At 29.3% G+C, this 72089-nt stretch overlaps 4 protein-coding genes and 1 long non-coding RNA gene across 14 annotated transcripts in view; 2 read left to right on the top strand and 3 right to left on the bottom strand.

The window, feature by feature from the left end:
• Window positions 1–1923, top strand: part of LOC119602777 (ubiquitin-conjugating enzyme E2 G1) — a 14404-nt gene extending 12481 nt beyond the window's left edge. The window contains exons 2-3 of the mRNA XM_037954477.1: window positions 1034–1136; window positions 1211–1923. Of these exons, the coding sequence (XP_037810405.1) occupies window positions 1034–1136; window positions 1211–1568 (461 nt within the window). The 3' untranslated portion in view covers window positions 1569–1923. The remainder of the gene's footprint in view (window positions 1–1033; window positions 1137–1210) is intronic.
• An 18698-nt stretch (window positions 1924–20621) lies between these two features.
• LOC119602781 (calcium/calmodulin-dependent protein kinase kinase 1) lies at window positions 20622–61770 on the bottom strand. Of its 10 annotated transcripts, none has more exons than XM_037954489.1 (8): window positions 61579–61770; window positions 39643–40399; window positions 38747–39216; window positions 28758–29112; window positions 26075–26262; window positions 24843–25076; window positions 24399–24688; window positions 20622–23771 (listed from the first exon to the last, which is right to left on the bottom strand). In XM_037954489.1, exons 2-8 carry the CDS (start codon window positions 40346–40348, stop codon window positions 23693–23695), a joined length of 2322 nt encoding a protein of 773 aa, XP_037810417.1. In that variant the 5' UTR covers window positions 40349–40399; window positions 61579–61770; the 3' UTR covers window positions 20622–23692. The 10 variants fall into 10 exon arrangements, with proteins under 10 accessions (XP_037810417.1, XP_037810415.1, XP_037810416.1 ...); XM_037954487.1 differs by lacking the exon at window positions 61579–61770 and adding an exon at window positions 55258–55551 and having other exon boundaries at window positions 38747–39312; XM_037954488.1 differs by lacking the exon at window positions 61579–61770 and adding an exon at window positions 55258–55551.
• On the bottom strand, window positions 35534–37013 carry LOC119602785. Its single transcript, XR_005231368.1, has 3 exons — window positions 36650–37013; window positions 36439–36584; window positions 35534–36379 (listed from the first exon to the last, which is right to left on the bottom strand). It is a non-coding gene; the product is annotated as an uncharacterized LOC119602785 (long non-coding RNA).
• Window positions 41452–43077, top strand: LOC119602782. Its single transcript, XM_037954491.1, has one exon. It carries the CDS (start codon window positions 41731–41733, stop codon window positions 42838–42840), a length of 1110 nt encoding a protein of 369 aa, XP_037810419.1. The 5' UTR covers window positions 41452–41730; the 3' UTR covers window positions 42841–43077.
• On the bottom strand, window positions 48205–49669 carry LOC119602784. Its single transcript, XM_037954492.1, has 2 exons — window positions 48502–49669; window positions 48205–48446 (listed from the first exon to the last, which is right to left on the bottom strand). Exon 1 carries the CDS (start codon window positions 49618–49620, stop codon window positions 48616–48618), a length of 1005 nt encoding a protein of 334 aa, XP_037810420.1. The 5' UTR covers window positions 49621–49669; the 3' UTR covers window positions 48205–48446; window positions 48502–48615.
• Window positions 61771–72089: the final 10319 nt, after the last annotated feature.

The raw sequence follows: 72089 nt of genomic DNA, 5'->3' as shown, positions 1-72089 counted from the left end.
TTCTAATTTTATGACTAATACAAACCTGAATAATTTCAATTTTTCTACAAGAAATACACACGTGTCGTAGCTTTAGGAACAAACTAAATTTTACCGTCTATCAAAGTGATAGACGTACAATAATAATTTTAAACTACTTCATTGACTTTGAAACTCTTATAGTTTGAAGAAAAATAAAACGAAAATTGGTAAACATATTGAAAAATTTATTCTGAATTATGTTAGTTGGGATTATAACGCTTGCAATTTTGGTATTATAATGTACATATCTGCCAATTACTTATACCATTTCTTGGTAACGATTACTGTGGAATGGCCCATTTGTTAAGAAATTTTTTTATTTCTTTATGATTTTTAGATTAAAATCAATGAAATGTGCGCGTAATTTGCAGGCTTTTATCAGGAATATATGTTTAACTATGTTTGTTGATGATTTCTTGTTTTAGATTTTTATTTTCAACATTTTGTATTATATTTTTGAATTAAACAAAATTCGCTAATATAGGATTAATATTACTAAATATGGCAACAGAATAGTAGATAATGAACTTTTTTTGCAATTATTTCATAAATATCGTTGAAAAAAGTAAAAATTCCAAAAAAATTCATCATGTACAAGTTCATATATTTTATGAACTTTTAATATTCTGAGTGAATATGGTTTGGGAAAAAAGTCATGTTCGATTCATACAATTTATTAAAAAATTCATTCTAGTTATGTATTATTTTTTCTGTGAAATTATGTACTTTCAAATGTATGTACCACTGAACACCGTATGTACATACAAACATATTATGTATGCATGCATACTGTTTAGTTTATGTGTTAATACCATCATGAAATAATACATGCCACGAACATTTTTAGTATTTTTTTAATATTACGAAAAAATAATTAAACTTTATTTCTATGCAGTAAACATTTGCTGCAATTGTAATTTTATTTGCTTTCGTAAAATTTCTTCTAGAAATTTCAAAATAAGTTGATTTAAATAATAAATTTTGTTTCTTATTTAATGTCTGTATATTTCAGAATTAAACAAGAATCCAGTTGAAGGCTTCTCAGCCGGTTTAATCGACGAAAATGACATATTCCGATGGGAAGTACTTATAATTGGTCCACCAGATACATTGTAGTAAGTAGATCCTAGGATTATCTTTATAATTATTATATTTAACTTAAATTTGATCAATTTATTTTCATTTACAGTGAAGGTGGATTCTTTAAAGCTCATTTATACTTCCCAAAAGAATATCCTTTGCGTCCACCACGTATGAAGTTCGTAACAGAAATTTGGCATCCTAATATTGAAAAAAACGGTGATGTGTGCATTTCGATTCTACATGAACCTGGTGATGATAAATGGGGGTATGAAAAGGCTTCAGAACGTTGGTTACCTGTTCATACAGTTGAGACTATTTTGATATCAGTGATATCGATGCTCGCCGATCCAAATGATGAGTCACCAGCTAACGTAGATGCTGCCAAGGAATGGAGAGAAGCGTATCCAGATTTTAAGAGAAAAGTTGCACGTTGTGTCAGAAAGAGTCAGGAAGAATGCTCGTAGAACTCGCCGTCGCTTGTATTTGTATATTTATATTAAACAGTTTGATACCAACATCAAAAACAAAAAAAAAAAAAAAACAATAATTATGATGAAAAACAAAACTCTGAAACTAAAAAAATACATAAAAACTTACAGTTTGTTCAACGCGTCGTCAAAATGCTGCATTTGCAAAAGGAAAAAAATATAAAAAAGAAACTTCAAATGCATTATTTATTTCTCTAAATTGTCAAAGAGTTTATTAATATTATCTTTGCCTAAACCAAGATTCCGAAATTATGAAAACTACATTACCAATTTAGGAAATATTCAATAACACCAATTTCAATAAATCCGTTTTAAAATTCTTTAAACTGAACCTTTTTTTGTTTAATGTACTACATACACACTTTTTTAAAGCTTTTAATTTTCATTTTAATTATGTCATACAAAAAAGCACTACTCTTGGAATAGAAACTAAAACATATATGTTACTGCTACGATTACGATTTAATATATATAATATGAAATTAAGCATTTAATAAATACCAAACTTCAGAAGGAAGAAATCAAATAAATAAATTATATTATATACTACAGCAAAAGTAAAAAGTCTTCAATCAAACAATTGAAAAAAAAAGAAATTCAATGGAGGTTTGCAACTACACGAAAAATTACGTTCAATTGGTACACTTAAATCAATTACAAAATTGGACATGGGATCAACTTGTATACATACAGTTAATCTCAAAAATAAGTATACAGAAATACTGACAATTGGTTTTATTTAAAAAAGGATATTATTTTTTCAAAAATCAAAAAAGTAACACATTTATTTATTAAAAACAATTATGATAATTATTATTCACTACTTTTTTCCGGGTTATTTTGGTTACTTGAGTTCTCATTTAAGGTGTAGTTAAATAGGTGCAAAATTTACTTCACAAAAGTAAGTATACAGATAATTTCAATATGTATTTGGCTTAATGATATTAACAAAATTCATGAAAATTTTACCTGTTTGAATGTAATTATTTTATAATAAAATATTCTGTACACTATAACATGGAAAAAATTCACTTTTTGTTCCGAAAAATTGAACCCCACAGAAAATTTTCAGAGTACTCGGAATTGTAACCAATGTTGTGTGCCTTACTTTGTGTTACTTATAATTTGATTTACTTGTATATAAAATCTGGATATGAAGTTTCAATTTTTAATAAAATTTTTTTGCATTACATCTTAATATACTTGTGATTAACATTGTATATGAGAACAGAAAATTAAAATATAAAAAAATCAAGTGTGCTGTAATTTAATCAACAAAAAATTTTTCATTTATTGAAAAATATTTTTTGGATCAACATTTTTTCAATGTTTAGATGATTTTTAAGCAAAATTTATTGCTTAAAATTAGGATCATGATCTAGCGATTATTGGAATGGCCTTATACTTATGAATGAATTTGTAGATACATGTATTTGGGTAGCATTTTTTTTAAAATATATGTACATATTTAGATACTTCTTAATACACATGTATTTAACCTAGAAAGTTGTTGTAGATACTTTTTGATACACTTGTGTTCCAGCTAGAAAGGTGCTGTAGATACAATTTTACTTACTAGGTATGTCGGTAAGAATGTAGGAATAGCTACTTTTCTACACACAATATCGCAAACCAAGTATATCAGTTAGTGTGTCATTTTCAAGCGGCCATACCCTGTGTAAAGTAAGCCGATTGTGTGTAAGTTTGTAAGCACTTTCGAATACAAAATAAGCAACACAATATCAATGTAGTAAGCTATAAATTTTCTGTTGGGAAGTTTTTGGTAATTGATCTGAATATTATTTATAGGAGCATTTTTTCCTATTTAAGAACATCTGACTATTTAAACCCCCGGAGTTTTGGATCGGGTATTCAATAACATCCCTCGTTTGTTCATTATGATACATTAGAAGACGATATTTTAACTTTTAAATTAATTGTTTCTTTACAATAATTGCAATCCATTGCGGAACATTGCCGTTCTTAACATAGTATAGCGTTCATATTCGATATTTAATGGCGATTTCCTAAAATATATATCTTAAAATGCGATATTAATAATATTTGTACTAGTATCCATTAATTAAAACAAGTTTTTTGGTTCCAATCATCCATTACACACTCCTGAATAGTACCAATAATCGTCAAATGGTGACCATGTCAATAACTTACACTACATATCGGTTCTGAAATTGATTATTGTCCAAAATAGTAAGATTTTTACATTAAATCAGGCTCAATTGGTGGTATGAATACGAATTGAACAATTTTGAACACGGATACATCTTAATTTGTTGCTAGAACAAATAAAATGTCCGATCCATAAAACATGGTTATTGTATCGACTATATCAAGATATGATTGGTAGCATTATTGTATGCTTTGGAAATCGGAGTATTTCGAAAACCTGTTTAAATTAAAGGAAATATATAGAATTATCCAAATTTTAAAGTTTATGTTATAAGTCTTAAGAAATCGGAGTTAAGTTTCGGTTTTTTAAGAACGTACTGTGTTCAAAATAGCCAAATCCATGCACATAACATTAATTTCGAAATAACAACTCTTTTCAAAAGTTAAAAATTCTATTTCCAATGTATCATTTGGAGGGTTCAATGACCACCAGATCCAAAATCCGGTGTCTAAAGTGTAAAAAAAATCGTAGAAATGAGAAAAAACTGTTCTACTAATTAATTCCGGAGCCAATCGGCCCAAATTTCAAGATTTCGGAACTAAAAGTAGATGTTTTCCAAGTTATTGTGTAAGAAAATATTTTATTAAAAAGTAATTATATTAATACAAGTAAATTTTTCATAAATTTTGTTAATATCATTAAACCAAATATATACTGAAATGATCTGTATACTTACTTTTGTGACGTAAATTTTGCACCTTTTTAACTTCAGCTTAAATGAGAACTCAAAGAACCAAAATATGAATAAAAAAAGTAGTAAATAATAATTATCATAATTGTTTTTAATAAATAAATGTGTCACTTTTTTGTTTTTTGAAAAAATAATATCTTTTTTTTAATAAAACCAATCGTCAGTATTTCTGTATACTTATTTTTGTGATTAACTGTATGTACATTACATTTTACCATTTTAATTACTATTTTTCGTACTTATAAATATGATTTTAAGATTTCTGTACATATGTACATACAAATCTATGATGCGCAAAAAAGTTAATGTATTTTCATTTAAATGGTTTTTTAAGAATTACGTAGACAAAAGACGCATCATTAAATGCAACGGTGTATTTCCGAACAGACTCTCTAGACTTAGGAAGAAAACTAATAGTTCTAAGGCATTTAATGGTCGCGACGTGATGTAAAAAAAGTAGACTTTTTTGTGATAAATTTATTAAACAAACGGAATTCAAAAACAAGTAGGAAAGTATAGTCGGGCATGGCCGTCCATATGATACCCCATATTTTAAAAATTATTTATTTATTTTACCTAAATTCCGAAGTATTTAAGCAATTTATTGATGAAAAACTAATTTTCTAAAAGAGAATTCATATGTGAGTTAGGGTCAAACATAGGCCAATCCTCATAAAATTTGAGAATGTCATTTATGCTTATATTAAACTTAGTTGTGCTGAACCTCCCAAATCGGAGCGATTTTAACCATTTCGTACCTGTGACGAAGAACACGTTTGGTCCAAATTTTATCAAAATATCTTGAATATTGCATAGGTTTACATGGACAGCCAACAAGCCGGGCAGACGGGTATGTCTTAATCGACTCAGAAATCCAGAAGTTCGGGCGAAAAGTCCCGAACTACCTATTTAACCTGCCACTTAGGGTTACCCCTAGCCACCGACTGCCCGGTGACTTTTAACATGTGCTTGTCCTAAGAGGAAGTCAATCGTCACCTCATAGATTACGAAGAGGCAGACAGAAAGCTTAAGTTTGATTTTTAAGTGTCCAGCCTCTAGCTTACAAAGGGGACACTAAAGTGACGATTATCTTAACCCTCGTTTACAAAGAATACATCCATGACGAAAGACAAATTTGAGCCAACCAGATGGATAGACGTTAATGGAAATCACTATGTTTTTCGGATTCATTGACTCTTTGTTGAACTGCTGGGAAGTGATTCTGAGTATGTGTAAATATGTACTAATGTACATACAGTATTGTTCGAAACCTAAGCAACTTTTTTTGGCATTGTATACAAAGTGCTATATTTTCTATTTTAATTGATTTATTCAAAATTATATAATTGATAATAATAATATTATGTGTCTACATTATAATAACAACAATAAAAGTTTAATTCCATTTGGCTGTGAATTACAAGAAAATAATAACTGAATTAACTCCATAAATAGCTGTTCGAAACTTAAGCAACTTTTTGATCTTATGAAAATCTTTGGTCCTTTCGAGTTCCAAACGCCTTTATGGAATAGATTAGTTACTAGTGTAGTTCGTAATGAATCCCAAGCGGGGATTCCCAAATAATTTGGGTCCCATTACTCGATAACTACTCTTAGATCAACTTTGCCAATGGTTTTGGTTCATTATCATGCTGAAAATCGCAATAAAGTAAGTTGTTCTGTTCGTTGTTCTCAATCATATAATTCATTTTGTTGGCGAAAAACGTCCCAAGAAGAAAAACAATCCAACTCTGTGTTTCAACATCAGGACTAACTCTTCTCTTCAAAAAACATGGCCACACCCTTAAATTTTTGCTCTCCATTCATTATTGGACCTTCACTAAAAGGCTATGTTATAATATTTCCTTCAGCCTTTGAGCCTCACATACTCTGTCTGAATTTAAGAAGGAAAATGTAGACCCGTTTATAAATAAAACTGTTTTTTATTAGTCTTGCGTAATCTATTTCAATATTCTACCGAAAATTTTACAAAATTTGTGAAAAATCGAATTTCTTTAAGTAAACTCTGTGCCATGTCACTGCGGGATTCATATGCGGTTACATGATCGTACATTAAAGACTTAAAAAAACATGGAGGTCAAACAATTAAGGTTGTGGGTAAGATTTTTGGTGAGTAGAGTAAGTCCTGATGTTGAAATACAAATAAAATTGGATTGTTTTACTTTCTGGGACATTTTTGGCCAACAAAATGAACCATAAGATTAAGTACATTGAACAGAACAACTTACTTTATTGCGATTTTCAGCATGATAATAGACCAAAACCTTTGGCAAAGTTGATCTAAGAGTAGTTATCGAGTAATGGGACCCAAACTCTTTGATTGTCCATCAAAATCTCCCGACTCAAGTCCCTTAGAGATGCTGTTCGGCATTCTGAAGCGCTGGGTCGAAACTCGCAGTTTTAGAAAACATTGCAGCTTGCGAATGGCTTAAAATCCGTTTGGGATTCATTACGAACTACACTAGTAACTAATCTATTCCATAAAGGCGTTTGGAACTCAAAAGGACAAAGATTTTCATAAGATCAAAAAGTTGCTTAAGTTTCGAACAGCTATTTATGGAGTTAATTCAGTTATTATTTTCTTGTAACTCACAACGAAATTGAAATAAACTTTTGTTGTTGTTATTATAATGTAGACACATAATGTTATTATTATCAATTATATAATTTTGAATAAATCAATTAAAATATAAAATATAGCACTTTGTATACAATGCCAAAAAAAAATTGCTTAGGTTTCGAACAATACTGTATATCGTCTTAAAAGGTTTACATAAACTTTTCTCAAAATTTATGTGATTATCGTCCCTACAAGCAAGAAGATACGAAAACGATACGAATTCGTATTGCTTAGAAGAAAAAATTTATTGCGGCAACAATCATATTCGTATTGCGGAAGATACACTCTTCGGGAGAGTTTGTGCGTCAGAGGCGAAACTTCTAAGCAATACGAAAGCAATTCTTCTAGAAGTTAAAACCGTGAAATTGCTAGATAATCTTCCAGATGAAAAATAGATGTTATTATCAATTAATCTTCTAGAAGATAGATAATAAATATTGGTAGATTATCCCCTTAATTATAATTTTGCGATTTCGTTATATTATCTATAGGAAAAAAAACATATTATATAGGTATTTTTACCCCATTGTGGAAAATTTACGATTTATTGTAATTGAAAATTATTATGCAATAAAAAACAATAATAAAGTAACAAATAACATACTTAATAAATAGTAGCAAAACTTAGATATTTTTAAGATTTTAATTAATTAAATAAGATTAACACAATAAATAGTAACAGAACTTAGAATGTTAATTAGCCATAATTTTTGGTTTTTTTCTTTTTTCCATTCTATGGGTAATCCATCGATATTAAAATCTAATTCTATATTTTCTACATCATGTCCACTTATTGAAATAAAATCTGTTAAAGCATCCTCAAGTCCATAATGTATATACGTTCCTCCATCTATTTCAATAGTTTCGGCATCTTTTGGTGTTTGCTTAAGAGTTCTTACATCTTTTGGAAGAGGAACATCTATACTTCTAAGTATATCTAAAAGCTCGTTCATAGCTTTATTTGATACGAAGTTGCGTATTGACCAACTGCTAAATCTTTCTTTAATACATTCATGTTTGTCTAAATTTGATTTTACCGATGTGGCTTCGCTTATGTCATCATCGGTTTCGTAAAAATATGACGAAGTACTTACGTTTTCATATTCATTGTCGATATATGGAGTTTCTTCGTCTGGTCTTTGTTCCGTATGACAGACTTTTCTTGGACTTGAATTTATCTGAAAAATTGTTGACATAATGTTTGCCGCTTCTCTCTTACTTGTTTGGCGAATAGCGTGGGAATTCACTGTATAATTGTGGCAAATTATTTGAACGTTTTAAAAATTTCCCGTTTATTATAAAAATATTAATTTTGAAATAAAGTTTTCTTATTGCAAATATATCTTCTGACTAAATTTATATTGATATTATAAATTACTTGCGTAGGTGATAATTCGTCAGGTTAATAATAAAGCAACATTTTAATGATAAAAACTACTTTACATAGATAAAAAAATAAAATAATTATTTTTGTTTTTTGTTTGTTTCGAAATTTTCCTTAAAATAATAAAATTATGATATTAAAAAAATATTGCTTAGATGATTTTCTTCCAAATGATAAAGTGAAGATATTGCTTTTATATCTTCTATGGAAGATATCTTCCAATTGTTTGTAGGGGTAATGGAATAAAATAAATATTATTGTAAATGTATATACATTAGGGTACATCGATTATTCGACATTTTCCAAAAATCGGTTTTCGAATAGTTAGAATAGTTTACATTTAAAAAAACCGGTTGACATTTTTTAAATTTCAGAAAAAGCCGGCTAACCGGTTTTTTATTACAAATAATAAAATCTATTTTAATTTGAAAAAATAACGTTTATGTTTAAATTTGATTAATAAAAGATGGCCCGAACTCATTTTTGAAGATCGAAAAAGTACCAGACAGTGCCTTTTTATAGATTTTAATTCCTCGCTTACAGATTTTTATACAATCAGGAAGCTGCGTGTCCAATTTTATGTTTTTAGGTTCAATATTATAGAAAATTCGAAAAGTAAAAGAATAAAAAAGTACCAGAAAGTAACCTTTTTAAATTTTCGTTCAATCTTGATACTGCGTGTTTCATTTTATGTTTATATATTCAATATTTTAGAAAACTCAAAAAGTACCAAAAATGTACGAAAAAGTACCAAATACCTTTTATTTAATTTCATGTTTCAATATTATAGAAAATTCAAAAAGTACCAGTTTAAGAACGAAAAAGTAGCAGAAAGTATTCCAGTTTAAATTTTCATTCACTCAAGTCCCTGATTTAACTTTTTAGGTTCATTATAATAGAAAATTCAAATAGTACCAGTTGAAGAACCAAAAAGTACCGTTTTATATGTTCTCACTTACTCCGGGCTATACATGTTTAATTTCATGTTTCAAGGTTCAATTTAATAGAAAACTCAAAAAGTACCTTTTTAAGAACGAAAAAGTATTAAAAAGTCCCCTTTTATAGGTTCTCACTTAATCCGAGCTCTACATGCTTAATTTCACGTTTCTAGGTTCAATATTATACAAAAACTCAAAATGTACCTTTTGAAGAACAAAAAAGTCCCCTTTTATAGGTTCTCACTTAATCCGGGCTCTACATGCTTAATTTCATGTTTCTAGGTTTAATATTATAGAAAATTCAAAAAGTTCCTTTTGAAGATCGAAAAGTACCAAAAAGTCTCCTTTTTTAGATTCTCATTTACACCGGGCTTCACGTGCTTAATTACATGTTTCTAAGTTCAATTTAATAGAAAACTCAAAAAACTCCCAGTCGAAGTACGATAAAGTACCAATAAGTCCCCTTTTATAGCTTCTCATTTACTTCGGGCTCTACTTGCCCTAGGTTAAATTTTATGTAAAACTCAAAAGGACGAAAAAGTACCAAAACGTCCCCTTTTATAGATTCTCATATCTCCGGGCTCTACATGCTTAATTTAATTTTTCTAGGTTTAATTTAAAAAAAGACTCAAAAAATTACCTTTGTAAAACGAAAAAGTACCGAAAAGTCCCTTTATTATTAATTTCATGTTTCGATTTCAATATCATAGAAAACTCAAAAAGTACCAGTTGGAGATGAAGAAGTACCAAAAAATATCACTTGGTACTGGTGTTCCAAATAACACCCCATTAGCATATTTAGTGTTTCTAGATCTAAAAATTTTATATAAATTGTATCGTTGTGTTTGAATAAAATCAAATTTCCCGTTTTTACCCCTTTTTGGTACTTTTTTCCTCCCCATTAACGAAATAAAAATTCTGATCCAAAAAGTTCCATACAGTGTTGGAACTTTTTGGATCAGAATTTTGGAGCCCGTTATTAAGTATTCAAATGTATAAGTTCCCAGCAAAAAATAATTGATGTCATACTTTACAAACTACATCTTAATCACATCTTAAAATGCGATTACATATTTTTCACTTTTATAAACCAAATATTTTCTTACAAATGAAACCCCAGTTAAAAGTGAGGAAAGAGATGTGGAAAAGTCATTACAAATAACATATTTGAAGTACATCAGATTTGGTGAAAGAGTAGTGAAATTTACATAAGCGTGTCATTAAGAGAATGTGTTTTATTTTTGACATCTAAATATCGGATGTTTACTGCTTCTAAAAATAAGATTAGATGTAGTTCAAAGTTGCCAAAAATGAACAACATCCCTCCAATGACACGCTAATGTAAAATTCATAGGTTTTACACCCGAATTTGAAGCACTTCGGGTTACTAGTTCCCAGCAAAAAAAGTGTGGAAAAAGATGTAGAATTTTCATTACAACTAGTAACCCGAAGTGCTTCAAATTCAGGTGAAAAACCTATGAATTTTACATTAGCGTGTCATTGGAGGGATGTTGTTCATTTTTGACAACTTTGAACTACATCTAATCTTATCTTTAGAAGCTGTAAAAATCCGATATTTGTATGTCAAAAATAAACCACATTCTTTCAATGAAACGCTTATGTAAATTTCATCAAAATTTGAAGTACTTAGAATATGTTGTTTGTAGTGACTTTTCTACATCTCTTTTCTCATTTTTAACTGTGTTTTAATTTGTAAGTATATGTTTGGTTTATAAAAGCGAAAAGTATGCAATCGCATTTTTAGATGTGATTAAGATGTCGTTTGTAAAGTATGACATCAATTATTTTTTGCTGGGTTGTGATGAAAATTCTACATCTTTTTCCACACTTTTTTTGCTGGGTTAATAAACCAAAAACTATGTTTTATGAAAAAGTACCAAAAATAGGTACAATTTTCACCCCTTAAACGTCCGAATATCAAAAAAGTACTAAATTCATATTTTTATTTTTTCGTCAAGTTATAAAGGAGTCAAAAATATTTTTTGAATGTTCTCTGCAAAGAATAATAAGAAGTTGGACTATGACATTGTTTTACAACAATAACATTTCCTTCTCTTCACATACGAGTTCTGTGTGAATTCAACACACTTGTGAGAACTCAATTCTCTCACAATACTTCAAAACTTTTTCGCGAAAATACCGGGATAATAGGACTTGAACGACGTTTTTTCACAAACACATAACTATTTTTTATTTTTTTACACAATTTTATCGCATTTAAAAATCCGAAATATTTTTATTTTTCACAAACTAAAAAAATATTTTTTAAAATTTTTTTGACAATTAATTTTTGTGTGTTGAAATTAAAATTGACAAAACAAAGTTGTATATTTTGGTATTGAAAATGAAAAAATTATTTAAAATAAACTTATTTTTTTGCAAAAAAAGAGATTTTAAGTCCGAAAAATATATTTATTAAATGTTTACTGATTAGATGTGGGCAAAATAAATTAAAAAATCTGCGAATGTAGAAATTTAAATGCTATTTATTTTTCCTAAAATTTTTATATACGATTTTATGCAAGTATGTTTGTTTGGAAAGTGTGGTGAAAGTGGTTGGAGCTCCAATACTAATACAAAAATTCTACCAATACATACTTAGAGTTAGGTACCGAATGACAACTCCTTTACGTACCAACTGACAAGCCCCAATTTCTTTATATTCTTTGGTTCTCTGGTTTAAAAATACATGGGGTGCAAAAAAAGTACCAAAATACAGTTTTTACCCGTTTATTCCCTAAAGGGACCGAATTAAAAAAAAGTACCAGACACCCGTCCGCTTATTTTTTAAATGAACGATGATAAGCTTTAAACTGTTTTTGTGTCTTTTATAGTTTAGAAGATATGAGGTTACCGAATACCTGTTTTTACCCCTTTTTACCCCCTAAACATTCGAATTTCCAAAAATCCCGTCTTAGTGGATCTATTTGGTGGGAGACCAACCTCCTGTCCAAATTTCAGCTCTTTAGCTTCAACCGTTTAGGCTGTGCGATGATGAATCAGTCAGTCAGTAACGTTAGAATTTTATATATAGAAAGATACACCGTTATGTAAGATTTAAAAAAAGTTATTAAGATTTTAATTTTTGTTTTCCCTTTTTAGGGCCTACATCCATACAAAATGAGTATTTTTTATACCCGTCATCAAATAAGATCCGAACGAAAACAGCTAGAGGACTAACATTTTCCACAAATATTTTTTATTGATGCAGGTTGCTTGGTGTTGAAAATGGACAGTATCGGACAATAATTTCACCCATAGCTTCACAAACATAAGTGACCGCCCAGAATACATTTTAAGTAGACAAACCAGACATAAAAATAACAGTATAGCGATGAAATTTGATAAAAACTAATTTTATAGGAAACACAAATTTTCTACCAAATTTCATGAGGATCGGCCCATAATTGACCCTACCTCCAATATATAGCCCCCATCCAAAATGACTTTAACTACAGGCTTAAAAATGCCATTATAATGATCGAAATAAAAAAGTTATATATTTATAGTAACTAAAATCTCTCAATTCTTTCATGTATATGGGACACTGGTATCCCAAGATTATTTTTTCTCCATATAGAGCGTAATTTTGAGTTGACAGCTACAGTAAATAATTATTTCCCATAGAAAACTAAGTTCTTTATTAGACATATTATGTCTATGATTGTATATATGTACATTAGACTTACCGGATCTTACATGGGGAGAAAAAAATGTCGGAATCTTATTCGTCTTAACCCCACAAAATGATTCCTCTTTCCAGATATTGAGATAGGCGAAATTTGAGCTCGATTAAAAGACGTTAACACGTCGCTGATGATGTTACTTGATACGAAACGAATCGAATTGTTGTTTCAGTGTGGTAAAAAACTTTCCTAGTATGTTTTACAACACTCAACGAAATGTAAGCAAAAGTCATATACATAGATAATACCATAGCACAGTGGGGCAGAATGGAAATTTTTTGGAAATAAATCTGGCATTTCTAAACGGCTGATCCGATCGGGATAAAATTTGGCGTGAGCGTAGCCAAGGAGTATTCGAGTTTAAGTTTTGAAGATGAACCCTGCAGATGCCCCAGGGACGGCGCTGTGACGGCTCAAAGTAGGGTACCTACGACATGTAAAATTTTTAAACTCGTGTTTTTCACCCAAATACAAAGATTTTTATATTGTGTGAAAGCGCTCGACGAGATCTTGAAAAAACATGCTTGGACATACTACTTATCTCTTATAATATCCGAGTTATAGGCATTTAAAAATTTAGTGATACAAAATTTACCATACCTTGGTCCGCCTTTTTTTGAATACCGGGCGTAATTTTGGACCAAATGGACTCAATTTTTTCTTGTTAGTTAGACAACAAAATTTCCAATAATATACAAAAAATTTCAGATCAATATCATTTACAGATCCAAAAATATACGTTTTTTAATTTAAAAATTCAAAAAATTTTAGATTTTTGCCGTTTTTTTGCCAAAAATATGTCTTAACTCTTTTATTAATAAAATAAAATTTTCTTTAAGAACATATAACAATTTTATAGTTTTCTAAAAGGTATCTTTACGCAGAACGCTTTGGCGTAAAAAACTTGTCCTATTTTTTGAAAATGTTGCCACTGCGTCTTTCCGAATATGACCTATTTTTTATCAAAACTTCAACTTTGGGCGACATGTTCTAAAATCCCAAAGCTGGGATCAGAAAACTGAAAGCTGTTTTGGAAACCCCAATATGTTTTCTATTTACTCCAAAAGTATTTTCCCAGCCCTGAAAGAAATGTGGACCCTATGAGCAAAAAAGTAAAAAATCCAATTTTTGGGATTTTCATTCCTACTTTTGGAAATTGCGGGATGCCCTTTGACCTTTTCAATTTTTTTTTGCATTTTCTTATTTGAAATGACAAATTTAACAAGCGTTGAAAATTTCATTGAGTTTTGTTCATAAATAAAGATTTTGTCATATATTACATATTTGTTTAATTTCTAAAACTATGATTTATATCAAAATTTTAATAGGGTCGCAGATAGCTACAACAATTTAGTCCATATTTATCATTTAATATCATTTTTTAGTTAGATATGGAAATTCTCGACCCTTTACAAAAAATTGCAAGCCAATATCTCAACTACATTCAAAAATATGTTCATTTAAACCTTTGTCCTTTAATTTCATCTTTTTCATATTTTAGTATTAAGTATGACAGAACATATTTAAATCTTATATTTACCTATTTTCTATTTGTTTGCTTATCCTTATAATTGAAAGGTCCTATTATGTTTAAATTTTCAAAAATTTATAACTATTTTTTACCTAAATTTTTTCGACAGATCATTTCGTTCTGTTTCGTTTAAGATCATGTAGGTAAGAATATACAGGTAATGATAATTTCGATTCATTCACTAATAAGAAATATCAATGACTGAATTACAGGTTATAGTAATATAGTCCTAAATGTTAATAGGTAGACAATTCGTAATTTTTTACTTTGGAATACCTGTATCGGAAATGACAAGAATTGGTATATAAGTAAACTTCTTAGATTTTAAGTACCATATTTAATAAATCTACAATGAAGATTACATTAAAGTACGAAGAGTTGTGTTCCGTTTTATGGAGTGTATCTTCAAAAGGGCCAGAAAGAATTGAAGACATTTCAAATTATATAAAAACATATAGTAGAAAAGTAGACAAAACAGGCATATCAAAAATTGAAAACTTTTTGATGTAAAAAGTAAGTCTGTGGATGGAAATCAAAAGAAATTTCGATTAAAATTTTGTTTTTACTGAAGAGGAAGCAATAGCGCTTATGTTGGAACTGGGTCTCAGTCGAAATAAGTACCAAATATTAAGGAAAGCTCTGCATGAAAAAGGACACAATATATTACCATCATACAAAGCGATCCAGGAAAAAAACAAACTATCCTACCATCACCTATTGCTGTTAATGATGTGGAAGCTTGTATTGATATATCATCTTTGCTCGAAAACACAGCATCAAGAATTGTGTCAGACTTTTCAGAAGACCAACTAAGGAAAATTCATAACTGTGATGTTGTCTTAATGTGTAAGTGGGGATGTGACGGTTTATCAGCACTTCCAGAATACAAACAAGCTTGTGGAAGTCGGACATTAGCAGACTACAATAGTGTATTTATGTCATCATTAGTGCCATTACGAATTCGTTCATATTCCCTTAATCCATCATCGTCAAGCATCGGAAATTCATTTGAAGATATATGGATCAATACAACTCCGGGTTCAAAAAATTTTTGTAGACCCATTGGATTTGAATATATAAAGGAGTCAAAGAAAACAACAAAAGATATAGTGGAATATTTAAAGATGAAATAAATGCACTGGAGCCCATTTGCATAAAAATAAAGGAATTCTTTATTAACGTATCATATCAGCTAAGCTTAACAATGATGGAAAGGTCAGCAATGCCATAACAGAAACTTCTTCCTTCTGGAGATGCTCAATATGTAATGAGAAAAAGTCGCAATTCTCAAATATAAACAAAAGCAGAAGTATTAATGAAGAAGTCCTGTCTTTCGGAATTTCACCACTTCATGCCAGAATACGATTTTTGGATTACTTTTTACACATAGCATACGACCTCAAATATAGAAGTGTGCCAGAGAATCTTACTAAATCAACAAAAAATAATGAAGAATTGAAAGAACTGAGAGCTGCGGAAAAAAGCAGAATCCAAGAAGAATTTAAAGTTCAGATGGGATTAAACATCGACAAACCACTTCCAAGTTGCGGTAGTACAAATGACGGTAATACGGCGAGAAGGTTTTTTCGTGATTTTGAAATTACTTCAAAAATAACTGGAATCGACAAGGAGTTGCTTCGAAGAGTTAACACTATTTTAATGGCACTGAATAGTAAACATAAAATTAATGGAAATCGATTTGGGGAATATACATCTGAAATTTCTAAATTACTTGTATCTCTGTATCCATGGAGGGAACTAACACCAACAGTACACAAAGTATTGTCATGGTCAAATAATAATTGAATCGAATATTCTTCCACTTGGAGAGTTAACAGAAGAAGCCCAGGAAGCGAGGAATCGAGATTTTAAGCATGTTCAACTATTCAGCTCAAGAAAATGCTCCAGGCAATCACAGAATGAAGATATTTTTAATAGTTTACTTCTATCTTCTGATCCTGTTCTTTCAACTATGCGAAAATGATGGATTTGTTGTGAAACTCTATCATCTCAAAACAAGGAAGATTTAAAGGACTTATATTACCTTCTGGATATGTATACCGATATGACAGATTATTTTATAGAAAATAAGTAGTGTTAGGAATTAACTATATAAGTAGGTTGTAAGAATTAATTGTATTATGTTTAAGATAAACAGTTCAAATAAAAATAGCTATTATACTAACTGATGATATTGTATTAAATTGTGTTTTATGTTTCGGTGGGCGGGAAAGGTGGTTTGTGTGGGGTGATTTAGGTGTTGTTGTGCGTGGCTCATAATTAAATTATAATTTTTTTATTGTATATACAATGTTATAGTCTTTAATAAAATAATTAACTAAATAATTTTTAAAAATTGTCCAAATATTTTATTCAACACCAAATGTATGTTATGTCATACTTAATACTAAAATATGAAAAAAATTAAATTAAAGGACACAGGTTTAAATGAACATATTTTTGAATGTAGTTGAGATTTTGGCTTGCAATTTTTTGTAAAGGGTCGAGAATTTCTATATCTAACTAAAAAATGATATTAAATGATAAATATGGACTAAATTGTTGTAGCTATCTGCGACCCTATTAAAATTTTGATATAAATCATAGTTTTAGAAATTAAACAAATATGTAATATATGACAAAATCTTTATTTATGAACAAAACTCAATGAAATTTTCAACGCTTGTTAAATTTGTCATTTCAAATAAGAAAATGCAAAAAGAAAAAAAAAATTGAAAAGGTCAAAGGGCATCCCGCAATTCCCAAAAGTAGGAATGAAAATCCCAAAAATGGGATTTTTTACTTTTTTGCCCATAGGGTCCACATTTCTTTCAGGGCTGGGAAAATACTTTTGGAGTAAATAGAAAACATATTGAGGTTTCCAAAACTGCTTTCAGTTTTCTGATCCCAGCTTTGGGATTTTAGAACATGTCGCCCAAAGTTGAAGTTTTGATAAAAAATAGGTCATATTCGGAAGGACGCAGTGGCAACATTTTCAAAAAATAGGACAAGTTTTTTACGCCAAAGCGTTCTGCGTAAAGATACCTTTTAGAAAACTATAAAATTGTTATATGTTCTTAAAGAAAATTTTATTTTATTAATAAAAGAGTTAAGACACATTTTTGGCAAAAAAACGGCAAAAATCTAAAATTTTTTGAATTTTTAAATTAAAAAACGTATATTTTTGGATCTGTAAATGATATTGATCTGAAATTTTTTGTATATTATTGGAAATTTTGTTGTCTAACTAACAAGAAAAAATCCAAAATTACGCCCGGTATTCAAAAAAAGGCGGACCAAGGTATGGTAAATTTTGTATCACTAAATTTTTAAATGCCTATAACTCGGATATTATAAGAGATAAGTAGTATGTCCAGGCTTTTTCAAGATCTCGTCGAGCGCTTTCACACAATATAAAAATCTTTGTATTTGGGTGAAAAACAAAAAAATGGCACGAGTTTAAAAATTTTACATGTCGTAGGTACCCTACTTTGAGCCGTCACAGCGCCGTCCCTGGGGCATCTGCAGGGTTCATCTTCAAAACTTAAACTCGAATACTCCTTGGCTACGCTCACGCCAAATTTTATCCCGATCGGATCAGCCGTTTAGAAATGCCAGATTTATTTCCAAAAAATTTCCATTCTGCCCCACTGTGCATCGCTAATCTGTAGTAGTTTCTGATATATTTTTTTTATTTCAATATTATGGGAGGCCACGCCCACTACTGTTGGTCTGTCCATTTTGACCCTTAATAGTTCAATGGATATTAATGTTATTCATTTCAAAATTCTATTTATTATAATTATCCATTTATACAAAAATTTTTTTTCTTTATGTGGGAGGTGCAACACCCATTATTCTGGTTCTCCCAGTTTTTTCTAAATATTTGTATAGGCAGTAAAGTTATTCGTACAAAAACTGAAGGTTTCTTGTCGTTATATTTTCCCAAATATACGAAATTTAATATTTACTTAATATAGGAGGTTCCACTACCCACTTTTTACAATTATTCATACGAATATCAGAGTTTTCAATCTTAAAATGCGGAAATTTACTTACTTTACACAATAGCATTTTAAGTCATATTAACAGGGGATGATATTGGAGGTACTTACCAAGCTCGCTTAAAAATAGGCAATTAGGTAAGTACTTACTACAATCACATGCAAATAGGGAGTAAAGTAAGAAGTTTTGTATCTGAGAAAAAAATTGGCTACTAATAAGATACGCCCATTGCGTCTATTATTAATTTTCACAAAAAATATATTTTTTTAGTTTGTGTAAAAAACAAAGTTCGAAAACAATATGTCAAGGCTGAAAAGTAAGTACTTACATAATATATTATTTGTAAGTTTTTACTAGACTCATTCTAAGTAACGCAGACAGTATGTAGTAGTCATTGAAAAGTAAGCTGTTGAGTAAGTACATGTTTTTGCAGGGTTAGTAACAAATAAAAGCTTTCTCTTAGCTTAACGCCAAAATTAGGTGTGTATTGTAAGGATATATTTATGTAAAATTTTACGACTTGTAATTGTTATTGGAGTTCTGCCAATTACTTTTAATTAATAAATTTCTACTTTTAATTACAGGTAATACTAATTGCTTATGCCGTAAAATTTTTTAAAAATATCCCCTATTTTTCTGACAAAATTCTAAATAAAACAAAATAAAGTTCTCAACAGTTATCTTGTCCTTGTAAAAAGTAAGACGCAAAGTTGCAACATGTAAAAAGTTTTTTTCCCAAAATAAAAATAAATGTACCAAAAAAGATGAAAATCTTTAATTCCTATAGGTATGTCTGATTATATGTTCCTAGTTTCAATATTGCATAAAAGCCAGTGCCAGTTAAAAAAACGAAAAAGTACCAAAAATCCTTTCCTAAAAATTTTCATTTTTTCAGTTGCTAGATTCAATATTATAGAAAATTGAAAAAGTACTGTTGAAGAACGAAAAAGTACCAATGTTCTTTTACTCCAAGCTCTTATGGTTAATTTCATGTTTTAGTTTCAATAATATAGAAAACTCAAAATGTACCACTTAAAGAACAAAAAAGTACCATGAAGGTGAAGTGTATAAAAAAACACTATGGTGAAAGGTATATAAGATTCGACACATCCGAATATAGAACCCTTACTTGTTCTTCTTAAAATATTTAAAAAATCTATATTTTTTTATTCAAAATTTAATTTTTTGAAAAAAGGCCATAAAATATTGATTATTTCAGAGTGTAATTTTCTGGGTTTTCGAACTTTTCAATGTTAAAAAATCAATAAAACTTTAATTTTTAGAGCATATTCTGGTTTGTCTTGGTTATTAGTAAAACTACATTTTTAATAGCATTTATTCTGATTATTTAATAAATTTATTTATTAACAATTTTTATTTGATAAAAATAGAGAGAAAAAGGAAGTATATTTTGTTCTTTAATTATGTAAAATTAATTATAAATTTGGTAACATTTATTCACAATTTCATTGCTAAGCACATTTGTGTATTTCATTTCACATACAATATTTTCGAATACATTTCATTTCTCTAAGCAATAAGGATCCATGCGATTATTTGGAATATTTTATTAATTGTTTCATATTATTTAAATTGATATTAAAAGTTTACAATTTGCGTAGAATTCAAGCTAATTATTTTTTTATAAGTTATACGGAATAATTCGTTGTTAATTTATGTGTTAAAAGCTAATTATTTAAGAATATGTATGTATGTATGTATACCTTGAGTGGCTAACCTTAACTTCCAAATTAAAATCATTTTTCAGTTCTCCTACAGAAATGAAGTTTGATTTATTTTAGGAAATATTCTACATATGTATGTGTAAATATGTATCTTTGCTATATTTTAAAGGCCTTATTCATTTACAATTTTTTATTTTATAATCGGTTTATAAATCAAATTTTGTACGAAGATTTCCTTTTATAAAATAAAACGTTGTTTATGAATAAAAAGGATAGAACTTATTTATTTATTTATTTTTTTAATTTCTTCTATTTTTTTGTTGGGCTTTTTATTTTAAAGGAGTATATTTTTTAGTTTGGTAAAAACCATCTGATATCTGATACTAAATCAAACTTCATGTCTAGGAGGTAAGTAAGTCAGTTAACAGGTCTAATGTAAATAAGTAAATGTACATTAGGGTGTCCCGTGGACCATTTTTTGTAGAAACACCTCTCATACGATGCGTATTAATGTACTAAATACGAGAAATATACTATAAAAAAGGGCCTCAGTTTCATACCAGCGATTGAAATTCTGGATCTCAGTACAATATTAAAAAAAAAAAATTCTGCAATCTTTTTGAAATTGGGTTAAAAAATTCCGTGACATTTCGCTAATATTTTGTTAATTATTTAGTAAAACCGTTTAATGTATACAAATATTTAAAATTTTAATAATAATAGTAGATTATTTTTAACATTATAGTATATTTTTTATTATATTTGTTAAGTTAAATGCTGATTTTAGTAAACCTTTGCTTTAAACAGTGATCGAACATAAATAAAAACCAGCAAATAAGGTGGGAGTGGCAATGATATTACCGCTCACATTTTTTGTAGGGTTATAACTAAGTTTATGTCAGGTATGTGCAATAGATTTAAAATATCTTTAAATATTTGACCAATAAAGGCTGAAAATGTCCCCTTTTAAAATTTTCGGGATCGCAAATGGCCGCAAAAGTTAGCTTTAGAAATTCATACTACAGATATGACCGGATGTTCCTTATATTGGCCGACGACCACAACGGACCAATTTCAAAAGATGCGTTGCATTAAAAATTAAGTATATATTAGTTGCGTCATAAAAATATAAAAAAGTATCACTTGATAAAAATATTTTGCATACAAATTCAATAATTTTTAATCCTTGTTTAATACACTTTATATGCAACTTTAATTCGTGTAAATTTCTAATTCCAAATATAAGTTAATTGCTTTTGTACACATAATATTATTTGACCTATATTAGTAACTAGAAAAATTTAATTTTGAAATTGGAACTTTTAAAAAAAAGTTAAATTTCTCTATGGGCGAACAATTCATCGGATTTTTTCCGATATTTCAATGCTGCTGGAAGTCTTAGATCTCTTATATGTAAAAATAATATTGAATATTTTTATTTTGACTTTTGTGGCATGTGCGCTGGTAGGAAACTGAGGACCGTTTCGAAAAATTATTTTTTTTATCGATTGAGTGGTGTTCATAAATGAGATTCTTAAAAAGGTTGTTCCTCGGGCCACTCTAATTAACATACATACATATTATGTATGTATATATGTATGTATGTATGTATGTACTTATGTATTTTCAATGTAGCAATTGTGTTCATACATACATATATTTTATTAATCCAAATGTATGTAGTATGTATACATACATACTTACAGTATGTTTAATATAAATATTTTTAAAATATTTTTGTTGGTTTTACTCATTATAATTAATAATATTTTAAGCTAAATGTTTATTAAAATTATGTTCGCTTTTGAGATGCTTTGTTATATTTATAATTTTTTATTTTATTTTAATTAATAATAAATTTGATTTGATTTAAAATAAATTTATGAAATGATCCATGTATGTATGACATGTAAATTGAATGCATGCAATAAATTTCTTACATAAAAATTATATTTTTATTTATATATATTAATTAATTATCTTTTTTCTAAATGTATCAATGTAAGATTAAGGTAATTCTTGTTTTTTTTTTGTTGTTTCAAATGGTCCCAAAAATAATTTTCGTAATCTATACTAAAGACTATATAAAAAAATGTACGATAATGGGTCGAACCTTGTTCGTTAATAATTTGATTAAATTTGACATCCTTTCTTAGAAATAAAAACTTGTAAATGTTCTTTTGAACGGCATTTTTTGAAACCAGATTCATTGTTCATAAATACATTTAGAGTTTAATATTCTTTGACTCTGATAGTTTTTTCATTTGAAATTTTATCTAAATACACTGTTAAGCTACGTTCACACCTATCAAATATTTTATGAAAAGACGTTACCGGTAAAAATAGATATTTTGATTTCCTTTAAATATACATATGTTTAGAACTGCTTAATTATTTCTTTGACATTAGTTGCAATTACAAAAATTATATAAGATCAAAAAAAACAACATTTACAAAAAATAGTGGTTTTGTCTTTTTTCCCAAATATTTGATGGATGTAACACGATTTTTAATTTCTTTGTAGTATAACTTAGGGCGGGTTTCTTACTACTCAGTTAAACGTGGCTTAACTTGCTGTTAGATTAAACTAAAGAGCGGTTACTTTTGGCCGAAATGAGCCATCCAGCTAGAGACTATTTTGTTAGAAAACAACAATCAATCTCTCCGTCGTGGTTCCGTGAGTACCGAGAAATTGAAAGGTGATTCTTAATTAAAGAACATTTACTTGCCATCGGGTTATTATTACATGATTTTCTAAAAAAAATGTTCCCGATTTTCAAATTGTAATGTTGCTAAGCTTGGTTAAAGCTGCTGAAATTCTAAATGTTTTTTTAAAGCAAGTCAAGATACATATTTGTTCAAAAGTTTCCTTAAATGGACCTAAATAAGTGTTCAGATATTAAGGATATAAATAAAAAGTATTTGGATTGTAAAAGGCCCATACATATTTGTCCAATTTACAATCTATGTCGTATCGCTTTATATTAAAATAACTAAATATAAAACAAAACTATTTAAAATTTGTGCAACATACATACATGTGTATGTATGTACCTACATCGATACCGATTGTGAATTGGACAATTGATTTAAAATATTAAGGATCTATTGCATAATTTCGACTAAATATAATACATACTATATCTGATAGTGTTTGTTGTAATATATAATGCTACTGTTACGTACTTATTTATATTAATTATTCGAGAAAAGCAATTGTTTTGTATTTTTATTTAGAATTGTGCATTTTCTATAATTATAATATTTTATATTTATAAATAACTTTAATTTGTGTTTCTATTAATATAATAAGTTACTGTTTTGCTTTTATTGGGATTCTTCATTTGTGCAATTTGAAGGAGAATGCTCAGAAAGAGCTGGAAGTATATTATCACCAGAAAGTTGCCTGAAAATATATAAGATTGCGTTAGTCATTTTTGAGATACATATGAATATAAAATTTATATGGCATTATATACACGTAATTCTTTAATTATTTCGATTAAATATTGATAATTTTTATATTGACACTATTTACTACTCACAATGAGTGGATTATAAAGTATTGCCTGAATTTTCCTGAAATTTGGCACATACTCTTTTCTTGACCCACGAAAATGGTATAAATCGGTCATTATTTCACCTAGTCCCCATACAACAGTACCCCCGAATGGGGCTTTGCAGATCATAATTATGTATGTTAACTGTTCTAGTATCTCTGCAAAAATATGCACCCCTTAAAAAGTCCTTTTCAGAAAATGACTAGAAAGTCAATAATTCACTTATAAATTCTGTATAAAAAACTGTAAACGTTAATTCATCTACCAAAATTTATGAGGATATGCCCATATTTAACCCTTGCCCCATATAAAGCTTCTTTCAGAAAATAGTTTTTTATCAAAAATATTTCGATATTGAAGTAAAAAGATGCTTTATTATAAAAAATAGTCCACATTTTAACATAACCACTGGTGTAGGGTATCATATGGTCGGCCATGCTCGACTTTTAAAAATTATTTTGAAAACCACATACCTGTCAACAATCATATTATAGGATCCAGGTGCTGAATTAGAACGTCCCGCGCGTATAAATCTTTCTAAACGTGAACCTCCACGCTGTGGGGCTCGACCCGATATTCCACGTGAGAATGGATTACCAAAGGAATGTTTTTTTAGCATTGTTTTGATTAAAATCAAAGTATCTAACTTGGGAATGCTGCGTACCACGGAATTAATATCATCATCATTAACTTGAACTAATCGACAGTTTTCCTCCTCACTGGGCAATGGATGTAGGCCACCAGCAGTCACCCAAACGTGTTCCTTTATTTAGTTTAAGTAAAAAGTTTTTTTTTAATAAAAGAAGAAATCATTCTTAGATTATACTTAGATTCTAGATTTACATAATTTAAATAAACATAATAATATATAGTATGATGTGTTTATATTTAAGAACATAAAGCCTATTTTAACTCACCTTTAATTGTGGCAAAGTTATACGATCTGCTGGATCCTTTTTTAACATACATTGAATGCAGTCTCTTAGTTCAACTGAAGTCTTTGGATTTTCTGGAAATGATAGTTCTTCATTTTTAATTTTTTCATATAAAGCTGGAACTGACGGTGCTTCAAAAGGTACGTTGCCATAAACTAATGCATAAAGTGTTGCCCCCAATGCCCATATATCAGCAGCTTTACCACAATACATATTCTGTAAATGAAAAATAATTAAATATTTATATATGTATGTATTTTGGTAATGTGAATATTTATTTCTAATATCAAACAATGCGGTTTGTTGCTGTCTAATAAATCGATTTTTCTTAAAATTTATTTTTATGCTCTTCATCTTCTTGTAATTAACTTTGTAATTTCTATATATACATTAGGATGGCCCCCTAATTTTCTCCGAAAACTAAAATTTACTTCATTCTCAGATATCATATTTCAAAATTTATTCCTGACGACAATATTTGTTGAGCTGTATCAAAGGTACTTTTTTGGGGTTTTCTGGCACGTATCTAACACGTGTCTATCCCGAAATTGAGTTATCGCCAAATATATTTTGATAACACGTAGAGTCATCAATGATGAGGTGTGGTTTCAACATGATGACTCATCATCGCCCGGATCAATATCATAATTTATTAATCGATAAAACATCGATGATTGACTTTCAAAGTAAATTTTGATAACTTGGTGACGTCATTCCATTTGTTACACATCATATATATTCTGGGTCCTATTTAGATTCTAAGACTATCTTATAAAAAAACATATATAACTTTCAAAGAATAAGGTGACGATATGTGACTACTTTCTTTCTTACTTAAAAAGTTGGTTGTCCTCAAATGAAAACATACTACTTTTTGGACTACGACTTTTAAGTATTTATATACCTTACACTAAAGTACCTTTCTTCAGTGTCATTGCTTGAATTATTTAAAATAAGGAAACCATTATTAATTATAATTTATGGTAACTTTTTATATTTATTACATGCAATTCTTTCAATAAAATTCTTTATATATTCTTTAATATACATATATAATGCTAAATAAGATGTAACACTTTATTTAGATATAACCCCTTTTATAAAATTATCTCACGGAAATCACTTTAACTAGCAAATATATATATCAAAAACGTTGTGATAAATCTTTAACGCTAATAACTTTCATCTGTACATAAATCATTGTTGATGTTTACCTGCCCAACGTTTAAAGATTCTGGTGGCCTAAATGCTGGTGTTCCAGCTGTTGAACAATTAGTCATTGTAGCATCCTCTCCGATGAATTCATTGCAAACACCTAAATCGGCTATTTTAACTCGACCGCACTCAGTTAATAATAGATTTCCAGGCTTTATATCGGCATGAATGATTCGCTGGTAGTGTACTAAAAATAATAAAACAGTTATTGTTTGCTTCATCTTTTTGTGTTTAGGTATGTATGTACGTATATTAATTCATTCTCATGTATGTATTTATGTTTGCACATTTGAGTGCTCCAATGAACTGTTCATTGGATCGTAAAAGCATATTAAGATAAATATAAGCATGATTGAATAACGTTAATCCGTTGACAACCATCAGTCAGTTTCTCAGTCTACTAATATCTTGGGACTAAAAGCTTCATATCTTCTGAAAAGTCTTTTCTTTGTTTACAATTTAAAAAATACATATTTAAATACAATATTTAAAAATCTTATTAACTAATTATAATATGCATACACTATTTTATGCAACTGAGCGAAAACATCCCATCAAAAACATTACTTACTAAATCATCAGAAATACAATGAGAACGATTCAAAACAAAGTATTTACAATTCTACTAGAAAAAGTATTTATTTACTTCTGTTCGAGATGTTCCAAAAGTAATTATTGTGGAAAAAGTAATTTGTTTTGTTAATTGTAGTATTTACATAAAAACAGTGTTAAAGCTGAAAGCAGTTGGACAACATCGAAATCACTAGCCACTATACAGAGGGAAAACAGACATTTTAAAATTATACACGCTTGGTACCAAATTGACACCAAAGTGTTTATAATTTTTAATAAATCCGTTGTCAAAGTATGTACAGATAGTTGTTAAATCAACAACAAAAATATATGAAATACACGACGTTATCAAATCAACAAAAAAAATAATAAATAATACATGACATTGTCAAATCATAAACGCAGATTCGATCTACGTCTGGTGGCGACTTACTACAAAAATTTTTACATTTTTTTATAATATTTATTTATATAGGGTATCTCTTCGGCGTAAAAACGATGTGTTATCAAAGTGTCAACGCTGTGTTGTCAAACAAAACATTGCGTTGTCGAAAGGATAACGACGCATTGCCGAAATGACACAAAGCGTAATGGAACAATGTAACATGTCGCATTTAATTTCATTAGTATGGTTCACATTTTATGGCGCTCCAAAGTTGGACTTCTCTATAGTTATCTTAATTTAACAATTGAGGTATCGTTAATTTAATTTAACAATTGAGGTATCTTGGCACAATAATCATAAATTTTTTAAACATTTTAATACATTTCTTATATGTATATATTTTAGTCAAAAAAAGATTTTTACCGTACGTGACTTAATCATAGCAGTTCCAGGCATCGTGTTATATTATATATCGTGATATTAAACAATTAAAAATTATTTTGATATGTTTAATATGGAAATGTTCAGTATAAAATGCGGACAGCAACTTACAGTTCGGAACTTGTCACAAAACGTTGTTATACTCATACATACATATTTCTTGAAAAATTGTCCAAACTCCTAAAACAATAATGTTTAAATGTAAAATAAAATGTTTACTTTAATATTGCCAGAAAAAACTTTAAATTTTGGTAGTCCTGGACTTTTCAGAAAATTATAGTTTTATAATTGAAGATGAAGTATAGTCGTACCAATAGATTAACACTTAAGCCACAATTCATCCTTTTAATATTTATTATTTGGAAGAAAGTCGGGTCAAATTTGCAAATTGTATTATAATAAGCGATGGCTTTAAACATTTATACAAAATTTTGAACTTTATTAAAGAAAATGTTGGTTCTGCAACTCAATTTAACATCAATTAAATATGGTTTAGCCACATGTCGCAAAATTAATGCTGAATGGAACCTTAGCTGGAGTTACCCAGCAAAATCTTTACTTACCCGGTAGGTAGGCAAGTAATATTGGAGCAAAGTGTAAGTACTTTCTTTTTGGGTGAATAACTACTCATTTTTGTTCGACGATGACTAAAAAATAACTGGTTACAAATGTGCTTACCTCACTTTTCCGGATTTAAAACCGGTTTTACAATTATTTTCTATGTTTATTAGTTTATTCTCTTACTCAGTGCTCTATTAAGAAGATATTTTATCATTCTGTCTGAAATGGTTTCTTCACAAATGTAAAAATCAATATTTCTTTAAAAAACGTCTAATATCGACTAGTGTTAGAACCACTAACTATTTCCTTATTAGACATACGCTATAGACAATTGGCTACAAATCCTATTTCAAAAAATTAATTATTGTTATTGATAACGACCACTCATTACCAAGTAATGTGTGAAATAACTACATTACCTACAATACTCATTACCAAAATTTGAAAATATTTTACTGGGTAGCACCAGTTAAAACGTTTTTAATGGTGAAAAAATAAATAATTTAAACAAAAAATGTAAGCTTGTCGCGAAAACGCTTAGTGTGGACCTCCAACTTTAAGCTAGTTTATACACATTATAGTTAGCACTTGAAGCTCAAATCGATGTAAGTAAATAGAAAAATATAATTTTTGAACTAGAGAACAATACATAGTCGAGAATATTATAGAATTTGCCGATAAAGGTAAATTTACCTCTGTAATTTACGAAAAATTATACTTACGATACTCTAAGCCCAAAAGGGTATCACGGAAAACACTCCAAGATCTTTCCTCAGTTAGTGGATTTTTTGTGGGAACACTCAATACTTCGCCTTGTTTAACAAGTTCAAAGACCATATAAAGAGAGTCCTCTACAGGATCATCAAGCACTTCAACAAGTTTAACCACATTCGGGTGGTCTAATTTCTTTAAGACGGCAATCTCTCGATAAACTCGATCTAAGGGCGATGTACTTTTTTTTGGACCTCGTTTCATAAGACCTGCTTGACGTAATAAACGACGTTTTGAAAGTATTTTCATGGCATAGTGAGTTGAATCTTCTTCTGAGTAAGCCAATTTAACGAGACCATAAGAACCCTGCAAATAAAGTATTTTTGATAAATTTATTAAAAAGCAAAATATTAAAAAAATATGAAATTTGAAAGTGATATAAAAATGTATATTTTTATAGCCCATTGAAGCAATTGTAAGTGCATACATACATATGTATATAAGACCGAATCAGTTTGTATGGAAGACTTGATTTTATTATCCATTTTAAAATTTACCTTGGTCTGCTTTATGATAATTGCCACTGTTTTGGCATAGTGGTTACTGTCCGTGAGCTGGATCGTTTTCAAAATAACATACATATGTATATTAGAGATGTCCAAAAAATATCGATTTGGCTCAGATGGGTCTTATTTTATTTTAATTAGTATTCCAAACTTACTGGTGTTAAACGGTAACCCATGCCAGAAGTCGATTGAAAAATGTAAAATTGGGTAAATAATAGAACTGTTTTGGTTTCTTAAAAATTGTGACATTAAAACTAACTTTTTTTAATATTTCGTCCAAATCATATAACATAACATTTATATTAAAGAACAAACAATAAAGTTATTGACAATTTCCCAAACCATTTATTCAAAAAAATTTTGCATTTTTGGTCTTCGTTTTGCATGCAAAAGTGATGTAAACAAAAATATCTACAAAAAAACGAGTAAAATATGAATTAATTAGTCATTTTTGCTAAAAACACTTTTCTCAATTTCGTTCTCCCAATGTACGCTTGAATTTAATGCACTAAGCAACTGTCATGACATAAAATAAATTCCGGAAATTTGAGTACTAATGATATATGCCGTTAACAGTTGCTTGATATGTATAGCTTTTCAGTGAGATTGATAATGAAAGTGGCTATGTTCCAGACCAACATTCGACATCGTTAGAAACAGAACAAGAAATAACAGGTTCACACGGAGCAGTTGAATTACTTAATTCGGCCCCTGAATGACAATAGCCAATTAACCCGTTTCTACGACACATTCGTAATTCGTTTTGTCATCGCCATGTTGTTTTTTTCAATCATTATTTGGTCATTTTTTGGAATATTTGTGTGTGTGTATGATACAAAAATACGTAAATTACATTATTTCAATATTTTAAGTTGTGTATTTTATTTATTTGCATTCTTTGTAATTTTATTTTTTATTTGCCTCCAACCAATGAAAACAAACAGCTGATTATGATAAATACCCGATAAAAATTAGAGATGACACTCATTCATTCGTAATTCAAACTGAATTACGTATAGCTTGTGTAATTCGCAGCTGAAATTTTGTATGGCAAATCATGTCATTCAGTACGTAATTGGGGGTTGAATGATGAATGAGAGCGTGAATTACGAATAATTGCACCGTGTGAATGGGGTATAAGAAATATTTCATTGCCAACTTTTAGTGCTGCTTTAGATCGAGCAAATATGTATATATTTCAGAAGAATATGTAACAATTATTAATTTATTCGAACTCTTTTTAAATGGGATATAGTACCTGAAGAAAAATGCTTAAGAAATCCTAATTTCTAAAACGAAATGGCAAAATTTTTGTTAAATGGTGGAACTAGAAATAAAACAGAAAAACATATTGGAAAAATTTTCAGTTTGGAGCGATAACTGCAACGACCATTACAGTGGCTTGTGTGTCTGCTTCATTTTAATGAATAATCTTTTACTGTGTTACTGAAAGACATGTTAAGTTAAGCAACTAGCCTGGTGTAATCGGTCATTTACTACAAGGTTGCGACGGAATACGGGTAAATTATATATTAATTACTTAAATTATTTATATCGGTCGATTTAATAATTGAATTATTTAAAAGTTGTAGAAAATTTGGAACCAATTGCAATGGGCGAAATGTTAGCAAATGTAGAGGCTTTGGAATTGAGAGCTGATCAAAAATATTTACATGATATGGTAAGGGCTGTTGACAGTGGAATTTGCGATGAACGCCTCTCGGCCCAAATAAATGTTTTTGCCACCCAGAAAATATTTTACTAATTTAATTGATATCAGAAAATTAGTTCGAATAGAGACAAATTCGCAAATCCAATGTACCCAACATTAATTTTGATAGTGAATCATTGAAATATAAATTGGAATTCAATCATGTTTATTACGGAATATTCAGTTCTACTCCAAATAGTACTTTAAAAATATTTGAGAATCTGATGAAATTATTTACATATCAGGTAAAATTAACATTATAAATAAATTATAATTTTATTTCAAATTATACAAATTGTGTTAACAAATATAAAAATTGTTATTTAATTAAAAAATAATGTTCAAATAGTTTAATAACCCACTGCATTGAAATCTAGTAGATTTCATTTGAAATCTTTCGTGAAATCTAGACCGTTTACATTTAATTTTTTTGACGTTTAGAAAGATTTTTTTTTTCTAACATTTCTCCAAATTGTGTTTGATATGGAAAATTGGAAGGAAATATGGGATATTTATTAAAATTTCATTTAATATAAAAAATATATAGATATTTAAATATGACATTACCCTCCAATTTAAATTAAATTTTCATTCATGTTTTCCAATTTATTAAAATTTTGTCGATATTTAAATTTTTTTGTATTTTTCTTGTGTAGCGTAGATTAGGAAGTAGAGTTTGTTTTTTATTTGAAATCTAGTTAAAATCAACAAGATTTGGATCGAAATCTCATAAGTACTAGATTTCGTTGTAGTATAAATGGGCTATTAATAATTAAAAAATGCATTTAGCGAAGATAATTTAATTTTGTCTATCCTGTCTGTTCTGTAAACCGAATTCGAATAAATTTCTCGTTTAAAAACGAATTCTCATAATTTTTCTCGTTTTAAAACCGTACACAAATCTAGTCAAAAGTAAATCGATTTTAATTTTATTAAAATAAATTAAATAATTATTATTTTTTTTTAATATAATTGTAACTTGATATAAATGCTATGGGCATTTTAAACTCTTTTTCATATAAAATATGATTATTTTTCTGAATTTTACGTTAAAATAAAAATTCGATTTGCAGAACACCAAATTCGGGTTTAAAAACTTCTCGGTTTTGAAACCGAATCGATTTACAGAACAGACATGTAAGTATAGGTAATTAATGTGTGAACGTATATGTTGAAAAATATCAAAAGCTGTTGGTGTAACCGAATTGGTTTTTCAAAAACCAACTTGTTTTTGATTCGGTGTAAATAGCATATTATTTTTCCCCCATATCTATATATATAAAAATTAATGTGTGTTTGTTTGTATGTATGCATGAATGTATGTATGTTTGTTTGAAGTCTATAGCCGCCTAAACGGCTAAACTAATTTTCTTGAAATTTTCAGAGTAGTTCCTGTATGCCTGGAAGGAAAATAGGTTACTTTTTATTTTGAAATTCCAAGTGGGCGAAGTGCCACACCCACTTACTAAATAACTATTAAAAATAGCATTTCTTGGCACGAACAACTTTGACACATATATATATGAATACTGGAAGAAAAATGGGCGAACTAGCATTAGTAGGTGGCACACCTACGCTTATATTGCTAGGCAATATCAAATGACGTATATTTGAAAAACTATAACAGCCAAAGTTCCCAAATTTTGTACGGTAAACATTAGTGTCAATATAAAATTTTTGTGCAATAATGGGCGGATAAGAAATAGTGGGCGTGTCATCCCTTATATAAAGTTTGTTCCAAAATTCGTATATCTGGAAAACTATAAAATTTGGAGTGCTCAAATTTCGTCGACCGACTTTGATATCAATATGAATATTTAAGAGAAATATGGACGGATTAGAAAAAGGAGCGTGGTATATAAATTAAATACAAAAATTCGTATATCGAGGAAACTATTGGAGCTAGAATGCTCAAATTTTGCAAAAACTAATTTTGACATTCATGTTAGTATTTGCCTAATAAATTAGCGGATCACGGGAACGTAATCCCTCCTATAAGAATTAAATAAATAAAAAAATTTTGCACGAACAATTTTGACGTTCGTGTTAACAATTGTCTAATAAATTGGCGGATAACGGGAGCGTGGTCCCTCCCATATGAATTAAATACAAAAATTCTTATATCTGGGAAACCATTATAGCTTGAATGCTCAAATTTTACACCAGCAGTACTGAAATCCATATGAAAAATTTGCGGAAAATAACCGGATTAACAATAGGGACATGAACCTCCCATATGAATTAAATGTTTATCAATTCTATAACAGGTTCCACTAGAACCTTAGCTACCGTAGTTTTAATGTTTTTACTATGGCTTTGAAATGTTAACAAGACAATTGTCTATGAAATTAATATCAGTGCCACCGTTTGCCGACTAAATTGCATGGGGTTTTTCCGTAAAATGTAAATATGAAAAATCGTAAAGGGGTTTTTATTGATATTGTTTCTAGGGTAGCGAATCACACTGGGTATAGCTAGTTATTAATATAGATAACTAATTTGTGTGTTCTCTATTTATATTATTTTTAAGACTGAAGCTATTAATATTTTTTATATTTTGATTTCAATTTAAGATTTTAAATAAAATAAGTGGAAAATCATTTATTATATTTATAGCACCATAACAAGGACATGTTTTAATTTTAATATCCATATTGGCCTAGTTTAAGACACGATGTTGGTTAAATTGTATATATTTAGTAAAACGCGAACTTTTTAAAAATTTATAAAAAAACTTTCTAAACCATGTCAAAAATATTTACCTAATTTTTATTGTATGGATTCTATTTAAACAGCTAGAAACAGAAGTATGTTATCAAATCAACATTTTTTCATAAATACCATTCGAATTTGGAACCAACTACCCTTACAACTACAAACTATCAGCAACGCAACGCGATTTAAAACTCAGATTTTTGCCTTTTTTAATGATTAAATATTGGTTGTTTTTGTGTTTTTATTTTATATTTTTAATTTTTTTTAATTTAACTTAACTTTCTTAATGTTTTTCATGTTCGATATGTTAGATACTTACTATATGTTTTTTTTATATGTTGAATGCTTCTTTATTTTTAAATTTTAATGTTCATGTTTAAGATGTAACAACTAATTCAATACTTTTATATAAGATAAAATCTTTGTATTGAATTATAAATCAAATAAATAAATAAATTAACAGATTTCACTGTAATTCTCTTAGCAATTAAAAACATAATGTAAAAAAAAACTCTAATAAATCAAATACGTATCTCAATAATGTGACAAATGTATCACAAGTTTATTATTCCGCTGAACGCGCTTTTGAATGATATTATTCATTATATAAGTTATTTTGGATGATAATATGAAAATAATATGAAAAAAACCTAAAAAATACCATTTGTAAAAACGGCTCAGCTCATGAACATTAGAGTGTCCCGAGGAACAGCCTCTTTAAGAATTTCATGTAGGAATACCACTCGATCGATGCGTATTAATAACATCGATTTTAAAAGTTAACATCGATTTTAAAAGTTGGGTGGTCACTTGACACGAAATTTCTCATATACAATTTTTGAAAATTTACCCAGTCGGATTTTGAGTTAACCTAAAACTAACTAATGGTTAACCACAAATGAGTCAGAGGTGACTTAAAAACTTACCATTTTGCTTATTAAAATCTATTAAATTTTTCAATGTAATGTCATAGGAACGAATCAGTACTCACTTACTTTACATCCTTTTCAGTTAACCATTACTGATAAGTAAGCTTTTGCTGCGTAAATAAAAGAGCACTATAAGTTAGCTATTAATTGACTAACTAATGATTAGGTTTTATGAATACCGCTATAATTTAAAAATTCATTTTATTTTACATATATTTTAAGTTGATGTTTTAATTTACAAATTCGTTTATTAATTATTATATACATATATATATAAAAATCAATGCATGTTTGTTTGTTTGTTTGTACATTAAAGGAGGCTAAACCACTAAAGAGATCTTCTTGAAATTTTCAGTGTATGTTCCCCTATATCTGGAAGGAACTATAGGCTTTTTATTTTTAAATTGCAACTGGGAGGGGTGCCACGCCCACTTCTTCAAAAGTCCAATATCTCGGAACATGATACAACTAGAGTCCTCAAATTTGTTATGGACAATTTTGACATCCATATGATAATTTGGTGGAAAAATTGGAGGACTAGCAATAGGGGGCATCCCCCATCTATTTATATAAAAATGAAGGTGTATATGTATGTTTGTTTGTTTGGACATTATAGACAGCTAAATGGCTGGACCGATTTTTCTGAAATTTTCACAGTGTCTTCTTTGGGTAATAAATTGGCGGACTACCAATGGAGGACATTGCTCCTCCCTTATGAATAAAATACACAAAAACTTTCATCAGGAGGCTTGGAACGCCCCATATGAATTAAATATATAAATTCGTATATCTGAGAAACTATTAGAGCTAAAATCCTTAATTTGGCGTTGTCGTTTGTCTGGGAAACTAGACCTAAAATCTTTAAATTTTCCACGAAGAAATTTAACATTTATTTGAACATGTTGAGGAAAATGGGCGGACCTTTATTAGAGGGGGTTTGAACCTCCCATATGAATTAAATAGAATTAAATGTGTGGGAAACTATTAGAGCAAAAATTCTTTGACATCAATGTGAACATTTTAGCAAATTGGCGGACTAGCAAATTGGAACCTCCCATATGAATTAAATACAAACATTTTACATGAAAAACTTTGTCATTCATGTGAACATTTAGTGAAAAATGGTCGAACCTAGAGGACCTAGGCATTTCCCATCTGGGAAAATATTATACTATTCAAATTTTTCATAGTTTACATTAAAATCTAAATTAACGTTTGGAAAAATTGGCGAACAATGATTTGCGTTTCATCCCCAATATGTAAAAAATATATATCTGGAAAACTATTATAGTTAGAATCTTCAAAATCGTAATGTGTTTTTTATTTACATTGCTTTTAGGGTAGCAAAGCACACTGTGTATAGCTAGTAACAATATAAAAGTCTTATACATTCTAAATATAATATACAAAAGTGTTTAATATACATACATATACAAATTTTTAATTCTAATCCCGCTAATTATCCATTAGAATTTCCTAATTCTTATTTCCTGAAGATTCTTTCTTTTTGTTTATTTATGAATCTATCAAATGAAACAGAAAAAATAATTGATAAATGCAAATAAAAAATAAATAAAATGTACATTTTTTTAAAATGTTTAATCGAAACTTTTCTCCATCGATATTTGATGCAATAATTAAATTAACTTAAAAAATCCATAAGCAATTTATGAAGTTGTCCTTTAAGTATAGATGACATACATAAAACGAGCCTAAAATATTTTATTTGAATTATATAAAAACCATTGCGATATAATTACAAAATACTTACATAAGCTGCACGATTAGTTTCATTTATTTTATTATTAATATCTGTTAAGTCACCGGCAGTCTGAATTGAGAAGACCTTTTCTCTTTCCCACACTTTATGTATGGCAAATGCTTCCATTATCACAGTGTTTTGTTAAACTGTAGTGGCTATATTTTCAATGAAACATTAGATTTATCAAATACCTTTAGAGCGATATTTCATATGTTAGTACCTGTCAACTCCTCCACGGAACTTTCTAGTTGATTAATATTCTAAATACAAAATTTCAATGTTAACATAAATACAACTAAAATTTAGTTCATTCTAAGATACCATTTCTCAAAATTTTTGTCCCGTTTCGTTGATTTTATTGAGTATTATTATGTATTAATTTTTAACGAATTATATTAACTTCATCTATGTTTAAATGTAAAAAATCCGAAAATTTCGCGAAAAATTAGAAAATGTATATTATTTTTATTGTTACAGAAAAATTTCTGATATGGAATTTAAAGCGTTTCTCAAGCACCTTTCTAATGATACCAATATTTCATATCTTTCCTTTGGAAAAAATCGTAAAAACTTCAAAAAAGGACCTTTTTATCCTTTGACCCAGCTTACAAAATATTGAAGCCAGGACAAACATTTTGAGAAATGATATCTTAGAATCAATTAAACTTTAATTTTAGTTGGGAACATTGCCACCGTATTTTTCCTCCATACAAACGGGGCCACCATAAGTATGTACATTAGGGTCGCCCCGTTTGTATGGAGGAAAAATACGGTGCTAATTGGTCAAATTTTTCTTCATACTGCTTTTTCCAGATTTGACAACATTGGGGTGTTTTTGTATTTTCTGTGAAATAAAAAATATTTTTTAACTGATTTATATATTTTATATTTTACAATTACTTACCATGTGGGATAAAATTTTCACCAAATTGGTGTCTCTTAATAGTTAAATTCTTGTTTTCCATAATATGAAATGTTTTGAAAAGAATATTGAAAATTGTATTTAAATTTTAATTTTTTTCAATATACACAATTTTTAATGGAAATATTGGAAGTTATTTCAATGTTAAAGAAATTTCTTTTTATTAATATATTTGTTAGTTACACATCGGTTTTGAGTAAGTAAATAGTCAACTTGATTTTGAACAATTTTTTTGCACATTTTTACAGCGTTAATTAACCCGAAATAGTTCTATTTTTGTAAACGAGGAATTTTGAGGAATGTAAATACTTAAACTAAAAAAACGAAGTTGTAAATTTGAGTATTGAAAATAAGAAATAAATTTAAAATAAAATAAATTTAAACAAAAAAGCGATTAAAAACTTGAAAAATGTATACAAATCAAATGTGAATTAAAAAATTGAAAAATGTTTTATATTTTTCCTAAAATGTTTAAGTGCGTTTTTATGCAACTATGTAGGTTTGGAGTGGTTGGAGTTCCAATACTTATACAAAAAATTCTACCAATACATTCTTAGGGCCAATCTTTAGTTGAAAGATTAGCGATTAAATTAAAGATGTTTTTGAGTACTCAATTAGTTAATTTTGTTTGCAAGTTTAAGCGCCCAATGGAGGTGGTTTAATCTTAACCACGAAATGCAAAAGTGTAAACAGCTGATGCAAAAAAATTAATAAAATCTTTATAAATATAAACATTAAAATGTTCTTTTTATTGATTAGTATAAATTATGGACACTTCAAAATACATTTTTTGTTTTTAATTTAAGTTTTCATATTAAATTTACAATTGTCTTCTTCTTTTTTATAAAATATGCATTGTTTTGATAACAAACAGTGACATTTTCTGTTGTTTTGTATGGCAACACTGCGAAGTTTAATCTTGTACTCAAAAACATCAAAGGGGATTAACATAAGATTAAATTTATTTTTAGATTAACTAATCTGATTATTAATTGGCATTTGATTACCATCTCAAAAACCCGCTCTTAGAGTTAGGTACTGAATTACAATTCCTTTAGGTACCAACTGATAAGCCCCAATTTCTTTATATTCTTTGCTACAGGGTTTCTAAGTAAAAACAAATACATATTCTTGTTCATATAAAACTATTGAAAAATTTTCAAGTAAAACAAACGATTGAAAAAGAAAATGATTGAATAAAAATCATATATCAGGATAATTATATGTATTTGAAAATAAACATTATTTTGATGATTTTTATCAACAAATGAAAGTTTATTTTCAACAATAAAGATATGTATTTATATGATAAAAAAATTTAAATAAGAAGTTTTCTGGTCCTTGGTATGAATATGAAAATATTATATAAAACTTATTCTAAGATCGGTTATTTACCTGTCCTATTTGATCCATTAATTTGTATTGATTCAATTGAAGAAAACTGCCGCTTTGCTCAATTGAAATACGCCTTGACTCTCGCAGTGGTGGTCTTCGTCTGTTTGACCTAGGACTACTGTACGGGCTAGCATACGGACTATATGGGACATTCGGATATATGGGTCGAGATTCTAGGGATTGAGATTTTAAAGCTATTCCAGTCTTTTGTGATGATAATGACGATGATCTAGTAATCACAACACCTTCATCGTCAATGTTTTCATCATCATCATTGTGATACGTTGGATCAATAACATCAGTATTTGCTTTCCTCGAGCGAGTACCAAGTTCATCTTCATGATTTGACAATTGTGAACTCTTCTGCCTATGGTCTTTGGAATGATGACTTTCCCTCTGATTTTGTTTATATAGAAGGTTGTGCTCATCAATTTCTGGCAGTTGAAAAAATATATGCTCATCATCATCGTCTGTTTCAGGGTAAAGAATGGATGGTGAATCTTGTACAATTTCAAGCGATTGGGATTTTAAAAATGAGGACTGTCTTTTACTTTGGCTCTTTGAAGCTGAATTAGTGCAATAGGAGGAGTTATTTGTATTTGTTATTTGAAAAAGCAATCGAGAGGACAAAGCATTGGTTAATTCGTTAGCAAAATTTTCACTTTCAGATTGGTAATTATTATGGCTGTGGTTGTGATGGTGGTGGATGTGGAGGTGGTTGTGATGAAAATGGTTAAATGTATTGCAAGCATGCAATGGTAGAACGGTTATATATGGGGATTGACATGCATGTTTTAATGTCATTTGATTATTGATTGCCGGAGTACTAATACTAGAGTTAGACACTTGAACGGCATCCGTGTTCTTATTAGTAAAACAATGTGCTATATTTTTACCTCGAATTTCAGCGTCTTCATCCAGCCTTTGCTTAATGCATGGCTCTTTTTTGTCTTTTTCCGGTTTATATTCGTCCGAGTCTCTTGCTTTGGTAGTGTTTAGGCCAGCTAAAGGAATCACAGCGGAAGAATCACAAGATGTAAAAGTGGAATTAGTTTTGTACGTAGACGGTGACGAATTAATATAATCTGTTTTGTTGGTTCTAGATTTTTCAGGCACATTTTCTTTTAAAACTTCATCGGAAAAGGCCTGATTCAATTTTATGTCTTCTAATTGCCCAGGAAGTACATAAATGTCTTGATTTTGGTCAAAAGAAGTTTTATCACAACCATTTCGTAACTGTTCCACTGAATCATTTTTGTCATTGTCGTCATGTTGTTCAATGTTAGATGATGTGTTATCAACATCATCCATATGTGCGTGCATTGATCTTGTGCTTTTGGGAACCGATTCTGGTGATCTTCGGCGTAAACTTTCAATATTTGAACCACTTAAGGGCACTTTGTCACCTAAATGTAAATTTTGTTCATCCTGACAAGTTTGGCGTTGATGTGAGCATTTTTTGTCGATGACGCCTAAATTCGACATAATTGTTTTTGATGTCCTATTGCTGTTGCCGCCAACTGATTCATAAATTGAAGCCGAGCCATCCTGGTGTTGCAATTCACCTGTTATTTCATGTTGGCCATGCAAATGATCATCCATTGTATTTTAAAGGCAATCCAATAACAATATTTTTATCATGATTGTTGTGTACTAAAAATACAGAAACAGAAAATAACTGTTTTATTTAGAATTATAATTTCTTTAAAATCAGATCAAAGAAGAAGCTGATAGAATTAAGATCACACTTTTAATCTGGTACTTATACATATTTATTCCCTATACCAGAATTGTGCAGAGGGTTAATCAATTCGGATTTTGTTTCTCGGCATATCGACCTCAGAACGAAAATCTAAAGATTAATAGATTTTACATATTTATGTCCTATTCCGAGGGTTCGGTTGTATGGGGGTTAGGTGAAATATTAGATAGAATAAGAGTCAATAGGTTAAGTCTAAAATAAGATTTCTAAATATTTTTTTAATAAACTAAACCTTTATATGGACTCTAAGCCAGATGGGCGTAATTTAATCGTCTCGAAAAACGTTTCAGGGTAATCAAATATTTTAATTCTCTATGAGACTGTAGGAATAAAAAGACCGCCCAAATTAAAGAGAAGAAATAATTAAAAGAGTATCAAATGGTCTCAGAGTTTTCTCTCTAAATCGCAACACAACCTAGAGCAATATTTTTGGCACTACTGTATGTAAGTTTGTATTTAGGGATATTCTCAAAATTCCAACTAAATTCTATGAATTCTTTTGTTTATTCTAGAGTTTTTTTACAATCATTTAAAATCTTTTAAAATCGTTTATAAAATTCATAAAAATTTCACCTAAATTGATTTATAAGCTAACAAATTATAAAATTTATTGGAATGCGTTGTGTGCCCCCGTTAGGATAGTAGTTAGCGTTGTAGTATGTCATACCGGAGGTCGTGGTTTCGATTCCCACCAAAGACACTGGTAAAGGAACGCACAACGGACCTGTTGGATGCCTACGTGTTTCCAAATGTTTTTTTGCAATAAATATGAAAAAATCATAAAAACCTTAAAAATACAACAACTTGACTACCTTAATGATCATTTACTTCAAGACTATCGTAATTTAACTTATAAATTTACTAACGATAATTGTTTAACGTTTTACAAAAACGGGGGGTATATTTTATTTATAACAAATAATTTTTAAATGTGTTAGTATTCGATTGTTGTTTACTTTGAGAAGAACCAAACAAAAGAATTTTCCATCTGGAGATAAAGAGACCACAAAGTGTACAATAAACAAACTAAAAGAAAAACAATTCTAATTTTAGAACTCGAAGAGAAACGATTTGAGCAACATGTTGATGACGATCATTTCAATGATCGCCAGTGTGAACTAAACAAAATGTTCTTTAGTTTAATTTTTGTCGCCAAATAGTAGACAGTGGAAAATATTAAAAAAATTATTTTATTTGCTGGCTTGGAAGAAATTGCATCATTATGGTTTTTCGAAAATATTATCATTTTCATATAGTTGTGTTTGTCGCTTTTATTTCACAAATCAATGGAGACATAAATTCTTCAAATCCTATAAGACCAACCATACTTTTAGGGGCTCCAGCCCAAGTTATAAATGGTGAACACATTTCATTGGACTTTTATGCAGCTGTAGAATTGAGTGATTGTGCAAAAAATGATTTGCAGACATTACTTCACAATTTTCTAGAGAATTTGCAGAAAAATCTTTCTACGTCATCAATTCTCAATACGGTGGTGGCCAAACCAATAGACATTGAAATGAATCGATATCAACTAGGAAAATTAAATGATTTGGCTGATTACTTTCAACATTCATCAGATACTGCGGGCCGATTTGCACAAAAAGCTGAAAATTTTTTCGAAACATCCAAGAATGAGAGTCACTCGTTGCTGCTTAAATTACGACAATTGCCATCGGCTCAACGTTTTCTGCCCACTGCTGTGAAAATGCGATTAACAGATTATTTTGCTGAAATGGAGTTTTTTCACGTTATGTTTTCAGAAATTATCGATGAGGCTCTTGAGTACATTGTGGATACTTTACGATCGATTCAAAGAACCTTTTTACGCTACGCCGATATTCAGAGGGATACATTACGCACTTGGAATTTCAAATCTGACGAATGGTGCTGTAATACTTACATGGATTTTCTGCAACAGTGGTCGGCGCACATTTTCAAGTGTGCTGCCAGTAATAATCTCCATGTTGCATACGATGTTTATGCCACTACTGAAACATCCACCAAATACATTATGCGTCAACTGGAGTTTCGTATACAACGTTTGTACAATTGTTTCATTTTTGGCAACTACGAACTGAGATGCCAATTTTTACGCAAACCAGAAATTGATTTTGAAAAACTTTTCGCTAAACTTGACGAATTGCAACAATATTTCGATATAAAAATAAAGGGCGGACGCGTTTCAAATAATCGTTCTGGTCGACGTCGACGCCAGCAAGATGAAACTAATAACATCTACGACAAATGCATACCATATGGATTTCCAGATATCCAAATGACAACTAGTTTAAAAACATGTTTTTATTTTCCAAATTCAAATCAAGTTTAAAGAAAATACATACGCTCAAAAGTTCGTAAGTAAATGGTCATATTAAAGATGAAGATCTGCTTCTGACCTATGATTATGATATTATGTATAATTTTGACTCTATCCATCCTAATATTTATGTATGAATGTATTGTGTGTAAATAATGAAATAATAAATTCAAATTCAACAGTATATAAATTGGAAAAAAATAAATATAAACAAACAAAATTATCATCTGTTGTATTTTCCCAATTTAATTAGCTTGTTATTATTTTTATTCTCCTTAATTGTACTGTACATCTTGATGATTATAAATTATATTGATACATACACAACTGAATCTTATAACTAGTTCTTAAGATCACATAAATCTAGATTAAATATGAATTGTTTTGCAATTTGTTTAAAAAATACAGAATTTTATCCGTTTCCCCTCTAGAATTGTTCTTTGTGTTGTAAAACTTTGTTATGCAAGAAATTAGGCTGATTAGATAACGTTAATAGGTGTCACAAAGGCACTGAAGTTTTAAGGTGATCTTACAGAGTGATGCATTTTTATTAGTGTATTAGTCCTTTAACCAAGATATATTTAAATTAAAACAGTCCAATGTCGTACCTTGTACGAATCTTTCGTTGTTTCGCACCACGAAATTATTTCGTAATATATACGAAATTGTACGAAATATTTTAGTATAATGCAAAATAATATTGGAAAAATTTATTTAAATAAATTGAAAAAAGGGAATTTTGAATAAATATGGTAAAATTTACGAAATATTAATTTATGCAAACATTTTTTTCATTTTAAAATAATTTTTCTAATTTTAGTTAAAAATTATTCTCCACACGAATTTTTAATTTTTTTATGAAAATAGTTCGTGAATTATATTATATTTTTCTTAATTTCTATAAAAATTTTTGTAGTTTTATTTAGCGATAATATAATTAATATCATTATGTTTAATATCGCTAAAATTTAAGAAAAAAGTATTACGAAAGGTTTTCGTACTTTTTCAGAAGGGGACCTTATATGGGGGGTAGGGTCATTTATGTGCCGATCCTAAAAAAATATGTAGAGAGGTTTTGGCTCGTAAGAAACTTACTTATAACGAATTTCATCGCTATACTCGAATTTTTAGGGCAGTAATGAGGGTTAAAGTAATTTTCTGAAGGGGATCTTATATTGGGGTTAGGGTCATTCATGGGCCACAGTTTATGGGTTAAGATTGAATAAATTGATTTGAATAAAACTTCAGGGAAATATTTTGTATTATCTGGACTATAATATTCTGGAAATGTACATATGTATATATACAATTTAAAATGTATTACAGAAAAGAATTAAGTCTTTTTCTTTAAAATATTACAAAAAAATATGTATATGTACTAAAGTTGTTGAGAATGCCAGTTTAGCGAAAGCGAATAATAAATTTTATTTCTTGCGAATGCGAATGCAAATAATACAATTCAAATTAATTTAAAACTGGAACAACATTATTACTTCATAATACATAACTATAGTACAAATACAGCTCAAGGAATTTTAATTTTCATTTATTTATTCTAATTTCCTTTTGTTTTCTTAGAAATAGTATTCGTTAAAATTTAGCGAATGCAAAAGTGAATGCGAATGTAAAAAAGTAGGCGAATAATTCGCATATGCGAAAGCGAGCATTCGTTATATCCCTTATATGTACATATATATGTGTGTACAATGTACGTAAATGTAAAAGCTACAGCTGAACTATATTGTCCAATTCAAAATCGATGTCGTAGCCATAGAGTATATAGAGCGGAAACTCTGCTGTCAAGGACCTAAGTCTGTTGTCAAAAACCTAAGTCGATTGTATGTAGTAGTAAAAAAACTTATGGTAGTATTAGTATATTCCCGATATTTGAAATAACCCAACAAACACATAATTAAACGTTTCAAAAATGTTATTATTTTTTTTTTTATATTAAACATTAACTGTTCTTTAAAAGAGAAACTGATTTAACATTTACATTCGATTTAGAGTTTTAAAATTTAAAAATATTTTGATTTACAACCTTTCTAGACTTTACATGAACACTCTGTGTTTGCTGGGTAACGACATTTCAATTTATTATTCTGACATTTTCACCACAATAATTTTTTATTTAGAGGGTGTGCCAAATGATAGCAAAGTTCTATGGTGGATTGTAATTTTCCAATGGTGGGAACAGTTTTACATTTTGCTGTGCCAAACGATATCTTTTTTGATTACATTAAATTTTTACAATTTTCACTAATTTCGCAAGAAACTCTGCATTTATTTTAATAAATGAAACACTTTTATTGATTTTTTTATTATTATAATAAATTTCTACAATAACAAATGTATTTATAAACTAATATTACAAAATATTTTATTTTTTGTATTTTCAAATTTTTCTTTTCATTTGTCAAAAATTTATATAGCCCTATGAGCTAGAAAAATTTTATTTTAGTGCACTAATTTTTAACTATCACTAATTATTAGTGGTAGTTCAAAATTATTCACTACTTTTATTTATGTTTAGTGATGAATTGAAAAATATAAGCCTCATTCAATAATAGTGATAGTGGTATTTAAAATTTTTAACTAAAAATAGTTAAAATATTTGTTTTTACAGCCTAGTGAAATAATATTTTCTACACTAAATTAATAGTTCAAAAAATATTCCTGCACTGCAATTAATTTAATTCTCTGAGGACGGTTTATCATTCCGCTAAGAAAAAAATCGTTATACTTGAGCAGAAGGCAAAAGTTTTGAAATTTAGGTGTTTCAACCATTTCTTTTTAAACCATGAGATGTTGTTGGGGTAACTGCATATGTAGGGTCTATCATAGTGCCATCGCTAACAAAATCTGTATTTTCCATTTTAATAGATGTATCTTTTAAAAAATTGAATCATTTATTGTCTTACAAATTCTTTCAATTATATAAAAAAAAATAGTGCAAAGAAAATTATTGAAGCCTTTTGTTAGTAACTGTTCAAATTTTTAACTATTTGAGTGTAGTGCTTTTTTCTACAGTATCACTCAATTGAGTTATAGTTAAAAAAATAAAATTATCACTAAAAAATGTTAGTGCTAAAAATATAAGCTTCACTACCACTAAGCTCGAGAAAATTAGTGAAAAATATATTTTTTGAAATAATATTTAGTGCTAGTTAAATATTGATTTAACTAATAATTTAGTGCACTACCCCCATCTCTGATTTAGGGTTTACTCTGACCAGACCACAGTGTATCCACTGATTACGCATGTAGGTGCTATTGCCGAATCACACAGTCGTGGTTGAAAACTAAAGTGATGCTTTTGCATCTCGGTAGTTAAGCAATGGTCAGAGATTAGGTAGCTCGAGTACATGAGCAAAGGTTATGGAGCACAAAGTGGTGGTGGTGAGTCGTCTAACAAGCTTGCCCAGTGGTCGTATAAGGCCAACACGACAGGTGTTCACGTAAAGCATATTCACTTATGTATCTGTTATCTTTTCGGCAACAGCACCGAACTTATCCAGAAATATAGATTTAATTTTGTGTTCAAACCACAGCCATCCCGAAGGGACCACTGTAATAACCGGGACAAGACAAACAAGTAAGAAAGTATAGTCGGGCGTGGCCGACCATATGATACCCTACACCAGTTATGAATATTAAATGTGATTTATTTTTCATAATAAAGCATTTATCTTCAATATTCCCTTGTTCCGATACATTTAAGCAATTATGAATGAAAAACTAATTTTCTGAAAGAGGCTTTATATTGGGGCTAGGGGCAAATATGGACCAAGCCCGATAAAATTTTGTGAATATATTTATATTTACATAATATTTTATTATGCTGAATTTCATCGCGATATTTGTGTTTATAAGTTAATTTGGGACATTCAAGTAATTTTCTGAAGAGGACTTTGTATGGGAGCTAGGGTCAAATGGGACCCGATCTTTATGAAATTTGGCGGGGTCATCAAGACTTCTATAAAACTTAGTTGTGCCGTATTTTATCGATATATCTGTATATTTAACATAATTATGAGCTCAGAAGCCCTTTTCGGGGGGTTCTGTTCTATGGGGGCTAGGTGAAATAATGGACCGATTTTAACCATTTTCAATAGGCTTCGTCCTTGGGCCAAACAAATTTATCTTGAAAATTGCGACCTGTACCTTGCGCACAAAGTTTACATGGGCAGCCAGCCAGCCAGCCAGACGGACGGACGGACATAGCTTAATCGACTCAGAAAACGATTCTAAGCCGATTGGTATACTTTAAGGTGGGTATAGGGCGAATATTTTCAATCAGCACAAACCCAATATACCTTCCCCACTAAAGTGGTGTAGGGTATAAAAATGACGACATACTACGATACAACCGTACAACACCGATTGTGAATTGATCATATGTATATGTATGCTTAAAGAACTTACAATTTCAAAAGAATATTTTAAATATTTATATGTGTTGTGTGATGCTAATATTGGTATCAAATGAAAGCTGGGAATATGTACATTCTATCTATATTATTTATTTGACTCACTTAGACAAAAAATTGAAAAAAAAAAGTTAAATTTAAAAAGGTCCCATTTTGGAAAAAAAATTAACTATTTTTTGTAACAAATTTTCTTTAAGCTTCCATTTCTTTTTAATCCTGATGAATTAATAATAAAGATAAAATAAATAATTTTATATTGAAGCAGAGGTTCTCAGCTTCATTTGATATTAATACCAATTTTTTTACAATTTGAAATTCCATCTTTTGAAATCGCATGTTCTTTAAACTTTAAAGTCCTATTAGAGTCGGATTATGAAAAATGAGTAAACAGAGTTAATACTAATGGTCCACAGTTTCCTGTACACATAGATTTTTTCATGTGTGAAAATAACTGTTGCACGGTGTAATGGTTCGTTATGTTTAATTTCATTGTGATACTAATGGTTTTAAGTCAATTTTCGACGTTTAAGAAACTTTTTAAAAGGGTGTTTTTATGGAAGCTAGGGTCAAATAACGGCCGATTATTACAAAAATCGGCACTGTCATTTATGCTTATATAAAACTTAGTTGTGACGATTTCTGAGTGATAGTAGTATATTTGACTTAATTATGAGCTAAAAAGCCCAAATCGGAAGGGAAATAATGGAACAATTTCAACAATTTTCAATAGGCTTCGTCCTTGTGCCAAAAAATACATATGGTCCAAATTTTATAGCTATCTTGAAAATTGCGGTCTGTACCTCGCGCACAAGGTTTGCATGGAAAGTTAGCCACCCGGACGGGCATGTCTTAATCGACTTTGAAAGATTACAAACATCAGCGCAAACGAATAATATAAGAGACAAAATGTGCAGCACTTTCAGGTTAATAAAAATTATTACATTAGTTAAAGTGTGTTTTTTATATGTTTATTAATGGATTTTAAGACTAAGGCGACTTTAATCTATCTTAATCTAAATCGACTTAAATCTACAATAAAACATTTTTGTGAATACAGTTGTTAGCCTTTAGTGAGCATAGAGTCAAAAACAAACAATTACCGATTGTTCCAAAAAAAAAAATCCAATGTACAGTCGTTGTTGTGTCGACGATGAGACATGACTTAAAATAATCCGGTTTGACCGATGTCTGGAATTATAAAATTTTTAATCTTGCATTTTTCTTGTTTTTACTGATACTTTACATAATTATAAAAATATAAAACACTTTCAAAGTAAACAATCGGAAATTAACTTTGGGATGCAACCGACTGACTACAACGGTTTTATATAAGCCCGAAATATATTAAATATTAAGTTTAATTGGAAAATAGGCCAGACTCTATGTTGTTTCGTCGAACATTCATATCAACCATAACAATAGCAAAACAGCTTCGAGTATAAATAATTTTCATTGGAAGCATGTTATTTACTTGATGCGTTATTTGCGCCGCTCGGGAAACTAAGTTACTTATTTCATCGTAGGCCAAATGTATGCAAGGCAACATATAATCCAAATAAGATCTCTTCTCCTCCAGACAAGCTTGCATTCTGTCAATCGCATCCACTATAGTGTGCAAAGCTTCGGTGATTAAGGAGCTGGCAGATTTACATAATGATCGCATTGGCTTCATGGTGATTTTACAACAATTGTGCAATTCTTTGGTACTTTGGGTTAAGAATTCATCAATGGCACTACAGCCCTCTTGGTACAGCTTTGTGTCATTTACAGTGCGTAATTTTTGCTTTATATGTGCAGTCCACCAATCATATTCTTCAGTATTGTTTATTAGGGTCTGATTGAGTTGTGTAACTGCCCAATTGAAGTGTTCATCGACACTGATGGCTAAATTCTGAAATTCATTCCTTACAGAATCCAATTGACGTTCAATATTATAAAACATTTCGTTAAGAAGATCATCGCCCTCGTTGAGAATTTTATTGCTGAAAATATTCAATGCGTCCATAGTTCGGTTCGATAATTTAGCTAGAAAGATTTCGGCATCTCGGGCTATTTTCGGCACATTTTTAGCAACAATATCTACAATATTTTCAAATAATTCCTCGAATTCATTGAAGGTTCTTCGTAATGTTTCTACCAGTGTATACTTTCGATTATCATCCTCTACCATGGAATCGTTTACAACTTTCAAGTTCATTTGATCGCCTTTAACACTCTGTAAACCCAATCGAGAATGTATGGGTATTGAATTAGATATAAATGTATTCTTTCCATTGTCGTCTTTAAGGACTACAAATATTGGTAACAGAACTACTAGCAATATGTATAAATAAAAAGAATACAAATTTCCGTTCAACATCATCTATTAATTTAATAAGAACTGTTTGCGAATAATAATTAAAATTGACTGATTATTGAAGAATATGTCATTTTTATTGATTCCTATGAATCTGTTATCAATTATATTAATTACACTTACGTATGTATTCGTATTATACATATATTAATTAAATATGCGAATAGTTAACCCATTATAGATATATTGACTCTATGAAATATTTACAGATGACATCTATTGAAGATTAACTAAAATTCATACTTTTAAAAAATCTGTAAAAAGAGGAGATAATGTAATTTCCTTTCTTAGCAGGTTATTATTATTATCGATTATCAGAACCAAACCGATTTTGGCAGTATTGAAATAAGTTGCGCTAGCAACTGTTTTTATACTCTACAACACTATAGTGGGGAAGGTATTATTCGTTTTTGCTGATATTTGTAACATCCAAAAATATTGCTCTAACGCCAACCTTAAACTATACCAATCGGCTCAGAATCACTTTCAGAGTCGAATTAGCTATGTCCGTCTGTCTGTGTGTCCATGTAAAGCTTATGCGCACGCTGCAGGTCGCAATTTTTAATATAATTTGTTGAAATTTTGCTCTTCTTTTGACCCAATAATGATAAAATGGGTCCATTATTTCGCCTAGCCTTCATACAACCGTTCCCCCGAATAGGGCTGTTGAGCTCATAATTATGTTAAATGTTCTAGTATCTCAAAAAATATTACAAAACTTAATTTTATAAAAGTAATGACACTGCCATTTTTTTAATGATCGGGCCACATTTGACCGTAGTCCCTGTACAAATTACCACTCCAAAAATGACTTTAAGGTCAAAAGTCACTTATGAACAATAATAGCGGGATGAAATTCTGCATAAATAACTTTAATGTAGACGTAAATCCCTCTACCATAATGTTTAAAGATAGGTCAGCAGTTATCCTTACCCCCATGTAGAAGTAATATTTTAACAAAACGTTAAAATATTCCGGAATTAAAGTAAATTAAATGCTTTGTTATTAAAAAATAATCCACATTTTTAACATACTCACCGGTGTAGGGTACCATATGCCATGCCGGACTATACAATCATTACTGTTTACACATACAGAAAGAAAAAAAATTTCTGTGTGAAAACCATTATTGGTCGCACAATAAAATAACTAAGCAGTGGTGTTATGAGTAAGATTGCGAACTAACGAACAACAAAAAGCCCAGTATTCTGTGTGAGCAATTTGTTGTTTTAAAAACATAAACACTTTTTAACTCCTTATTTGTAAGTACTTATTTAAGTAGTGATTTTAAGCGAGCGTAGTAAGTACTTGCCTCCAATGCCATCAACGTGTTAAAATAATCAGCTGCAATGCTAATGAAGAAGTAGTGAAAAGCGGCTTTTTTAGCTTTTTAACCCATAACTTTTCAATGTAAATTTTTGCTGGGTATCTAGTATAAGAATTACCCAAACTTAAAAAAACTAAGGGATTTTATGATAAGCTATGATTATTACCCGAATTTTGAGTTATAGCTCTTTTGCCGAAAACTGGCGTAATGTACATTAATACATATACATACATATTGGGTATCTCATATTCATATTAATATACAAATGTATGTACATATGTACGTATGTGATATTGTCGTCTAGGGATTATCAAATACACTGACCTTTAGAACAATCATTATCATTTCAGTGAAATTGAAGCTCAGTATTTGTTTGTTTTGTTAAATGTGTGGCATTGTGATGAAATCCCCCATGTAATTAAATTATAATTTAATTTTAATAACAAAAGCTTTGGCTGATCTTAACCGATCTATTGGTTTTGCATTCACAAACAATACTAATGAAATAGTGCCGTTTATATTCTACAATTCAGGCATTCACTCTTACATACATACATATACGTCATTTACTACAAGACCAGCATAAATCAAAAAACTTAATTTTGAGTAAAACTAAACCAACGTTTTAAAAGGTAAAACGTAACAATATTTTCTTTTTGTGTGTGTAAAAAACAATTGCTAGCGTGCAATCAAATAAAATGTGCAAATAAAACGGCAAAACTCAAAATAAAATACATACTTACGTATCTAATTATACGTTAGTCATTATAAGAGTACTTAAAAGTAATGTAAACGGTAAGTAGTAGTCATTGAAAAGTAAGTGGTTATGTAAGCATAAGCCATTAAATGAACTAGGTTTATATCTCTGAGTCGACTGCCATAATTTACATACATATGTACTTATATATGTATATGGTCAATAGTTTAATGTGCTAAAAATTTCAATACATTTCAACGCATAATATCCTCCCTACTATAGTGGTGTAGCGTATTAAGATGGATCGGATTCAGATAGATTTTGATTAAATTATTTATTTTATTTGAACTGCTTAAAACATTTTAAATCATTTTTGAAATGAATTATTTGATATATTTCTTGGAATATAAAAAAGTCCAGGAAATTAGATACCCTAGTGTGTATATAAACATACACACATCTGTGCTGCATTCTTTGACAACATGGTATAATGTAAACTAAGTATATACATAAATATATACGGCTGTATTTATAAAAACTTATTTTAGGTTTATTAAACAATTTTAGGCAAAATTCAGGAAAATCGTATTTATAAACGTGAAATAGCTTAAAACACCTTCAATAAACCATTGACAATTAGAAGAATTTTATTGTAGGCTCGACCCTTCTTTAAGCCAACAATAAGTTGATTTTTAACAATTTTTTTCTCAGATAAAGATTTTTCCGGTAATTTTAGGTTGATTGCGAAAACTAATTATGGTTTATTTTAAAATAAAATCTAAAAATTCTAATTTTAACGTTTACAAATTTGTAAATAAAATCCCAGAAAATTTTTAAACGATTATATTTTGAGGAAAAAACTCAAATCTAGGCATTATTGGATTAATACATGAATATTTGACAATATTCCAATTGTCCAGCACTATTTTTAGGCAATTTGGAAGTGCCCGTCTGTCAACCAAATGATTGACAAAATCATTTGATTTGGCTTTTTCAAAGTTTGTTGGTTAAATATAATGCCATAAAGTAATTAACTATGTAAATTATATTGATTAGTGTTATACTAATGCAAAATATATTCGCCGGCATTAAAATTAGTCAAATATCAAAGAAATTTATCAATATTTGCAAAAATTTATCAAAAATTACAAGGAAAATAAGTAAAAATAAGAAAATGTGTCATAGTGATGTATATTTTGTCGCAAAATATCCGTTATTCGGATACTTTTAATAATAATTAGAAATTATATGTTATATTTATACATCTGAACTAAATAGACATTTATTAAAGCCATATATATATTTATTTTTCTTAAAAGTTTGTTTTTATTGTCAAAAATCTATTATAAACAAAAATATGAAATTAAGAAAACCGAATCAACGAATATTTTATCCTAATTGTACGCAACACTAACACATAAAATGACAGCCATATTGTACAGTGCTGCCAACTTAAACATAAATCAGCACAATAGTTAATATACGTTTATTATTTGTTTATGAATATCACAATTTTATAATTGGTTTTTAAGGCTAAAGTGTGCTTTAACTATTGAGTGCATTAAAAGCAAAAAAAGATTTTTTTATAAATACAAGCGATAGAGTTTTAAACTTATAAAAATACTATAAAGTTTGAGGAACGAATAAAGATAAACAGGACAACTTCATTTTGTATTATAGCATTTTCAATTAACAAATAATTTCGTTTGTATCTTGACTTATTGCATAGAGCACAATTTTGAAATGATTTATACCCAGCAAAAACTCGGTAATAACTTGTACTAATATAACCACTTACTTTTTAATAACTTGTACATACTGTCTGTGTTACTTTTAAATACTCTTATAATGACTTACATATAATCACATATGTAAGTACTTTATTTTAAGTTTTGCCGTTTTATGGATCGCGCCCTAGCAACTGTTTTTACACACACAGAAAGATAATAGTTTTTCTGTTTTTAAACCATGATAAAATAACTAAGCAGTGATGCTGTGACTAAGGTAGCGAACTAACGAACAAGAAACCCAGGTTCGTATTCTGTGTGTGCGTTTTTTGTTTGTTTTTAAAACAAAACAACTTTTTAACCTCCTATTTGTAAGTAGTGATTTGTAAGCGAACGTGGTAAGCACTTCTCTAATGTCATCACTGTGTTAAAATAATGAGGTAAAATACTAATGAATAAGTAGTGAAAAGCGGCCTTTTTAACTCATTACTTCTCAATGTAAGTTTTTGCTGGGTTACCATGAGTCTTGTTATTGTAATTTTTTCTTTTTCTCAAAGCATGCAGAAAAATTTTAATTTTTTGATGAAATTTTCAGAGTTAGCCTCGGATTTTTACTCATATATCCATTATTTGCTGATTTTAAATAGCGTTCTTCCAGAAAGCATGTCTGATAAAATTATTGAAAATTCGGATCTGAAATTCAATACTTAAACTCAACAACTATATTTCCCTTTTATGGAATTTTCCATTCAGTGTTCCAGCAAAAATCTGGTAATGATTTGTACATACTCAACAACATACTTTTCAATGACAAATACATACCGTATATATTTGCGACTTTAAAATTGTGTTATTAAAAAACAAAACTTACTCAACAACTTCTTTGTAAGAGAAATTGCAAGACTTCTTTAACTCCATATTTGTAAGCTAACGTGGAAGTGCCTCCAATGTCATCACCGTTTTAAAAAAATTAGTTAAAATGCTAATGAAAAAGCAGTGAAGAGTTACTTTTCAATGTAAGTTTTTCCTGGGATTATTTACAATGTACATACATATGTATGTGTGTATAAAATTTTTTGTGAACAAGCATGTCATTTTATAATATTATAGGCCGTAATGATTAAGATTATTTCTTTTTGTTAAAAAGTTTAATAATTCATAATACATACATAGTTATCTAGATAAATCTAATTTTGGATGTTTGGAAGTTTGTTAAAGCAAGATCTGAATTTGAAAAATGTCAACCGGTTTTTGAAAAATGATTACCGCGATTATGACTGTTTACTTATTAACTTTTAAATACAAACATATTTCAGTATTGGAATTTTTGTATATTTTTATTAGTAGGTACATACTTAAGAGGCGAATGAGTTTGCAAATATAAAATGTGCACACCAGGGTTGGCAAAGTTGATACAATTCCGCTTAATATTTACCAATAAAATTTGTTAAAATTTTAAACTATATTTCTGACTGAAAGAATAAATATTTCAACATAAAAAAGATGTTAATTGTAATAGTTCTATTATAATTTTTCTTTTCATAAAGAAAATTTTTTTGACAGAAGCCTATAATGCGTTGCCGCGTGTTGTGTACTTCCACCTTAAGTACCTTAGAAAAGATATTCCGATTTCGGTCATATGTTTATTAAACTTAATTTTCTCTTATATTTTTAAGAAAATTTGAATGAATTCATTATTTCCCTTATATGTATCTCTAAACATCAGACAAGATTCGTTTGTTATCGATAATAAATCATACTTGACGAACCAGCTTTCACGATCTATGAAACATTTTCTGGGTAACACTTTCACTTCCAATTAAAAAAAAAAAAAAACAACAATAACAATTTTGTACAAATTCAAAACTTTATTTGCCATCTCTGGTGCATACCATAATTATGACTATACTGTAGTCATAATATCCACTATAGGCATTCAATTATTCTCACACACGGAGATCATGTAAGCATTTTTGCTATTTTGTTTGTCACGGTCAAAGTAAATTACATATTTATCGAAGTATTATCATTATTATTATTACAAACAAAATTAAAACACGTACATAGTTAAGATCTTTATTTTAAAAATAGCATTTTGTACATATATACTTGAATCGGAGAGTATTTTTATGCTATTGGAAGGGGTGTTTAACGCACGAAATTACTAATCCCAATATTATTTTAATTATTATGATCAGGGCAAGGATTTCTATGCAAATGCATGTTTGTAGTAGTGCTGTTAAAGTATTGAGTAGTGGGTATCGAGTATCGAGTATTTGCCCTATTTTTTGGGTACTCAATACTAAAAAGTAGTTACTCAATACTTTCAGACTTGTATATGGATTTAACTTATTTAAATTTAACGGCTATGATGTGAAAAAATACAGCTCTAAAATCTAATATAGACCATATCATTATTAGAAATGCAACTCTTAGCAATATCAAATCAATGTAAAAATAATTTAAACACTGCAATAATAGTTAAAAAGTTACAAATATTTATCGACGCTATCTAAAAAAATAAAATGTCTCAAAAGAGGTGTGATGTCTGGTCTAACTTTACTTAAAAAAGGAAAAATTCCTCGTTTTTAATTTAAAATAAAACCGTTAAAAGTATCGAGTAGTATTGAGTACCCAAACGAAAAGTATTGAGTAGTATTGAGTAATCAAAAGTAGTAGAATATTACAGCACTAGTTTGTAGTCAGTAACTCAAAATAACTTTTAACTATTTTTCTTTTCGAATCAAAGAATTTGCTATAAAATGGCATCGATTTGTTGTTGTATATTTTTGCACATTTTGTTATAAATTGCATATTTTGCTTTAAATTGCATATATTTTGCATATTTCTTAAATTTTTCTTGCATATTTTGCATTTTTTTATTTTTTAGCAAAAATTGTGTTAAAGTATCGTCTTAGAATCACTTTCTGAGTCTATCCATCTGTGTGCCCTTATAAACAAATAACTTGACTTCCATACACATCTGTCTAACTCTAACCCCATACAAAATATCCTTCAGAAATTGACTGTAACGTCCATAACTCACTCAAAAACACACCACGCGATAAAATTCGAAATAAATAGAGGTTATACAAACATACATTCTCTCACTAATTTTCTTAGGATGTATGTATGTATATAAACACTCTTCCGGATAATAAATTTTTCATCCAAAATTGTTTAAATATAACGGAATAAAAGCAAATTCTACTTAAATGCGCTAATTTTTAAACTAAATCATATTTTAAATATATTCTTAATTGGTGCAGGGTACCATATGGTCTTAAATGTTATTTAAATTTCACAAGACAATATTTTTAGTGCATATTTTTCACTTTTTAGTGCATATTTTATAGTGCATATTATAAGCGCATATTTTGCATTTTTTAGTGCATAAAAATCCATGCCTTGATAATGATCAACTCGGAATCACTTCCGATTTTACTGTTAATCTAATTTTGTTATCATATCAATTCATCGAAATAATTCAAAAACTTATTTCATGTTGAAAAAAAATATTTGGTAGTGATGATGTACCCGAAGTTCAATAGATATTAAGGTGATACATTTTTTTACATTTTTCAAAACCCGATTTTCGAATAGTTCGAATACATAGCTGACATTTAAATAAGACCGGTTGATATTTTTCTAATTAAAAAAACAGTTATTAATAAAAAAAAACTCTTTTAAAAAATGCAATATTATTTAACATTTATATTTAAATTTGTTTAATAAAACATGGCCAGAACTTATTTTTATTAAGATTTTTAAAGGTTATAACTTGAGATCTAGTCATCTGATTTACTTTATTTTTATACCTACCATCAAAAAGATGGGGGTATATTGATTTTGTCATTCCGTTTGTAACACATCGAAATATTGATCATAGATCCACAAAAGTATACATAATATTCTGGGTCCTTATTAAATTCTAAGATGATCTAGCCATGTTTGTCTGTCTGTTGAAAGCACGATAGAGTCCGAACGGAGACTATATTTCTTATAGGCAAGGTTTGTTTGGTATTGAAAATGAGCAATATCGGTCTATGTTTTCGAATAGCCCCCATACAAGTGGCCCCCCGAAAAACAGCTTTAACAGTCATAACATCGCGAGTATAGCGATGAAATTAGACATACATAAATAAGTTTTATATGAGCCAAATTCTCTCTACCAAATTTTATGAGGATTGGTCCCATTTTATGACTTTAACGGCCATTTCAGTCTTAAGAATACGAGTCTTACGAGCAAAAATATATCTACCGAATTTGATGAGGATCGGTTCAGAATTTACCATATTTACCCCCATATAATGACTTTAACGCTCACTACTGGCTTGAAAATACGAGTATAGCGCTGAAATTAGACATAAGTAAGTTTCTTACGAGCACAAATCTCCCTACCGAATTTTATGAGAATCGGTCCTTAATTGACCCTACCCCCCATATAAGCCCCCTTCATAAGACGCACATACTGGCTTAAAAATGCGAGTATAGCCATGAAATTCGATATACAGAAGTAAGTTTGTTACAAGCCAAAATCTATTTACCGAATTTTGACCCTACCGCCCATAGCCAGCAAAAACTCGGTAATGGGTTGCACTTTCATAACCACTTACTTTTCAATGACAACTACTTACCGTCAGCATTACTTGAAAGTTCTCTAGTAATGACCTTCTTTTAATCTGATCTAGAAGTATGTACTTTATTTTCGGCTTTGTCATTTTGTTTGCACAAAATAACTGATGTTATGAGGAATCAATTCGTGGTAAATATGATACTTTAGAGAATCGATTATAATAGAATTCAAAAATATATGTGTAAGTATATATAAGTAGTGCATGAAAAAATGAACTGGTACATACAAGTACCACCGGTCGACAAGGGGTTAAATCAATTTCAAATAAATTTATCCTATTATTTTTTGCTACATAACATTTTCGAAAAGAAAGGGAAATCGATTTTATTCCGGTTATTGATTGTAAAAGTACAAAAAGCATGACAGATTATTTCATCAGGAAAAGTTGCTTACTTTATGAACAATACTTTTTATCTATAACAAGTACTTACATACATACATATGTATGTATGTATATATACTGCATAACGCACACTGTATTCTACTTTAATCTCTAATAGCTACGGCTCATTTAACATTTTCTATCTTAAATATTTGTAGGTGAAAATAAAATACGTATGTACATACATATGTTTTATTTCAAAATATGTAATTAAACATTTCATTCTATAATACCATCCATCCATTCATGTTTTATGGCAGAAGATTCAAAAAAGGAAAAAGGATAACATTTTATGTCAAGGTCAGAACATATACATACATACATGCATATTAGACTGATTCACTTTGCACGAAGAGCGAATGACTTTCTTTAAGAGCGGTGATAAAGTTTAATTTGGACCAATTCTCATAAAAAATGGTAGAATGATTTTGGTTTCTAAAAAATAAATTATGTTATGTTAAGGGCAGCGTTAAAATTATTTTTAAAGGGATCCTTATGAAATTTCAAAGATAAATTTTAGTTTCCAATCAACTTTATAACTTCGAATTTTATCACTGCACAGGAATTTTCGATGCAGTTGTGAACATTACGGTCACCCTTATTCTGCATTTATGTATATTCGAATCGAAATTTTCTATATTTCGATTCGACTCTACGTCACTAAAATGACAACTAATGTACAAAATCATAGCTACGATCGTAATGCAGAATACATACAATCTTAAAGCATTAAAACGAAGTGGAATTGCATCTTGTTTTATTACGATTAAGTTTTTTGTTGGAATACCTTTTTTGATCGTTGGAGTGACTCTATTTCGAATAGGACTGACTAATTTTCTGCAGGGGATCTTACATTTGTCATCGATGTCCACCTTATATAATTTCGGAATACATAAAAAACAAGCTTGAGCGCAAATTCATCGGACAGTCAACATATGGCTGTTTAAACTGTATGTCTGGGGGTATGAGAAATCGACTCTTAACAAATTTAATACACTTCGGCTTTAGGAAATTATCTAGTTTTTTGCAACGAAAGGATTCAAATATCCTATTTTCCATAAATAGAAAAAGAATTATTTTAAAAAATAATGATTGAGTCAAACGCAAAGATGCATACATAATATACACATAGTTTACAAGAAATATTTTAAGTGAAAAAATTTTAAAAATTGTTTATACCAAAGAGACCAGGTCCATTCAAAAAAATACCTATTTATTATATAAAACTCAATTATAAAGCCTTTTCTGAATATGGTCAAGCTCACGAACAGTCGTCGCTAGACTCAAATACTTGTAATCATCATGAAACAAATTTTTTAAGCCTAGTACATTAGTAAACATGTTAAATCGACACTCCTTTGGTATATTTTTCTTAAGACGGTGTAGCGCAAGACTGATTGATGTACACTGAAAACATTCCATGCCTTATATATACGAAAACTTTTATGTTTCGCATTACGAAATTGTTTCGTAATATGTACGAAATATTTTAGTATATATTTTACGAAATATTTTTTTAAATTACATAAATATACATATTAGTTCATTTAAAAACTATTTTTGTAATTTCAGAATAAAAAAATTAACGAAATGTATTTTAGTTAACAATTTATTTCTTTCTTTAATGTTATGAAAATAATAAATATGTGATTTATATTGTACTTTTTCGTAAATTTTATAAAAATAATTGTTATATGTTATTAAACATAGTAATTTAATTAATATTAATATTTACTAAAATAAAAATATTTTAAGATATTTTGTTTCTTAAAATAAAAAAATATATTCGTATATTACGAAATAAATAAATAATAAATTGAAAAATAAAACAAAATTTTTTAATATATACGAAAAAAATATTACGACAAGTATTCGTACTTCCGTACAATTAGAAGAGGGTTCTATTAAATAATATTTCGTATTATACACCAAATTTTAACTACTTTTTTCGTAATATTTACGAAAATTTCGTACATAGTTCGAAGGTAGGCATGGATTATTTTCAGTGTACACAAGCATCATTTTTTGTGAATCGCTCTAATGTATATACAATATATCATTGACATTATACTTTTAAATTGAGCCCGTTATAAGATATTAATATCGGAAGCATTGACCAATTTTCTGTCATGTACCCCTAAAAAAGTAAACTCTAATATCAGTAAATACAAAAGTACGGATGTATGTTTTTATAACCAACATATTGTACAATGTGAACACTGTCCTCGTGGCGAAATTCTTTTTTACTTTTCTTGTTTTTGCTTTTGTTGTTTTTGTTTATTTTAACTGGTTAAATCATCAATGAATTGTGTATTGTACCTTCATCAGTCGTCTGTCGACGAACCAAACGATTGAAAAACAAGAAGAAAACAATATTTTGTTATATTTGCTGTTGTTATTTTATTATCGGTGTTTTGTTATTTCATATTTTTTATTCAAATGTATGCAGCATCCGACCTTTTTTAACAACAATTACGAATTATTTATTTGTATTTACATACACCACACACACACACTATATACTCTATACATCAATTGTTTTGAGTGGAGTATTGATTTCACACTTTGTTGGTGTTTTTTCTTTTTATTTAATACAATTAATTTTTTATTTTATATTTAATTGTAGTGTGTATACACTTTTTCATAGATGCATGCATACCTTACTTAGAACATGTGTATGAATGTTACAAATTATTTTATAAATTAATATATTTTGTTTTTTTTTTTCTTTTTGTTGGAATATCTTCGTTTTACACGTTTTATTTTAAATTGTTTGAGTACACAACTTCTGATACTATTTTATTTAATTTGTTTTTATTTTTGTTTTCAACTTTTTGCTTCTTCTGTTGTTGTTAATGGATTTGCCATTTGTTGTACAACAATTCTTCCACTAAGTAACTACTAACAATTACTCATTCACTCACTCACGGCACTTACTCTTTCGAAACAGTATTTTCTCTCTCTAAAATAACGGTTATACTACCGTCATCACAGATGGGTGGTTTTTGGTCGTATTATCTTCGGCCAGAACTTTACGTACTCAAACACCATCATCACACACAACCAATAATCACTAATATTTTTTATGAACGTTATTTTAGGGATAATAAAATAATTATAAATAGCTTCAAAGCAGATGTAACACTTTTTTCTGTGATACGAACAATATCGCTAAACATTTTAGACTAACATTACCATATTCTTTTGTATTTATTTGCGGATTTTTTTAATTTAGCAAACACAAACTTTTTCTGGTTTACTGTTGGCTAACATTTGGTATTAATGTCAATCTGATAGATTCTTTTTTTTCCATTAAAATAAACTGAACCTATCAAAAAACAACTTCTTCACAGGCGAACTACACTCACCTTCGCTCCAAAGTAAACTGAAATGTTAAGAGAATGTGCTGTTGCTTTTATTCAATATCCCCATCTAACGAAATATGGTTAGTTGTTGTTGGCAGTTGGTTTAATTGGGGAATTTATAGATTGTATCAGGCTTGGAAAATTTACATTTTTACCACTTTTACCAAAAAGTGAACTTTTTAATACCAAAAGTACATAATGACTATGACCTATTTTAATGATAAGTCTATGGACTAGTCTATGAACTTGTCTAAGGATATAGGAAAGTTCATAGACTAATCAATAGACTAGTTTATGTATTACTTAGGAAAGTTTATAACATAAGTAGAAAAAATATGACGCCATATAAAGTACTTTTCGATATCAAAAAAACATGAAAAATTTACAATAGTTCTAAATTTCCATCCCTGGATTGTATGGGGTTGTGGTGCGCTCTTTAATTAAACACAACTGTGCATCTGTGTTTCTAAAACAACATCTTAAAAGCCATAAATAAATACAATTTAATCAATTTGTTTATTCTCTTGTTGTTAAAAGAAATATATAAAAATGTAATAACTTCAGTTGGCATAATTTAGCTTTCTCTTAAAATAGCAGAAACTAAGCGTATTCTCCTATACTCGCTCTTTAAAAAGTTAAAACGTTGCCATATTAAATATTAAGTGCATTTTTTATTTGGCGTTACCGTTTTATACCGTTACATCTAAAATACTATCATATAGTGTAATGTAATTTAAAATAAAATATTTTACTTGAAAATAGTTTTTGATTCAAATTATAATGTGTCTTATTGCTGCCAATAACATCACAGTCATTTTGTCAACATCAATATTAGACGTGCCTTTTAAAAATTCATATTCATTGAAATGTTTTTATTCTGTTCGTTGGTATATAAAAGTGATTGGAGCAAACGTTTAACTAAAATACGATAGTTCTAATAGCAATTGTATATGTATATTCTGGCTTCCGACATAAAAATAGTTAGGTGTGTAAAATGAAATGACAAAATCTAAAACTTTTGATATTAATTTGTTTAAATATAATATTTTTATAAAAATTTAACCATCTACATACATTTGTAGTAAAAAATTGTGATTTAATTCAATGCAATAGAATAAAAGCCCCAGATTTATTTTATTATTAAATTTTTCCTTTATTTTTGCACGGGATATAATTACAATTATAGGTACTGGAAAAATTTACTTCGACATGTACAGATCTTGTTTTAAAATCAAATTTGAAACCAAGTGAAAACGGGAACATCTCATTTTTAAATTCGTGTGAAATCTTGATTTCATGTGAATATGAAATGCTGTGAAAGCCAGAACTCACACAAATCTTGTGTAAATGATTTTGCATCATTTGCATCATTGGGGATTTGGGGACAATTGGGGATTTCAAGTTTTATCTGTGGACAGATTTTCTACATTTTTGCGCTATTTTTGGTAATTTGGTACATGATCTTCTATTGTCCCAGGGACGAAGCCTATTGAAAATGGTTAAGATCGGTCCATTATTTCACCTAGCCCCCATACAACTGAACCCCGGAATAGGGCTTGTAAACCTTGTAATCAAACTACAGGTCGCAATTTTGAAGATAATTCAATGAAATTTGGTACATGATCTTCGGTTGTCCCAGGGACGAAGCCTGTTGAAAATGGTTAAGATCGGTTCATTATTTCACCTAGCCCCCATACAACTGAACCTCTGAATAGGGCTTGTAAACTTTGTAATCAAACTACAGGTCGCAATTTTGGAGATAATTCAATGAAATTTGGTACATGATCTTCTATGGTACCGGAAACGAAGCGCATTGAAAATGGTTAACATCGGTCCATTATTTCACTTAGCCCCCATACAACTGAACCCGCCGAATAGGCCTTTTAAGTCCTTAATTATGTTTAATATACTCCTATCTCGACAAAAAGCTGTAAAACCAACTTCTATATTAGCCTTAATAACCCTCATGAATTTTATAATTTGACCCTAGCCCCTATAAAAAGCCCCCTTCAAAATTTGACTTAAATGCCACAATTTTATTCCAGAATAAATGGCTTAAGTATATCTGAGACAAGGTAAAATTCAACTTAAATGCTTCATTATGAAAACTAAATCACATTTTATTTTTGTAACAGGTGTAGGGTCTTACATGGTCGGCCTCGCCCGACTATAATTTCTTACTTGTTTTTAGATTGTATCCCATTTCTCATTTTTTCCCAAAGGCATGAAGTTTAATATCGTATAATTTCTAAATAAATTGTTCGATTTTATTAATCTTGGTCTCAAATTAATGGTTATGTGTTCTAGCTTCACAATTTTTGAGAACTACAATTAGAATATAGTCTAATCGATCACATATGCTAAAGAATGGGACCATTAGGGGATTTCAAGAATGTTTTATTTTAGTGAAATAATCAACAGTATTTCCATACAAATTAAATAAATTTATAATTCATTTTCGAGGAACAATTTATTTTTTGTTGAAAATTTTGAATTCTTTTTGTTCATCAAAGACTGGAAGTTAATTTTCTAAAGATCTTGTCATTCATAAAATTATATACATATATTCTGGATCCTTATTAAATTCTAAGACGATCTAGCCATGTCCGTCCGTCTGTCTGATATAGACACGATAGGGCCTAAACGAGAGAAATACTTTTCATTGATAGGCACTATTTGGTATTGAAAATGGGCAATATCGATCCACGATTTCACCTAGCCCCCATATAAGGTCCACTTCAGAAAATGACTATAACGTAGATAACTGGCTTAATAAAGCTCATGTAGCACTGAAATTAGGTATAAACAAGTTTTATAGAAACAAATATAAAGATCCCATCAGAAAATGACTTTAACGTCCAAAAATACGATTAAGAATACCAATATAGTGATTAAATTCGTCACGAAAGGGACTGATGGAAAGCTAAATCACTCTGAGAACTTTTGACCCTATCCCCCATATAAGGCCCACTTCAAAAAATGACTATAACACTCACAACTCCTTTCAAAATGCAACTATAGCAACGAAATTCCACATTAACAAGTTTTATGGAAACTAAAATCTCCCCGCTTAATTTTATAAGGATCGGACCATAATTGACCCTACTCTCCATATAAGACCCCTCCTCAGAAAATGACTTAAACGCTCGTAACTTGTTAAAAGATTTCAGTATAGCAATTAAATTTGACATATACCTGTTTTATACAAACTAAAATCTCTCTGTCTCTATATGAGGATCGGCCAATAATTGACCCTATCCCCATAGAAGGTCCCCTTCAAAAAATGTCTAAAACGCTCATAACGTGCTACAAAATTCGACATATACCTGTTTTTTAGAAACTAAAATCTCTCCATCAAATTATCTGAGGATCGGCCAATAATTGACCCTACCCCCCATACAAGGTCCCCTTTAAAAATTACTAAAACGCGCATAACTTGCTTCAAAATTCCAGTATAGCAACGAAATTCTACATAAAAAAGTTTTATGGCAACTAAAATCTCCCCACCTAATTTTATAAGGATCGAACATTAATTAACCGTACCTCCCATATAAGGTACCCTTGAAAAATTACTATAACTGGAAATGCCAATATAGCAACGAAATTCGACATAAATATGCTTTATCGGTCAAATTTTATAAGGATCGGTCTATAATTGACCCTACCTCCTATTTAAGCTCCTCTTCAGAAAATTATTTTAATCTCCAAAAATACGTGTATAATCATACTAACTATTTATTGTGGTAATAAATTCAATCCAAAATTCACTTTAAATGTATGGCACATGATTTGATGGTGGGTATATAAGATTCGGCATAGCCGAATATAACACTCTTACTTGTTGTATATGTTGTCGTTGACATTATAACCTAATTTTAGTATAGAATTATGAAAATTAAAAAATACATTTTTAAGACATCTTTGGTCATGAATTGTTTTTGGAATTTGTTATCCTATAACACTGTGCAGAAGTATTTATTGGTAAAACTTCATTTTTAGTTTTTCATTTTCTGATCTTTTCTCCTTTTTAAAAATATAAAAATGTATTAAAATATGTCTATCAAATAGTTTTCGTCAATATGGGTATCAAATTAAAGAGGACTATCTACGAAAATCAATATTATATTTTGTTTTTTATTTTTCAGGAAAAAAAAGTGTTAATATGGTCTTTTGAAAATTTCATTCTTTTATATCTTTGAGAATTTTCAATATATTTTTTTTCTCCAAAATGCACTTTTAGTACTATTAGTTAAGTCGCTAAAAAATATATTATTACTCTAATATTAAAAAAATATTTCTTGTTAAATAAGAACATTTTATATTTTTTTAAGTTTAATGTCCTTTAGATTAGAAAATTAAAAACTTATTATATGTATATTTTTTCTCTACTTTCACTAGTATTTGGTTTTGTTCCAGTCCAAAAAGTAGTGTCCAATATTTTACTCACAATTTTTTCCTTATGTATAAAGAAATTGAAATTTTTCATATTAGAGTAATAATATAAATTTTTTACCGCTTAAATAATAAAACTATAGAATAAAATTTTAACTTATATTTATTAAAAAAAATATAATGGAAATTCCACGGATATGAAAGAATGAAATTTTCAAAGGATATTATTTGAAATTGTTCGTCCTGAAAAATAAAAAAAAAAAATATATTTGATTTCCGGAGATTACCATCTTTCATTTGATACCCATATTGACTAAAACTATTCAGTAAATATATTTTAATAAATTTGTATGTCCTTAAAACTTTGAAGTCCTTTAAAAAGGAGAAACGATCAGAGATCGTCCCGGTGTCTTCTTCTGGCAACTTTGGCGTAAAATGGCGGCACTTTTCCTTTTCCACCGTCTAGTTTCTCCTTCCTCGTTTTTCGGGACTTCTTTTGAGATACCCTTACCATCGAGGTTGGTTTCGCCGACGTGTTCGTCTTCGAAATAACTGGCTTGGCGTTGTCAACCTTACTCGCAGGATTCTGACTTGAGGTTCCATTAAGTGAAGTGTGGCTTGGCTTCGACTGCGTATGAGAAGACGGGGAGCTCTTTTTCTTCTTAGGTTTATTCTCAGTTGTCAACTCCTCGGGAGACCTGATCCTCTTTGCCTCATATTTTTCCTTAGGAGTGTCGTGAGGTTGACTATGATATCCTGACGCATCTTTTTCAATTTCCTGCTCTGTGCTCCAGATAGTCTTTTTTTAGTAATAGGTAGTTTAGCTATGCTATCACCTCTTTCACCATTTGGTCTACTTCATCCTTCTTCGGATTTGCTATAATGGTGTTGTTATTATCCTCTGAGGATTCAGAGTCGGAACCCTCACCTATATTTAAAGGCTGAGGTAGCTTAGAGCTCACTCCGAATAAATCCTCCTCTTTCATCCCTATGTTTTTGCCAATGGCATGCTGTACACTTGATGCATTGTCCTCCGTAGTACTTTTTTGCTCACTCCGAGTAAATCCTTCTCTTTCACCCCTATGTTTTTGCCAATGGCATGCTGTACACTTGACGCATTGTCCGCCACGGAGGCCAAGGTACCCACCTCCGTAGTACTATTTTGTTTACGACGACACGTGACTCACGAGTGGATCAACACTTGCCGCCGGTACTGGGTTATTAAGGCCCTGCACCTTAACTCTTATCTTTTTATTTTCCATGTTAATTTTTTCCAGTTTTTTGGTCCGCGGGGAATATAATATTCCCAGGTGGTGGACAATCTGCCCTCCCTCAGCTTGAGTGAAACTAAAACTGGGGGAGGACAGATGGTCCATCACCACCCCCTATCCGCCACCCGAGGACGTGCTCGGTAGGAAAAACAGGAAAACTCTACCCATAGAACAAATCATTTTTGTTAAATGTTATCTTTGCCATGTCTGTATGTGTGTCTGTTGAAATTTATTGAAGACCAGATATCTTCGGGATCCAAATAATTCAATAATTCTGCATGCTTTGACAAAGAAGAAAAAACAACATTGCTTATTGGAAAAAAAAAAACATATGTTTGGATGTGTGTTGGTTTTATTGCTTTGAAATTTGAAACTTGGTAGAGGGTTATATAAGAATTGGTTATGTCGAATTTCGTTATTATATATGCCTTTTAAAGATAATCGTTAAAGTTAAAGTCATTTTTATAGTATATTTTCTAGATACCAACTTGTCCTAAATTAAATCACGATTGCTGCTTAATTAATATATGCATGGTTTTTTTAGCTGCATTCTGGGGGCCATATTCGAAATCAAATTCCAAATTGCGCCTTTTAAATACCAAACAGTGCCTATCAATGGAACATATTTGTGTCGGACGGACATGAGAGTTTTTCATGATCAAATTTTGGGGAAAAGTATAGGGAATTCAATTTAAAAATGTGGATTTTTTGGGGACATCAAGCTTAAGATTGGGGACATGAGTCAAAATTTTTCTGGCAACACTGCATATAAACTTACATAAATTGCATAAAATTTTTCCAATACGTTAATTTTACAACTAAAATTTTAATTTCTGGCATCATTACATCTGGCAACTATGTATGTATGTCTGTAGGAATTTGATTTATGCAGAGCTATCTTTGATTGGAAATAATATTTTGTGAAAAATATATAAAAATAATTCCCTAGATGGCGCTATAATAAAGATTATTATGTCACAAAAACGTTATTGTTTTCAACTATAGCACCACCTATATTTAAAATTTTGTTGTTTATTATTTAAAATGGAAAATATTAGCCGTTTTTGTTTCAAGATGTTTATGTATATTTAACAACGATATGACTACTTAACAAGAATTTTTGTGTGTAACACAAAGAAATATTCATCTGAAATCCAACAATGTGTATATGTAGATATGAAATTCTAGCTATGTCCGCACAGTGGACCATTTTAACTTTTGATTGGATCGGAATTTTTGAACCCGTTTTTTTTTTGTTTGGCAGGTTAGACTTTGGTCTTCAATTGTTGCCATAAAACTTAAAAATCGATTTACTAGTTGAATTTTAGTATGGGGTGATATGTTATAACATGTTCTTTTTTTGTTTATTATGTAATATTTCTAGTTTAATATTAGAAAATATTTTTTTGACTTCAGTCTTGTCAGAAAAAGCTAAACTTTGGCCCCCTAAAACTTTTTAGTTCTAATATTCACAAGGGCATAAGGTTGGTTTTTTTTAGTAGACGATTTAAAATTATATTTAAAAGGTTGACAATCGTTTCTAGACGCAAAAGTAACGGTTTGGTGAAGGAATTTTAACGATAAAGGTCATTTCGATAGTTGTAATGAAAAAGTCGTGTGTTTGCATTATATAATATTTTACTTTTTTTTATTATATTCTTAATAGTTCATATCAATCCCTATTGCAACTTTATCTATATATATAAAATTCTAGCGTTACTGACTGACTGATTCATCATCACACAGCCTAAACGGTTGAAGCTAAAGAGCTGAAATTTGGACAGGAGGTTGGTCTCCCACCAAATAGATCCACTAAGACGGGATTTTTGGAAATTCGAATGTATAGGGAGTAAAAAAGGGCAAAAACGTTTAAATTCGGTAACCTCATATCTCCTAAACAATAAAAGATACAAAAACAGTTTAAAGCTTTTCGTCGTTCATATAAAAAAAAAGCGGACAGGTGTCTGGTACTTTTTCAAATTCGGCCCATTTAGGGAATAAACGGGTAAAACTGTATTTCGGTACTTTTTTTGTACCCCATGTATCTTTTAAACCATAGAACATTCAAAAAATATTTTTAACTCTTTCATAACTTGACGAAAAAATAAAAATATAAATTTTGTACTTTTTGGATATTCGGACGTTTAAGGGGGGAAAATTGTACCTATTTTTGGTACTTTTTTCATAAAACATTGTTTTTGGTTTATTAACTTATACATATGAATATATAATAACGGGCTCCTAATAAACACGCAGCATCCTGATTGAACGAAAATTTAAAAAGGTTACTTTCTGGTACTTTTTTTTCATTTACTAACACTTTTCGAATTTTCTATAATATTGAACCTAAAAACATAAAATTGGACACGCAGCTTCCTGATTGTATAAAAATCTATACGCGAGGAATTTCTGGTTGAAAATCAAAAATGCATCATCGTGATTTAATTAAAATCTATAAAAAGGCACTATCTGGTACTTTTTCGTTCTTCAACTGTTTTTTTTAAATTGTCTGTAATATTGAGACTAGAATCATAAAATCAAACTTATATGAAAAGCGGACTTTTTGATATTGCAGATATGTATATGTATGTATGTATATACATCTACAATAATAATACTTATTTTATTCCATTACGATGAGGGTAGCGAAGCACACTGAGTATAGCCAGTAAAAATATATAATATAACATACATTTTCAGCTCAGTATACTTAAAAATTAAAATCAATCAAGCAATTTTAGTAAATATATTTCTTCTAAAGAAACCTGATTCTCATTTTCTAGAAGTTGTTTAGCTTCTTCGCCTAATTCAATGGAAGTACTTTTCCATTTATGTTGAATATTGGAAATGTATGGATCTGAAGTGCACATTAAAATAGTGATAAGGTCTTCATTAGTGTGGAATCGATATTGTTTCTCGTACTGTCGTCTTTAGCTGTTATAATTTCCAGGCATACGTATTTTTATTTTAAGGAGGTGACGCATAGGTAATCTAGGGTGATCGATTATTCGACATTTTCCAAAAACCGGTTTTCGAATAGTTGACATATGAAAAAACGGTTGTTATTTTTCAAAAGTATTTTAGTCCCTGGGCCAAACATTTGTCAAACCTTTTCGGTATATATTATTATTTACTTCAATATTAAATGCAAAGCAAAAATAAAAGTATTCGAAACTTTTTTAAGTAAAAATACCGGGTTATTCGATATTCGAAAAATCAACATTTAGAAAAAACCAACAGTAGTAAAACGGAAAACCCGGTTTTAAACCCGGTTTAAAAACCGATCAGATCACCCTAATATCTACTTCTAAATATTCATATGGATATTAATGTCCATCATGCAAAATTTGAGAATTGTAGAGGTTATATTTTCCTGATATACGAATTTTAGTCATATTCCTAGTACGTTTATTTTTGTTCTAAACATTCATATTAAAACTAAAGTTAATCGCACAAAATTTGGCTCTAGCATTTAAGTTTTTCAGATATAAGAATTTTCATTTTTAATTTATATGAGAGGTGCCACGCCCACTATTGCTAGTTCGCCAATTTTTTCCAAAATGTGTATATGGGTGTCAGAATATTCGGTGCAAAATTTGAGGATACTAGCAATTGAATTTTCTTATAAATACGACTTTCCAAAATTAAAAATTTCAAAACAATAAGTGGTGTAGGTATAATTTCTTCCAAACTTATAGGATATACTGTGAAAATTTAAAGAAAATCGGTTTATCGGTTATCAGTCTATAGACTGAAAAAATTTTATTTGTAAAATTGATTGGAATAACTGTTTGATAAAATTTTATCAATCTTAAGATTATATTCCATCCAATAATTAATTTGCGGCTGAAATATTATGGAAGTGTTGGAATGCCTATGAAAATTGCCTAAACAGGGACTTTAGAATAAGCTAGGATTACATATTACCTTATGTTTAACAGAAGTGTCCCACTTTTTTCCTAATTTTTTTACATTAAAGAAATAAAGTAAATCAGACGACTAGATCTAAAGTTATACGGCTGTATTTATAAAAACTTATTTTAGGTTTATTAAACAATTTTAGGCAAAATTCAGGAAAATCGTATTTATAAACGTGAAATAGCTTAAAACACCTTCAATAAACCATTGACAATTAGAAGAATTTTATTGTAGGCTCGACCATTCTTTAAGCCAACAATAAGTTGATTTTTAACAATTTTTTTCTCAGATAAAGATTTTTCCGGTAATTTTAGGTTGATTGCGAAAACTAATTATGGTTTATTTTAAAATAAAATCTAAAAATTCTAATTTTAACGTTTACAAATTTGTAAATAAAATCCCAGAAAATTTTTAAACGATTATATTTTGAGGAAAAAACTCAAATCTAGGCATTATTGGATTAATACATGAATATTTGACAATATTCCAATTGTCCAGCACTATTTTTAGGCAATTTGGAAGTGCCCGTCTGTCAACCAAATGATGGACAAAATCATTTGATTTGGCTTTTTCAAAGTTTGTTGGTTAAATATAATGCCATAAAGTAATTAACCATGTAAATTATATTAATTAGTGTTATACTAATGCAAAATATATTCGCCGGCATTAAAATTAGTCAAATATCAAAGAAATTTATCAATATTTGCAAAAATTTATCAAAAATTACAAGGAAAATAAGTAAAAATAAGAAAATGTGTCA

Source organism: Lucilia sericata, unplaced genomic scaffold (assembly GCF_015586225.1).
Source record: "Lucilia sericata isolate MDLA Ls3-8-SP2 unplaced genomic scaffold, ASM1558622v1 Contig000252F_arrow, whole genome shotgun sequence".
Classification (NCBI taxonomy): Eukaryota; Metazoa; Arthropoda; class Insecta; order Diptera; family Calliphoridae; genus Lucilia; species Lucilia sericata.
This window is presented reverse-complemented; position numbering and strand designations above follow the sequence as displayed.

Coding starts and splice junctions, on each gene's coding strand:
- LOC119602781 (XM_037954483.1), bottom strand. CDS start 40,348: ATGGATGATCATTTGCATGGCCAACATGAAATAACAGGTGAATTGCAA. Junction 26,263..28,757: donor CCTTTTGGGCTTAGAGTATC/GTAAGTATAATT, acceptor TATTATTTTTAG/TACACTACCAGCGAATCATT. Junction 23,772..24,398: donor TATAATATGATTGTTGACAG/GTATGTGGTTTT, acceptor ATATATTTTCAG/GCAACTTTCTGGTGATAATA.
- LOC119602782 (XM_037954491.1), top strand. CDS start 41,731: ATGGTTTTTCGAAAATATTATCATTTTCATATAGTTGTGTTTGTCGCT.
- LOC119602784 (XM_037954492.1), bottom strand. CDS start 49,620: ATGATGTTGAACGGAAATTTGTATTCTTTTTATTTATACATATTGCTA.